We start from the raw sequence: 72,089 nt of genomic DNA on the forward strand, positions 1-72,089 counted from the left end.
TTGTGGTTGCTACTGTCCCACATAGGAGAGCAATAGAATTACTGAGGAAAGGACCAAGGAAAAAAATTTGGAAGAATCCAGGAAAGGAATGCCATGAGACCTGGATATTCCATGGATTGGCAGGTAGATCCATAGAGGAGTTTAGCAGATGAGCCAGACAGAGTAAGCAATAAGTATTGGGGGGGGGGGGAGAATTCCATTAGAAGGAAAACACTATGAGGGAGAGAGGGAAAGAATATCTCATTGTTTTAGGCCTGAAGAGAACTTAGCAAAGATCTTCATCAAAAGTACATCTTTTCTCAGGAGAGATGGGGAAGTGGCCCATCTCAGGATGGGAGCTCAAAGGGAGACCAAGGAGGAGCCAAATGGAATACCTGGAAGATCCTGTTCCAGACCTGTCTAAAAGATATGCTAATCAATTCCTCAAAGGCTGTTTAAAGATGCCCAGAGGTTGGAGGACAGACAGTGGAGACCGATAAAGAGTTCCATCCTCATAACCATTCTGTACAAACAGGATAGTCTGGGAATTGGTTGTTCTTGATAATAAACAGATGAGCTTCTTCCTGAAAAGGAAGAGAGTAACTCCACATGACCAAAACCTAAGCTGATCCTATGAAACCTGCCTGAGCGTTGGATTGTCTTTCTACCCCAGCCTTCCTACCATGAATGAAGCTTTCAAACCTGGAGCATTTGCCTAACTTTTTTTTTAGTTGGTAGAGAGGATGATAACCCAGTACTGAAGTACTTGAAGTAGAAATTTATTATTTCATATTTGAAATTGTCTCATGTTCTAGTGGATACATTGTTGTAGCTGATGTAGCAAATGATGTGGCACCAAGTCATGTACTTTAGAAGAAGCACCAAATGTTAGGGTTCAGGCATGTGAAGAATTCAAATAGCCATTCTCTTTAGCAAAAAGTAGGTTTATCTAGCAGAGTTACAGACAAAATGAAAGGATACAATAGACACCAGGAATGTTAAATATGAAATACAGTGGAAGAGTAGATAAAAGAAAAGTTTCTCAGTGAAACTTACAATTACCCTGGAAAAAAAGGAAAAAAAAAAAAGTTGGGGCATGCTCTTAGCTGAAACGTTAAATTCTGCAAGTGAGTTAACACTCTATAAGTTAACTATAAGGAGAAGTATAGTAAGGTTTAGAGAGACACATGTGTGCCATGGGGGAGCATTAGGGGGGAACAACACCACAAGCAGAGTATCATGGTGGACTGAACCAAAAGAAGACAGCATCATGGCCTGAGCCCTAAATACATTTATGGGAAAATTTGACCTTGGGGACATAACTGGGATTTCTTTTATTATTATTAAAGTTTTTTCTTTTCTTTTCTTTTCTTTTTTTTTTTTAAATAATTATAACTTTTTATTGACAGAACCCATACCAGGGCAATTTTTTACAACATTATCCCTTGCACTCACTTCTGTTCTGATTTTTTCCCTCCCTCCCTCCACCCCCTCCCCCAGATGGCAAGCAGTCCTATACATGTTAAATATGGCACATATATCCTAGATACAATATATGTGTGCAGAACCGAACACATTCGGTTGCACAGGAAGAATTGGATTCAGAAGGTAAAAATAACTCAGGAAGAAAAACAAAAATGCAAGCAGTTTATATTCATTTCCCAGTGTTCTTTCTTTGGGTGTAGCTGCTTCTGCCCATCTTTGATCAACTGAAACTGGATTAGCTATCTTTATCGAAGAGATCCACTTCCATCAGAATACATCCTCAAACAGTACCATTGTTGTATTATATATAATGATCTCCTGGTTCTGCTCATTTCACTCAGCATCAGTTCATGTAAGTCTCGCCAGTCCTCTCTGTATTCATCCTGCTGGTCATTTCTTACAGAACAATAATATTCCATAACATTTATATACCACAATTTACCCAACCATTCTCCAATTGAAGGCAGAGAATCAGGAACTCAATGTTTGAAAAACAAATTTTAAAAGATGTATATATCTGGGAAAACTAAAATATTAAATCAAAATTTTAAAAAGAAAAAAAGAATTTAGGTTCAGATTCCCACTCAAGCAAAGATATTTATTTGGGGTAGCCCTCCCCCCCGACGTTTTTCATTAAGAGAAGCAACAGCCCAGCTAGGATGGAGAATATTTCTTTTAGAAATCAGGAGGGCTTATGATTGGCTGGTACAAAGGCTGGAAGTTACAGGAATGGAAACTGACAAAGAGACTCTGTGCATGCCATTTCCCAGAATGCACTTGGATTGCCAGTAGTGGTGGTGGTGGGGCACTATTCATGCAAATCATATGCTAATAACTCTGGGATTATTAGAGGTAAAAAAGAATAAGTATTGTGCAGCTGGGAATGGTGAAGACCCCTTTGTGCTGGAGTGTGATTGCCAATTCAAGAAGCTTATCTAAAAAGTCTTGGGGACTTTCCTTGTCATCAGAGTAACTTGTATGTTGGTCAGGAAAGAAGACAATATAAAGAATAAACACATACAGAAACAAATACAAGGTGATTAGTGAGGGAGGGCCTTAGCAGTTGGAATGGTGGGGGAGGGACAGGACCAGGAAAGGTGAGGGATTCTGTTAGACTCAGGTGACAGGGGAGTGCATTCCAGGTGGCAAGATATTGGGAGACACCCTGTTTCCCAGAGCTATGGCCCAAGCTATCAGGCTGTGCCCTAAGCTTGGAATAAGAACAATTTTCAGATCTCTGGATGATCTCATCCTCTAGATGACCACAGCAAAATCCCAGAATTGTTTTCCCACCAGCTTCAGGAGGTCTCTCATCTTAAACAAGCATGAAGTCCTGCTGTGACTCAAACTTGCCACATTGTTACTGTTACTCCTCATTATCAGGACTACAGTCAACAGGGCAGCCATAGATAAAAGTACTGGGATCTTTCCACACTGGCCCAGGTCCCTCCCATTAGGGATGGGGCCCCAGCACATGAGTCCTTGCTTGCAAGCTATGTTCCTCACTTTGAAATTAATTAATTACACTTCTCTTTGTGTCCTGACTCTTCTTTGTCCAGCCTGCTCTGCCATCTGCAGGTTAAAGGCTGGACACAGGCAAAGGGGATGCAAAAGGGAGGGAAAGGTCCATGCTTACGGAACAGAGAAGTCTAGTTTGGCTGGATGGAAGAGCGGGAATGGCAGGTAACACATAATGAGGCTCCAAAGATAAGTGGGCACGAGATGTGAAGGATTTTATAAAGCTAAACAGAGTAGTCTGGCTCATGGATCAAATGAACAAATATACGCGAAGTGCTTTGAAAACCTTTAGAGTTATTGCACAAATGTGAGCTGGGATGCCATATTCAGATAACGAGCCGAGGTCATCTTGGCCAGAACACAGTGTTCATGAAAGCAAGGACTGGAAGGCAGGCTGCTGCACTATAATGAAGAAAATAATCTTGGTAACTGAGTGGAAGGTGACTTGGTGACAGGAGACAATGAGAGCCCCGATGAGAGATGACAGGAGGTGGGCAACGGTGCTGACTCTGGTCTGAAGAGATGGTGCGGGCAGCCGTGCTGTGGGGGGTGAAATAAACCCATGACCTGAGTCACTGAGAAAGCAAGTTACTAAGTCCTGTCACCAATTCCCCTTCCCTGCAGTTAACAAGATAATTTAGTAGATGGAAGGTTGAGGTTCAGGGAGGTGTCGGGAAGCGGCACTAGGAAGACAGCGGTCACCGGGCGGATGCTCCCTCTTGTTTGTGCGGTTTAGGGAACAGAGAGCAGCATTAGACCTCGAGGAGAACACTTTTGTCCTCTCCGCGCCACTGTAGCCGCCTCTCCCGATGGGCACTTTACTTCCTTGCGCCCAAAGCCTCACCCCGGAAGTGAGCCGCGCCGGCAGGGGCGCCCAATGAATGCCCGCCGCGGGAACGTAGAAGATGATGGGCGCAGGCAGCGGGATGCCCTGGGCGGCCTCTTGGAGAATGCGAATCTGCTAAATCTACCAATGGTCTGGGGAGTAGCCAGTCACCGCGGGCTCCGAGGAGGACGATCAGATCCCCGATAACATCGACCACGGAGAGATCTTCGATAATTTCAGGCGTTTGGGAAGGTCCGCGCCTGTGGAGTTTGGCAGGGCTACCAAGCGATCCCGGAATATACGAGCAGGGGCCTGGATGGGGGGGAGGGGCGGGCCTGGGTCCTGATGAGGTAATTCTTTGGAATTGGGCGGAGCTTGCGAGGGCGGGGCGTGAGCAAGATTGTGGTCGAAGTTGGGCGGGGCCTGCGTTTGGGGGCGGGGCGTGAGCCAGCTCATCTTGGGGGAGTTAGGCGGAGCTTGGAGCTTGGAGCTGCCTCTGGCGCGCCCCCTGCCAGTCTGGAGGAGACGTGTTTCCCTTTCCTACCTGTGCACTGGAGAACCAGCATCCATTAGCCAGATTACCCGCTCTCCTTGGAGGACCTGAGTGTGGAGGAGCAAATCCGGGTGAAAGTGAAGGCGTGGTGGTGTGCGGTGGTCCTGCAGTCACTTTGGTGGTTTCTGCCCCCCCCCCCCAGAGGACCCTGCCCAGGCGTCCTTTCTCAGCCCTCAAATCCATGAGCTTTCATTAAGCGCTTGCTGTATGTAGGGTGCGAGTGTGTGGGTGTCACTATGGGTGTATGTGTCTGTGTGTGCGAATGTTAATGTGCGTATTTGTGCGCCTGAATGCGTGTGTTTGTGTGTCTGTGTGTTAATGTGTGTCTGGATGTGTGTCTATATGCATGTTTTCCTGTGCTGTATATCCGTGGGCCTGTGTGTGTCACAGTCTCATGCACAATCCCCCTTCTCTGTTCCACTGCAGATGTGGGAATGCTCCTTTTATTTGTCATTACGTTCAGAATCCTTTAGAAAAACTCCGAGGTAGCTTTGGGACTTCCTCCCTGGGCATCAGTATGGACTTAGGCACTTCCCTCCCCATGGAGAGCTGACCCAGTGTCAGTGGGAGGAGAGTCCAATCAGCAGTAGCTGGCATTCTCTCCTTCCTGTTCCGGTTAAGGACAAGGAGAGGACAGTGTCTGCTGCAGCACAGTCACATCGCTCACCCTGCCCAGGTGATTTGCTCTTTGTCTAAAAGATTCAAGGTCAGGGAAAGACCTACGTGCTCCCTGTCTCCAGGCTCTCCCCGGACTGGCTAATTAACCCCTTGGTTCGTTTAAGGGAAATTAGAGTGAGGTGACTACTCTGCCATTCCTTTGAGGAAGGAAAAGCTATCCATCTCCTAAGTCACCAGGCCCCATGTCCTGAAGGGCCTGAGATATGGGCACTCGTAAGGATCAGAATTTTTTCAAGGCCTTTCTTCCAGACAGAGGTTCCCATTACCCCTGGGACCCAGAACATGCTAGTGAGGACGAGGTCCAAGCCCACACTTCTTTTCCTGGTCTGGAATTCCAGGGGAAGAAAGGATTGGGTTGTTTGGAGATTTTTTTTTCCTTGCTAGTTTCCATTTACTCAGTGTGACATCTATTTTCTGGGGTCTGAAATTGGGCAAATGACCTTCCCTCTACCGTGTTTCCCAAGATCATGATGAGAGTCAGAAGGAAAACTCTAGGTTGTAACCTGGTTTACAGACACCATCTCTTTGCCATCGAACCCCAATTTCCCCTTTTCCTTCATCACACCTCCCTGGATACCTTGCCCCCTGCTTTCTCTCTGCCTGCCAGTGTATCACTCCCTTGGGATGGGGAAGCCCTGTTGGTATCCCCCTGGGGGAGGAAGGGCAGCCAGAGCAGGACAATTAGCTAGAGGCTGGTTTCCTCTTAGAAGGCTAGATGGTGTGGGGGGGACATGGAGCCAGCCAAATGAAGGGGAAAGGAGGAAGGCCATTCTGGGCAGGGGGGACACAGGGAGGCAGGTGTGGGGCATTTGAGGTGCCTTCTCCTCCAGCCTTTTGTGCCTGCCTGATGAAAGGAGACTTGGTCTTCTTGCAGCACTTGCTCTGTACTTCCTGCATGCCCAGATCTGTGCTGGGCCTGGGAGGAATTTTAAAGCAGAGATGCTGCTGTTCCCAGCCCTCCCTCCCAGCAGCAGAGGACCCTCAGAAGCAAGTTGTGTTAGAAATCAGAAAACCTGGCTTCCAGGCCTCAGCTGCAGCTTGCTGTCTCTGGCCTTGGACAAGCCGCCCCCAGTCTCTGGGCCTCAGTTTTCTTGTTCTGTCAGAGGATATTAATTATCCTCTTCTGGTTCTAAATCCTATAATTCTGGGGACAGAGGATTCTTTGCTAGGGGGAGAATGGCCTGAATGTCCTTATCATAGGACAATGGAGCTGCAGTTTTAAGAGATCCATCTTGTCTAACCCCTTCATTCAACAAATGAGGAAACTGAGGTTCAGAGTGAAAGTGACTTGCCTGGTAAGACACAGCTTTGAAGTGCCAAACGCAGGATTTGAATCCACATTTTCCTGATTGCAAGCCCAGCATTTAATCCACCAAAGCAGGCAACCTCCCTTCTGTCTAGTATCCTAAGGCCCCATCTGAACATCAGCTAATTCTTCCCTAATAGTAACAATGATTGAGAGTCAAAATATATAACCCAAGGTATCATATATTTAGTAGGAATGAAGGAATTACTCAGAGGAAATGATTGGAAGTTACTAGACAAGAGCAGCAGCAAAAATGGTTCAGACTAGGACTCATTTCTCCAGGACATCCCTTTCTTCTTCTGAAGCAAGTCCTTAAGCCAGAACTTCATCTTCTCTGCCCTCAGGCCCTGTACCACAGGCAGAAGCGGGTAGTCTTCATTTGGTTTGGGGTCAGCCAGTACAGCAGGTCTGCACCATTTAGGTCCCATATAGGTTCAGGAAGAAAAGGTATCAGTGAATTAGCAGGTTTAACAAACCAACATCTGCTTGACCAAGTAACTGCCCACTCCAGAAGACTGAGAAGCTGTTGGAGAGGGGAAGGTGGGAACCATGGAGATAAGACCTGTTCACCTCCTCTGAAGCAGGCTGCCTTAATCTCTCATTTAGCTTTTTGATGAGAACCTTCTCAAGCACTTCGGGGAGAAAGTACAGAGAGACATGATTCAAGTTGGGAGCAAAGAATAGCAGAGCTAAGATGTGAATTCTGGTGAGCCACGGCCAAAAACAACAATGTCCTTGTGGCTTCCAGAACATATCCTGCTGCTTCCCAGGAAGAGAAACGTCCCAAGGTCTCAGGGGTGACAGTGTGGGCTCAGCAGGGAACTTCTCATCCTTGTGTTCCTTCCAAGGTGAGCACGTGCTTTCCCTGGGCCAAGAGCTTAAGGTCTTTGCTCAGCAGGTCTTACCCAAATGGTTGTGGGGAATAGATAAGGTGAAGAACTTACAGGAATGTATGAATTCTTTTTCTCTATTTTATTATTTCTGTTTCCCCTATGACCTGTATAATATGTGCAGGCTCATATCTACTTGAGCCTTGGCCAGCTAGAAACATATTTACTTAACCTGAACTGATGACATTTATTGATATTTGGCATTTATCGATATTTAGTCTATTAGCTGGACCACTATCTGCTTGATTAAGCTTGAAGGCCTGACTTTCTGTTTCCTTGAAATCAAGAGATTTCAGGGAAACAGAAACCTTCCATTCAATCTCCCCAAATTGCAACAATCAATTAGATGCCTCCCCCTCCCCTTCTCAATGCTCTCTTACTTGTGATGTAATTTCTTGTATAAAAGCTATATATCTTTACTACTTCTTTAGCCCTCCTACTGCGAGCTTTCTCTTTCTTATCTCGAAATGGGATGGCTCATCCTCCGGAGATTTTCAATAAACAACTTTTCTGCCTTCCACTGAGTGATCTCTGAGTAGTCATTTTGCGTAAGGGTCTTCTACATCCCTCACATGGTGATGGATCAATTTGTTTTCTCTGAACCAATCCATATAAATCATGCGATTGCTTTCCTCTGTGGAACAAAGAATCAAAAGGCCCCTTTCAGGGAATTTTGCCAGAGTTCTTGGGAGAGCCAGGGGGCAGGATGCTCACCTATTTCGAACAAAGTTTGCCCAAAAGATTATTGTATTCACACTGAACAGCTTTTGCTCATATGCTGCTGGTCCATGTAAAACTAAAAACAGGAAGGAAACAGCTTCATTAAGATCAACATTAAGTGTAAGTGTTTCTCTCACCCCAGTGTTCTCTCCCTTTTCTCCTCCCAGAATGATCCCGTTCAGGCCTTCAAAGTTATTTCCCTAAAATGAAGTTTTCAACATGTTGCACCAACACTAGGAAAATTCCTGGGGTTTCTGTTGTCTTATGTAATCTGGGCCCAGCTCTGCCTGGCTCTAAATAAAAGTCTGGACACAAAGAGCCAAATGGTTTTCTGACCCTTCAGGCAAAGGTAGGAGCTGTCTCTGCTTAGGACTTTCAGAGCATTTGGTACCTCCCCTGGGCACTTCTCACATTCTGTTTTGCCTCCTCCGTGAGGAAAGGGAACTAGGTCTCTTCTAAGCTACAATAACATAGCACAAGCTCTGATGACTTTAAATCTTTGCAAACTGAGCCAGGCTCCAGAAAGTACCAGCTATTCAAGATGGGTATTGCAGTATGGGGAGTGCAGATAGATTCAAGCACTAGTACTTGAGCCATAAAGAAATGAATTCCCTGGCCAGGGCAAGTCACAAGAGATCAATGTTAACCTGGCCTTTTAGTTCTGCAGAATAATACCAGAAAGGTGAAAATAGGGGCAGAAGGTTTACACAAAAAAAGTGTTTTGGATCATCCATAACATAAATTCACACAATTGTTAAATGAGACTTTTGTCTAGTGATAAAGAAGTGGATGTACTAGTAAGAAATTGGATCCAAAAATGATGGAAGGAAAGAAGAGGCAGAAAGAAGGAAGAAAAAAGATGGAGAGAGGTGAGGAAGGATGGAAAGGAGAAAGAGGAAAGCCTTCCAACCAATGTGCAAAATCTCTGTGGAGGATTTAGGAAATTCAAGGACAAGAAGCACACAGAGTGACAGGTAAAGATCTACACTGGAGAAAAGCTTGAGGATTGGTGAGGTCCCTGCTCCATTGACATGGGAATGTGTATTTTCTTGTATGTGTTTTTGTGTCTCATCTTTCCTTCTGCGTAATAAGCTCCGAGAGTTCAGAGACAATGACTTATTTATTGTATTTTTCCCAGGGTTGAACAGAAGGCTCTGCATATAGGATGGGCTTAATCATATAAACTGAATTGAGAAACTGATTCTATTCTCCTGCTCACCTGAATAATGAAGTTAAGTTGAAGGACCTCTGAGGCAGATCTTCACAAAGACCTTCCAAACAAACCCTTGTTGACGTTCAGACTTTGGGCCATCTGATTTACTGAAGGTCAGATAGCTTTTTGTTCAGTGCTCCATGAACCTTAGATTTGGGATACAGCCCAGATACAACAAAATCCCAGCTCTACCTTTTACTGACTGTGGGAGATTGGATAAAACATTGAACCTGTGATTGCCCAAGTTTCCTAGAGTATAAAATGGGAATAATAATGGCATTTAACTCACAGGTTGTAGTGAGGAGCAACCTATAATATGTATGAAGTCAAGACATTTGTAAAACTGTATGTATTACAGAAGTGTCCACTGTTAATAGCTTGTGACTTTGGGAATCATTTCTTCTCTTTCAAGTCTCAGGCCTTCCTTCCAAATTAGGACTGATCATTCTACATCCATACACTACCCACTCAGGGCTGTTGAGAGGATTAAATGTGGAATGTATGTGGAAAGATGAGGAATTAGGATTCATTTTGATGTCACCGAGAATAGAGCAGGCAACAAGGATGATAATCCATAGCCCCAGAGATTCTACCCCTTCTCAAGCCCCCATTCTTCCAATCAAAATCTCCATTGCTTACAAGCTCCAAATACAAAAAGCAGCTCAGCACCGTAGTCCACTTCCACATAATTTGACTTGATGCTGCCAAATGCGATTGCTTTCCTCTGTGGAACAAAGAATCAAAAGGCCCCTTTCAGGGAATTTTGCCAGAGTTCTTGGGAGAGCCAGGGGGCAGGATGCTCACCTATTTCGAACAAAGTTTGCCCAAAAGATTATTGTATTCACACTGAACAGCTTTTGCTCATATGCTGCTGGTCCATGTAAAACTAAAAACAGGAAGGAAACAGCTTCATTAAGATCAACATTAAGTGTAAGTGTTTCTCTCACCCCAGTGTTCTCTCCCTTTTCTCCTCCCAGAATGATCCTGTTCAGGCCTTCAAAGTCATTTCCCTAAAAATGAAGTTTTCAACATGTTGCACCAACACTAGGAAAATTCCTGGGGTTTCTGTTGTCTTATGTAATCTGGGCCCAGCTCTGCCTGGCTCTAAATAAAAGTCTGGACACGAAGAGCCAAATGGTTTTCTGACCCTTCAGGCCAAGGTAGGAGCTGTCTCTGCTTAGGGCTTTCAGAGCATTTGGTACCTCCCCTGGGCACTTCTCACATTCTGTTTTGCCTCCTCCGTGAGGAAAGGGAACTAGGTCTCTTCTAAGCTACAATAACATAGCACAAGCTCTGATGACTTTAAATCTTTGCAAACTGAGCCAGGCTCCAGAAAGTACCAGCTATTCAAGATGGGTATTGCAGTATGGGGAGTGCAGATAGATTCAAGCACTAGTACTTGAGCCATAAAGAAATGAATTCCCTGGCCAGGGCAAGTCACAAGAGATCAATGTTAACCTGGCCTTTTAGTTCTGCAGAATAATACCAGAAAGGTGAAAATAGGGGCAGAAGGTTTACACAAAAAAAGTGTTTTGGATCATCCATAACATAAATTCACACAATTGTTAAATGAGACTTTTGTCTAGTGATAAAGAAGTGGATGTACTAGTAAGAAATTGGATCCAAAAACGATGGAAGGAAAGAAGAGGCAGAAAGAAGGAAGAAAAAAGATGGAGAGAGGTGAGGAAGGATGGAAAGGAGAAAGAGGAAAGCCTTCCAACCAATGTGCAAAATCTCTGTGGAGGATTTAGGAAATTCAAGGACAAGAAGCACACAGAGTGACAGGTAAAGATCTACACTGGAGAAAAGCTTGAGGATTGGTGAGGTCCCTGCTCCATTGACATGGGAATGTGTATTTTCTTGTATGTGTTTTTGTGTCTCATCTTTCCTTCTGCGTAATAAGCTCCGAGAGTTCAGAGACAATGACTTATTTATTGTATTTTTCCCAGGGTTGAACAGAAGGCTCTGCATATAGGATGGGCTTAATCATATAAACTGAATTGAGAAACTGATTCTATTCTCCTGCTCACCTGAATAATGAAGTTAAGTTGAAGGACCTCTGAGGCAGATCTTCACAAAGACCTTCCAAACAAACCCTTGTTGACGTTCAGACTTTGGGCCATCTGATTTACTGAAGGTCAGATAGCTTTTTGTTCAGTGCTCCATGAACCTTAGATTTGGGATACAGCCCAGATACAACAAAATCCCAGCTCTACCTTTTACTGACTGTGGGAGATTGGATAAAACATTGAACTTGTGATTGCCCAAGTTTCCTAGAGTATAAAATGGGAATAATAATGGCATTTAACTCACAGGTTGTAGTGAGGAGCAACCTATAATATGTATGAAGTCAAGACATTTGTAAAACTATATGTATTACAGAAGTGTCCACTGTTAATAGTTTGTGACTTTGGGAATCATTTCTTCTCTTTCAAGTCTCAGTCCTTCCTTCCAAATTAGGACTGATCATTCTACATCCATACACTACCCACTCAGGGCTGTTGAGAGGATTAAATGTGGAATGTATGTGGAAAGATGGGGAATTAGGATTCATTTTGATGTCACCGAGAATAGAGCAGGCAATGAGGATGATAATCCATAGCCCCAGAGATTCTACCCCTTCTCAAACCCCCATTCTTCCAATCAAAATCTCCATTGCTTACAAGCTCCAAATACAAAAAGCAGCTCAACACCGTAGTCCACTTCCACATAATTTGACTTGATGCTGCCAAATGGGATTGCTCCCTGCTGAAATGCATAAAAGTAGACTGGAGAACTGGGACCTAGGTAAGAATGAGAAATGTCCAGGTAGAGACATGTTGAAGACAGAGCAGGATCACATATCCTGGGCCCCTAGGTGGATTCCCTCCTTTGGGGTGGGAGATGACCATAACTGGGAATTAACAAGCAATCTCCTAAAGGGCTGCCCTTAACAGATACTGTCCAAGAGTGAGGCTGTGAGGAAGGACAAGTGCGGGGGTCTGGAGTAACCACTTGCATTAGATCCTGGCCCTGTTGTTGACTGAGACCTTGAGGGAAATGCTTTTATTTCTTTGAGGCTGATCTTTCCATTATAATTCCTTAATTATCCTTATGGGGCTGTTGTGAGGATCCAGCAGCATAAGACTTAGGAAGTGCTGCGAAAAATAGGTAATTGCTATTTTTTGTTGGCAATTCCTACTAAGCACAACCTTCCTGGGGATGGGAAGTATAGGGAAGGCAAGAGAAGGAAAGGTCATTGAAACAATTGAACTAATGTAAAGCCTATCATGCTAAATCCAAAAGCAGAAAGCCTTCTGGATGAGTGCACAGACAAGATATGTCACTCCAGAAACAAGACCTTACGCCACAACTCCTGTAAATGCTTAAGGCTACACTCACTCTGTTGATATCTGGCCACCCTGAGGGCAGGAAGTTCCAAGTCTCCCAGCATCTCCTGAAATTGAGCTTGAAGTTCTTTGGGATCCTCAAAATTCCATAAATATAGGTACATCATTGTATCTACGTCATAAGGACGGATACCCTATACGAAACACAGGAAAAAACATGTTAAGAAAAAAAAGATTTTACATGGGGGTAATATGTTTGGGGAATTTCTGTCATTTGATTAGGAGAGATGAGCCTACAGAGTTCAAAACCAAAAACAGTAGAAGGAAGCCTTCCAGCAATTGGGCAGAGTCTCTGTGAAATCCGAGGTCCCATCACAGCCTTGTGCTGCCTCCCCAGAGCCTCATCTTTGGCAGTTCAGTTCTTCAAGAAGATATCAGACAACCACTTGTTGGGGATGGTGGAGAAGATATTTGGCTCATCCACAGAACAAGAACACTGAAGACCAGGTTGAGTGGTACAGAGGATAAAGCACCACACCTGGAGTGAGGAAGAACTGAATTTGAATCTAGCCTCAGACCCTTATTAGACATGTGACCCTGAGCAAGTCACTTAACTTCATTTTCATTTGTAAAATGAGGGTCATAGTATTCTCTACCTCACAGGATTGCTGTAAAAGTATAAGTTAAATAAATTTGAAAGTTACTTTGGTATTTCAAATACATGATAGCTCTTATTGTTATAGATGGTCTCTAAGGTTTCCTTCCAACTCTGTGACACTGAGTCTAGGACTATGAAGGAAAAAAGTAAGAAAATGAATTTACCTTTGTAAGTCTTACCATGAATGGATTTAGCAGTATTTGTCGAATGTTATCTCTACTTATCTCTTTGAACTTAGTGATCCCTAAACTCTGTATAGAGAAAAAAGGGCATCATGAGAGCATTGCAGAACTTTATACTTTTTAAAAACTAATTTAGATCTATCGGAGGAAGTCAAGGCTATTTTAAAGTTGAATGGGAAGCATCAACAGATAGTAAGTCCCATCTCCTTGGAGGTCTTCAAATAAACACTAGATATCCACTTTTGAGGGATGTTGTAGAAATATAGCTCTGGGTTGGCCTCCACAGACATCCCAAATCCCATCCAGCTCCAAAATTCTGTGATTCTTTAGGGATCAAAAATACCATGATTCCCAAAAGCTGTGTAGACCTAGTCCTACCAAGCCATTCCACTCATGCAGGAGAATTGGTGGTAAAAAAATCAAGGATCTTACAACAGGAATTATTGATCCATATTCATTGCTGTTGACATTGATGACGGAGGAGCCCTGGTGGAACTTTATAGAAGCCAAAGGATCTTCAGGATGTTTGGGGAAGAATTGCCCATTAATCTCTCCAGGTATTATCTTGAAATACTACAGAAAAATAAGCAGAAAGAAGAAGGCTAGTCTTACTCCAAATTGTTTATCCCACAAAATCCTTCCTCAGTTCATAGCTTTTTTGCTGCCATTCTGCATTAGTGTAATAGCTTTTTAATTATCTCACTGTCTCCTATCTTCTCCCAACTCCATCTCAATTGTCCTCCACATGAGAATATGTATTTCTGAAACTCACAGTATGATCATGGTACTCTCCCAACTCTGGTACCATGAAACATATTAAAATAAGGATGAATATTAGAAAAGAATATTAGGATAGAAAAGAACCTCAGAACAAAGAATTATAGAATATGAGATGTTAGAACATAGAATGTCCACTGCTGGAGGTACTAATAAATCACAAATTTTTAAAGCATATCCTATGCTGAAAATGTAAAGAATCCCAGAAAATAAAATGTTAAAGCTTAGAGAAATCTTGGAGCTGGGAGGATTTTTAGAGGACATTAAAGATAAGCTCCCCATTTTACATAGGAGAAAACAGACCCATACAACTAGTGACATATTCAAGATCCTTGTCCCATTGCCCTCCAAAGAAGGTAGATGAAAGAGTGTCAGGAATGGGATATTCAGCCCCTATCCTAGAATAAACTGACAACTCTTATTGAATCCTTCCATTTCATCTTACCTACCTTGCTAATGGCCAAGATCTCCCTCTCTGTTTTGTTTCTTAGGCACTCAACTAAGGAGACTGAACTGTATTTCTCACAAGCAGACAGGTGGGCAATGACCTGCAAAGAAGAAACCACAAAGAATTAAAGTTCTCATAACTGAATCCTTAGCCTACACACCAATAGAAAAATCCCTTCCCATTCAATGGAAAAATCAATAAAGAATCATTTGTATGTAAGGAGGAGACCAAGCTGGAAGCTGAGTACCCATAGGGGGTGAGTCCTGCCAATCATGAACCTCCTGTTTACAGGGCTCAGTGCCAGCCAATAGAAATGGTTATGGGCAGGAGCAGGTTACAATAAGTTGAACCATTGAGTCAGAGTTGTTCATCACTGGCTCCAAAGGAGAACAAATGTTCTGGTATGTTAAAAGGTGCTGCTATTGGCTCAGAGACCTCAGTCCAGGTCACGGCTCACTCACCAAGACATTGTGATCCTGGACAAGTCAGAGAATGACAGAACTACAGAAGTAAAAGGGACCTTACAGATGATTTCATTTAACCTGTACCTGAGTGCACTTAAAGAACTCTTTCTGCAGTTCTGGGATTGTCAGGAAATAGAATTCCCCAAAGTCCCCTAGAAGGGACTTTGAAAACCACCTAATCTAACTCATTTTTACAGAGGAAAAAACTGAAGTTTTAAGAAGGCAGATAATTTCCCTAAAATAAAAGGAATATTAAGCAGAGCTAGGGATAAAATCTTTCCTTTCTGTGCCTTAGTTTCCTTCTCTGTAAAAGGGAACTGTTGGACAGATCATTTCTATGGTAACATTCAGCTTGAACATTCAGTGATTCGAGTGAGTCCTCTTATAGCCCAGAAAAACCCGAAGGGCAGGGAGACCAGGCTATGGGGCTGGGAGGCCAATAATATTAAGGAAGGATAATGCCTTATAAAGACTAAAGGGCTTATTAAAGGAATTACAATTAATTAAAGGACAATCACTATGTCCCCACAGTCCTTTCTCTCAGTCCTGGCTCTCTCCATCACAAGACCATTGGAACTGGCCTGAATCTCCTCACTGTTGAAAAGAGCCACGTCCATCAGAATTGATCGTCACATAATCTAGCTTTCTATGAACAATGTTTTCTAGCTCCTACTCACTTCAGTTAGCATCAGTTCATGTAATTCTCTCAAAAGACAAGGAACTCACTCTTGTAATGGATTCTGAGCGAGATGAAATCAAGCCAGGTTGGATGGTCACATCCCTCTCCTTGATTGTCCTGTACAAGAAGGCTTTGGACATGGGAGACAGAACCTGGGGGAACAAAGCACAGCAGAGGGGAGGAACAAGCAGTTATGGAAGGCCCAGACACTCCTGGCTGAGCAGAGACAGGGGAGACTGAGTCAGAAAGTCAGGACCGTTACTTACGCTGCCCCGCCCCAAGCTAACCATCTAGGACAATTACCAACAGCAGGCTCTCTGTGGGACCCAGACCTTTGGTCCTTGGGCACATCCAGGTCTAAATCCTAGTTTAACACAAAGGGAGCCCTGTTAGCTCTGGGTGTTACCCAGACCTCTCTGGTGATTGAAGCCCAAGGTATGATGAGATGCCTGGGCTTGTTCACTGTATCTCTGCATCCCTTAACTACTTTTGTGAGCATGAAGGAGACAATAGGTATAAAGTGCTGTGTAAACCATAGTCTACCACGTCAGAACCATAGATTGACAGATGAATTCATGCTCCTCCTTTTATATAATTGAGAATTAAAAAAAAAACATTAAAGTGCTGACTGTGACAACCCCTGAGCTTAGCATTGGAGATACAGAAACAAAATCAAGACACGTCTGCTCTCGAGGAGTTTACAGTCTAATGAGAAAACCAAGGCAATGGAAGGGAAGGGATTTATTCAAGACCACAGAGTTAATAAGTGGCAGGACCAGGATAGGAACCCAGACCCTCTCCCAATCATGCTGCCTCCTGTCAGCCACTATCATCCTTATCATCATTATTCCTCCACTGATGGCTTACCAGATGCTTCATTCTAGCCGTGCACCTGTGTCAAGAGACCATACATAAGTCATGTCAAATGTGTCAAATACACTGCTAGAAACTGACACCTGGGTGTGCCAGAACCAGATTAAAATATGATTGGGAGGGGCGGCTAGGTGGTACCATGGGTAGAGCCAGGAGAAAGGAGAAACTGAGTTCAAATTCCCCCTCAGACAGTTACTAAGGGTCTGACCTTGGGTAAGTTACTTAACCCTGATTGCTCCCCAATAGATGTAGTTAGAAAATATTTAACAAAGGAAATAAAAATATAAAAAACCAGAACATTGTGTTTAAAAATTAAATCAATATGGAGCTCACAGGGATCCTATGTAGATTAATAATCTCCATCTCAATCTAAGTTTGATACATGCCTACGGGCTAGAATGATGGGTTGGGAGTGAGAAGGGCCTTGAGAGTAAATTTTGCCTCTGACAATTTCTGATCCTGAGAAATTCTGGGAAAACTGTTTAATCTCTCTCAGCCCTGGCATAAAATAATATATCATGCTGTTAAGAAGATTGAATGGGATCCATAGGTGAAGGACTTTTCAGATCTTCAAATGCTGTCTATCTATCTTTCTATGAAAACTAGTAGGTCCAATCTGGAAAAGCTTTGATTATATGCCTACTAATAAACTATGATCTAAAAGTCAACCTGGTAAGTTGGAGGTGGAATGGTGACTTTTTCAGCTATAAAAAGGCTCTGATTAATGTTAGTAAGAAGGGCATTTGGGAAAGTTACTGGGATTTCCATATGGCAAGTAAAAGCAGGTGCTAACAGAAAGAAGTCATCAGTCCCAATGTCTGAGACAAGGAAGTATGATAAAACAGGTAAGAAAAACTCAGGCTCTTGCTTGTGACTACAAGAAACCTCTTTCCAGACTGAGGTCATTTTTTTTTCTTTGTTTAAATACTATTTTATTTTTCCAAACATGGGCAATGCTAGTTTTCAACATTTACCTTTGCAAAACCTTTTCTCCCTCTCTCCACTCTTTCTCCTTCCCCAAAATATTAAGCAATCAGATATAAGTTAAATGTGTGCAAATTCTTCTAAGCATTTTTCTATATTTGCAAACTATTTCTATGTTTGCAATTTGCAATTTCTGTATTTGCAAAAAACAAAAAATCAGATAACAAAGGGAAAGAACACAAGGAAGAAAAAACAAACAACAAATGGTGAAAATACTTGCTTCAGTCTCTATACTTCTCTCTCTGGATGTGGATGGCCCTTTCCATTACAAGTCTATTGGAATTATAAGGGTCATTTATCACTTACATGTGAGGAAGCATTTATTCCCCCAATGGACTCATCAAAAATGGCCACAAGGCCAGGATCTCCTCCAAAATGGCCAATATTCTCCTGGATCCACCTCTGGGCAGCCACCTGATCTAGGTAACCCCAGTTGCCAGATGTGTGCTTATCCTCAGTGCTGAAAGACATATTAGACAAGGATTGAGAATTCTTAAGAATACAAGTTTCATAATCACACTCCAGCTCACTCACTTTGAAAATGAGGACTCTGAGGCTCACAGATTGACTTGACAAAAGTCACATATATCATATGCTGCACAGCCATAATTTGAACTTGGATTCTTTGACTACAAATTCAGTGCTTTTCCTGATATGTTGGGGCAGCAAAGGATGACAAGAAAACTAGGATCTTGCCAGGACAAATGACTCACATTTCACTTGGGTAAGTCTCACCTGAAGAACCCAAGGAGACCCAGCCTGAACTGGATAGTGACGACTACGATGTTCTGGGAGGCCGACAATAGGGAACCATCATACATGGAAGCAGAGCCAAAAAGGAAATGGCCACCATGGATCCACACCATCACCTGCAGGAATCAGATAGGGTTTTGTTATAGGAATAACTCCCACCAAACATGGTTCTGTTGTTCTCTTACTCAACAGAAAAACACTGTGTTCTGCTCCCTTGTGTGACATGATAAAGTAGCACTAAATGTCAGTGAATTTATTTCTTATCAAGATACTGTACATCGAGAGGTGAAATGATTGGGGCAGAGCCAAGATGGCGGAGAGGACACACGCTTCTTTCTGAACTTCTCCTTGGATCCTCAATTAATTACCAAAATCAGCCTCTGAATTAGTTCTAGACCAGCAGAATTCATGAATATTGGGAGTGCAGCAAATTAACAGCAGGAGATAATTTTGAAGATCAACAGAAAAGGCCTGTTTTGATCGGGCACAGGGAGGTGGCCAGGCACAGGATGCCAGGTACAATCTCCAGAGTGGTGCAGACTCCATACTGTGGAGAATCTATGGTGAGGACTCTACCACAGTGTTGGCTACTCTGCCCTAGCTGCAAGCCAGGAGATCAGCAGAGAAGTTATAAAATATCCAGCACAAACACAAAAGGTAAACAGTGAACCCCAAAGCACCTGAGTCTCACTGGACCTGGCCACACCCACCCAGCACTGCCCCAGTCCCAGGACAGACACTGCTCCTGGATGGCTGTAGAGGAAGCTTGGAACCTCCTTACCCTAAAAGCAGAATCCAATTTAAAAAAAAAAAAAGAAATTCGTAAAAAGGCAAAGCAAATTCTAACTATAGATAGCTTCTAAAGTGAAAGAAAAGAACAGAATTCACACCCTGAGGAGACTAAAAGCAGATTGTCCCCAGATGAAGTCCCAAATGGGGATATAATCTGGCCCCCTTCACACAAGGGTCTCCTAAAAGAAATTTAAAAGGACCTTAAAAGAGAACTGGAAGAAAAATGGGGACAGGAAAGAAAAACTCTGCAAGAATTTTCATCCCATGATATAGCTATCACAGAGATTTGGCTTACTGGCAACCTGGACCCCTCTTTTGCATGGTCAGGAACATAGATATTGAGGTACAAACAGTCTTCAGAAGTAGCAGGAATAGAGAAGTTTATGGTCAAGGACTTCCTCAGTCTTTCTAGGATATTAATATCCTGCAAACACCTGGAAAACAGAAGAAAGATTGCACCTCAGGAAAATCACAGAAAGAAACCTGGCCATTTCAGAGTTTGATAATACCAGGTTCCAACTGGGATCTAGCTGCATTTCCACTCTTGTCACACCATATCCCCTTCATTTAGGCTAAGAATGACAATATTAATAACAGAAACAATAAAAGCAACTCCCAGATACATGGAAGAAAACATTTCCAAAATAAAGGAAATTACCCAAAGAGAACAAAATAATGTTGGAACAACAGAATTATGAGTGCAACATACCTAATGTGCCTTGCCTATTACTGGAGTCAAGCCTGCAGAAATGTCATGTCCTAATCACTTTATTCAATTAAAAAAAGATATTTTATCCATCTGTGCTAGAATTCATAAAATAAAAATAATAATAATTTTCCCCTGACTTTCTATCTGAGCTTCATAGAAAAATAAATAAGAGGTTTGGTACAGTGACTAAGAGACCAGCAACTGGAGTAGGAAAATGAGTTCAATTCAATTTAGGCACAAAGTAATGGTGTGATCCTAAATATGTCATGTAACCTGTCACATTCTCAGTCTCTTCATCTGAAAAATCAAGATAAAAATAGCAACTATCTCACTGGGTTGTTAAGAAGGTCAATGAGATAATATATTTAAAATGCTGTTACAGAAAGCTCTCAAAATAGTTTACTAATGCTTTCCTTTCAGGGAGATAAGGACCCAGTGGTAGAATCCTGATCCTGGAATTAGGAAGCTAGAAACAATCCTTGTAGCTCCAAGACAGGATTCTTTCTGCTACACATTCTGATGATTCTCAAGGTTTTTGGTGTCAGGATTGCTTTATACATACTATTAAAAATTACTGATGCTCTCAAGAACAAAGTGGAAATAAGAAACTAGGTAGTTTAGTGGATAGAGAGCTGAAACTAGAATCAGTAATACTGAATCCAAATCCAGCCTCAGATACTCAGTAGCTATCTAAACCTGGGAGAATCACTTAATCTCTGTCTGCCTCAGGTTCCTTATGTGTAAAGTGTGAATAATAATACCTACCTCCCAGGATTTGGGGAGGATCAAATGAAATATTTGTAAATCTCCTTGGAAACTTGGAAGCATTATATAAATGCTAACTGTTATTAATATTAATAGTAGAAGTTAGGAGTAGTAGTAGTCAGAGTACAATGGTATTATCATAAGACTCCATGGAACTCAGCAGGGTTGGGGAGTAAGCTGTCACTGCCCACAGCGTCTCCAGTTGCAAGCTGGACCAGGGGCAGAGTTACCACAAAAGCTCTTTGAGAGAAAGAGCAGATTCCTTCATTCATTCTCATGAGAAGCAGGTGTGCTCATGGGTAAGATACACAGAATGCAGACTCAGGAGCAAGCTTTATACCGTTGGTTTGGGTCTTTACTCCTGTCTTCAAAGTTCCGATTGCTCAGATTTACAATTCCACATAGTTACAGTTGGTTGGATTTATCAGTTACAATTGATCAGATTTACAACCCTCATTATTTAACTATTTCATATATCAATGATTTCATTCTGCTTTGACAATATCTGTGGAAACCCAACTTCTCATACTCCCAACCCACTCATACACTCCTTTATCCTCATCATCAATTGGCTCAGGAGGCAGGACAAGTGGCAAAAACCACAAGTATGAACACATTTTCCCCATAATGGGTAGATTTCAAATTCCCAAAGGAGCAAGTAGGGCTTCCAGCTGCAGAGAAACAAGGCAGCCCCTCCCCCTCCCCCAGGCTCCTCCCTTCTTGCCTCAACTCATTCTCTGAGAGGAACCGTTACCTTTATATTTTTCCCTGGCATCATGCCATCTAAGCTTTCTCACCTGGATGCAGAGGAAGAAGCCATGGTCCTATAGCCTCTGCCACCCAGGGTTCTGGGTTCTGCCCCGATCTCAGAGAAGCCAGGAGCCCTTGGTTCTCCAAGGCTGCATCCTCCATCACTACCCTGACTGCAGCTTCTGCCTGGGCTCCTGCCACTGCTGCTTGTACCACTCCTGCTCCTGCTCCTGCTCCTGCTGCTTTTCACCACTCCTGCTCCTGCTCCTGCTCCTGCTCCTGCTGCTTGTACCACTCCTGCTCCTGCTCCTGCTGCTTGTACCACTCCTGCTCCTGCTCCTGCTCCTGCTCCTGCTCCTGCTCCTGCTCCTGCTCCTGCTCCTGCTCTTTTCACCACTCCTGCTCCTGCTCCTGCTCCTGCTCCTGCTGCTTTTCACCACTCCTGCTCCTGCTCCTGCTCCTGCTCCTGCTGCTTGTACCACTCCTGCTCTTGCTCCTGCTCCTGCTTCTGCTGCTTGTACCACTCCTGCTCCTGCTCCTGCTCTGCTCCTGCTGCTTTTCACCACTCCTGCTCCTGCTCCTGCTCCTGCTGCTTGTACCACTCCTGCTCCTGCTCCTGCTCCTGCTCCTGCTGCTTTTCACCACTCCTGCTCCTGCTCCTGCTGCTTGTACTGCTCCTGCTCCTGCTCCTGCTCCTGCTGCTTGTACCGCTCCTGCTCCTGCTCCTGCTCCTGCTCCTGCTCCTGCTCCTGCTGCTTTTCACCACTCCTGCTCCTGCTGCTTTTCACTGCTCCTGCTGTTTTTCACTGCGCCTGCTCCTGCTCCTGCTCCTGCTCCTGTTCCTGCTCCTGCTGCTTTTCACCACTCCTGCTCCTGCTCCTGCTCCTGCTCCTGCTGCTTGTACCACTCCTGCTCCTGCTCCTGCTCCTGCTCCTGCTGCTTTTCACCACTCCTGCTCCTGCTCCTGCTGCTTGTACCGCTCCTGCTCCTACTCCTGCTCCTGCTGCTTGTACCACTCCTGCTCCTGCTCCTGCTCCTGCTCCTGCTCCTGCTCCTGCTCCTGCTCCTGCTCCTGCTCCTGCTCCTGCTCCTGCTGCTTTTCACCACTCCTGCTCCTGCTGCTTTTCACTGCTCCTGCTGTTTTTCACTGCGCCTGCTCCTGCTCCTGCTCCTGTCCCTGCTACTTTTTCCCTATGGGCCATGCCAGCTGCTCTATGCCCCTCTCCAGTCCTACAGCCAGGAGACTGCACACTGCAGCTGCAGTGTCTTGCAGGAGCTGCCTCTCAATGTGCCACCAATAGGCATAACCTCAGCTTCAGCCTCCAACCTGACATTCCTGCACAGTGCACATCACTGGGAAGGAGCTGTCCACGGCTGAGACCAATGAGGACATTATAAGCTGTCAGGTAGGTGCTCTGTAGTACACAGGATAGTCTTTATTTCAAAAAAAATGTTCCATGGCAAGTCAAGGGAGGGAAAGGGTGAACTGAACCCTAATGTTTTTTAAATGTAGGCATTCTTAAATCTTTTTAAAAAATACATGAAGGTTAAATTATTTGGTCTCTATGACCTCTTCCTCCTCTTATAATTTATGAGTCAGTGAATCTGGGCTCTGAAATTTACTAGCTTTGTGACCTCAGATGAGATGTTTAATCTCAAGGCCTTAATTTTCCCCTCTTTAGTAATATGTTTACTAGCTGCCTCACTACACTGCCCTGACCTCTGGAGTCCTATATCAGTGAAGACAAATTAAGCAGTTTTTCAAAGCTGTATAGCCCTAGAGAAAAAGGAAGCTTTTTTATTTTAAGACACAGAATTGTGCTTTAGGCACTGGGGGATTTAGAAAGTTTGGATAAGATACCTTGGTGCCCTATGCCCATCTGGTAAGAGAAAGTTGAGGAAGTCACTTACATGGGTGGGTAAGAAGTAGCATTTTTCACTTTACTCCATGGTTCTGGTGGCTGTGGAGGAGAAAACCTCAGGGCCCCAATAGGAGGTCTGGCAAAGGGGATTCCCAGGAAAACATTGACTCCTTTGTCAAAACTCTTGAAGCTGATGTGAGTCCCACGGATCTCTCCATATTCAGTGCTCCTGATGGGGTCATCAGCTTTGTCTCCTGTGAACAAAGATGAAGGGAAACCCTGAGGATAGACAGAGGGCCAAGAATTGCTGTAGAAATCCGTATGTTTCCCTCCCTATCACACTCCACTGGATGGGAATGCAGGCCTTCTATTTCTGCCATAATTACTTTCATCTAAAAGGCAAAATGAAGAAATCAACACAGGCTCAGTCTTACAAGCACTTCCCTTTGACAAGTAACCTATAGAAAGGTATAGAATAACAACAGTAAGGAATAAACCGACAATTTTGGAAAACCACACTTTGCTCAATGCCTTGAATAACCATGATTCCTGATGACTGATGATGAAACATATTTCTTAATTCCTCCAAAGGTTTATTGTATCTAAAGTTCTGTTGACCTCCTTAACTTCTTTCTTCCTTGTTTATGTGTTTGTTTTTGTGGTTCAATTTATCTAGTTCTAATAGAGGGAAGTTGACATCCCACACTGGTATAGTTTTGCTGTCTATTTGTTTTTGCAACTTTTTTAACTTCTAGATAAATTTGGACACTGTTTCACTTGGTGCATATATGTTTAGTATTGATATTACTTCATTGTCTATAGTATTCTGTACAATTTGTAGTTTCCTTATTTCTTTTAATTAGATTTATTTTTGCTTTTGCTTGACCTGAGATCAGGATCAATACTCTTCTTTTTTTTTTTTTTAGCTGCAGCTGAAGCATAATACCCCAGCCTTTTCCTCTTTGCTCAGTATGTATCTCTGTGCTTCAAATGTGTTTATTGTAAACAACAAATTGTAGAATTCTAGTTTTTAATGAAATCTACTATCTGCTTTTGTTTTATATGAGAGTTCACACCATTCACATGCACAATAAAAATTTTATTACTGTATTTCCCACATTCTATTTTCCCAAATTATTTTATCTCTTCTTTCCCCATTTCCCTCCTCACCAGTGTTTTTCTTATTGAGGAAGATGACTCCCTCAATCTGCCTTCCCTCTTTTCAGTCTATCCTCCATTTCTCATCCCTTTCCACTTCTGCCCTATCCCTCTATTATCCTCTCCCTTTACTTTTCTCTTTTTCCTTCTACTCCCTATAGTACAAAACAAGTTTCTATATCAAACTATATTCTCTCTTTGAGACAATCCATTGATTGTCTCTCCCTTTCCCCCCAACTGTAATAGTTCTTCTTTGCTTCCACATGTGATGTAATTTATCTTCTTTTATCTCTTCTTCCAGTACAATCTCTTTTCCACCCCAATTTCTTTTTTTTATATCATCATATTAAAGTGAATATATACTTACACCCTCTAAGTATACCCCTAACAAAGATACACTTCTCAAGAAGCACACATATCATCATTCTGTGTAGGGGTGTAAATGTTTTAATTCTTAAAAAGTATAAGATTTTTCTTTCACTTTTTAATTATGCTTCTCTTTTGTTCTATATTTGAAGATAATTTTTTGTATTCAATTCTGATTTTTTCATCAAAAATTATTTAAAATTCCTTATTCACTGAAAGTTCATTTGTATCCCTGAAAGATAATGCTTAGTTTTGCTGGCTAATTGATTCTTGACTTCAATCCGAGCTCTTTTGCCCTGAATATCATATTCCAGGTTTTTCAGTCTTTTAAAGTTGAAGGTGATATGTCCTGGGCAATCGTGATTTTGGCTCCTGTTATGACTTTTTTCTGAATATTTGTAGTGTTTTCTGCTTGATCTAATCATTCTAGGATTGACCTACAATATTCCTTGGAGTTTTTATTTGGGAGTCTCTTTCAGGGGGTGATTGGTGTATTCTGTCAATGACTGTTTTGTCTTCTAGTGCTAGGATATCAAGGTGGCTTTTCTTGATGATTTCTTTAAAAAATATTGTCCAGATTTTTTTTTCAATCATGATTTTTAGGAAATCCAATAATTCTTAGATTCTCTTTGCTGGATCTATTTTCCAGGCAGTTGTGTTTCCAATGAGGTTCAATTTTACTTTGTCTTCAGTTTTAATTTTTTTTTTGTTTTGTTTGACTGGTTCTTGATATCTCATTGAGGCATTCACTTCCATTTGCCAATTTTAATTGTTAGTCAATTATTTTCTTCAGTTAGTTTTTTTTTAATCTCCTTTTGCATTTGGTCAATGGTGCTTTTAAAGGAGTTGTTTTGTTCACTGGATTTTTTTTTCATTTTACCAATTCTGTTTTTAAGTTGTTCTCTTTTTCCATTTCATCAATTCTATTTTTAAAGGTGTTGTTTTCTTTTTCTATTTTACCAAATCTATTTTAAATGGTTTTCTTCAGTACATTTTTCCCCATTTCACCAAATGTATTTTTAAAGAGTTATTTTCTTCAGCAAATTTCTGTGTTTCCTTTTCCAAGCTTTCCTGCGAAGCTCTCATATTTTAATTATTTAGTTAGAAGTAATATTTATGGATTCTGTCACTCTAAAGATCTATTCAGAGCTCCAATCTAATGTTGATTCTGAGGGAAATCAGGAAGAGCTCAGGCAATGTTCTGTCTACTCTCTGCCATCATGGCTCAACCACATATTTCTTAATTGGTGCTAGAAAGGTGACAACTCAGGTTATAAAAAGAGACAAATTTTTGGACCTGGCCAATTTAGCAATTTGTTCTTCTTGGCTATATATATATTTATCATGATAACTTTGGTTTTTGTTTTGTTTTTATTTCAGTGGACAAGGGAAGGGAGGGAGAAAAAAAATTAAATATTTTTTTAAATGATTTGTAGAGTTAAGAAGTCCTGACCATCTCCTCTCAATCAAATATACTGAAGCCAGATCCCCTGAGCTCCCTCACCCCATGACCTGAATCCTTATAAAAGCTTTGAAAGGGAACGACTTCAAATGGTACTCTTCTAATCCATACCTGACTAAAAATACCCCTTCGAATGTCCTTGAGATGTGGTCATTATTTCCCTTGAAGCTCTTCAGACATGAAGTCCTTGCATTTTTAGACAGCTCTGGTGCTGCCACAGGAACTGTCTAGCTTTGGGATCCTGAGGCTCAATCAAGCTACAGCTTCACAAAAATTTTACCTGCAACCTAGTTTAAGAAGGCACAGATCTCAAACTATTATAAAGGAGTAATGACTGAGACATTTTTCTGCTGGCTAAGAAATAGAATGGTAAATCAGTGGAATAGATTAGATACAAATTACCTTATAGTAAATGACCCAAAGTAATCTAGTATATAACAATTGCAAAGATCCAAGCTTTTAGAGCAAAAAAAAAATATTATTTGACAGAAAATTGCTGGAAGAACTAGAAATTAGTATGGCAGAATCTATGTATAGACCAACATTCACCCCATATACCAAGGTAAGGTCAAAATGAGTACATGGTTTACACTGAAAGTATGATATCATAATCAAAGTAGGAGTGTGTATAATAATTTATTAAAACATTAAAATTTATTAGAACATTAAAACTGTTCCAAATCAATCAATAAAAAATGTTCTAAATCACTGTTAATAAGAAAAATACAAATAAATATTATAGAATATAATTGTTCTATAAGAAATAATCAGCAGGGTGATTTCAAAAAGGGCTGGAGAGCCTCACATGAATTGATGCTAAGTTAAGAACCAGGAGAACATTGTACACAACAACAACAAGATTCTACAAAGATCAATTCTGATGGATGTGGATCTTTTCATCAGCGAGGTGACTCAGGCCAGTTCCAATGGTCTTATGCTTGAGAGAGCCCTCTGAACCCTAAGAGAGGACTATGGGGACTGAGTGTGAATCTCAACATAATATTTTCACATTTTTAAATTGCCCTGTGCTTGCATTTTGTTTTCTTTCTTTCTGTTTTTCCTTTTTGATTTGTTTGTGCAGCATGATAATTGAGGAAATATGTGTAGAAGAATTGCACATATTTATTATATATTGGATTAATTGTTGTCTAAGGAAGGGGTTTGGGGAAAGGAGACAGAAAAAATTGAAACATAAGGTTTTCCAAGGGTGAATGTTAAAAACTCCCTGTGCATATGTTTTGAAAATAATTTTTTTAAAAATCTTCTTAATTTATAAAGAAGTAAGAGGATGAGGGAATAAGATAAGGGAGCTATATAGGGTTATATAATTAACAGATATGGAATAAAGAGGATTGGGAAGCATGGGGTGAGAAAATTAAGGAATGATATAAAATTAAAAAGGGTTTGTACAAAAAAACCCCAATCAAGATGAACTTAGAAGGGAAGCAATAAACTGAGAAAAATTTTAACATTCAAGGGTTTTGATAAAGGCCTCATTTCTAAAATATTTAGGAAATGGACTCAAATTTATAAGAATTCAAGCCATTTTCCAATTGATGGATGGTAGAAGGACATGAACAGGCAATTTTCAGATGAAGAAATTAAAACCATTTCTAGTCATATGAAAAGGTGCTCTAAATCATTATTAATCAGAGAAATGCAAATTAAGACAACTCTGAGGTAACACTTAAGATCAGATCTGATTTTATTTGTGTGGAAAATATTTTATAATTGTGTTCATATAGTACTTGACTTTACCTTGGTAGGTAGAGTCCCCAAAATTTATATTATCTACAGTTATTTTAAATGGAATTTCTCTTTGTATCTTGTGCTGCAGGACTTGATGAGTAATATACAAAAATGCTTTCTGTGGATTTGTTTTGTATTCTGCAACTTTGGTAAAGGTGTGAGTTTCTAGTAATTTTTTAGTGGATTCTTTAAGTATACCATCAAATCATGTGCAAAGAGTGATAATTTGGTTTCTTCTTTATCTATTCAAATTCCTTTAATCTCTTTTTCTTCTCTTATTGACAAAGCTAACATTTCTAATACAATATTGAATAGTAATAGTGGTAGTGGGCAATCTTGTTTCACCTCTGATCTTATTGGGAAAGGTTCTAGTTTATCCCCATTACATCAGATGCTTGCTAATGGCTTTAAATAGATGCTATTGATTATTTTAAGAAAAATTCCATTTATTTCTATTCTTTCTAATGTTTTTAATAGGAATGGGCGTATATGAAAATATGCTCCAAATAATTATTAATTAGAGAAATTAATTAATTTAAGACAACTCTGAGATACCACTATACACCTGGCAGATTGGCTAGAATGAAAGGGAAAGATAATGAGGAATATTGGAGGGGAGGTAGGAAAACAGGGACACTGATACATTTTTGGTGGAATTATGAACACATCCAGCCATTCTGGAGGGCAATTTGGAACTATGCTCAAAAAGTTATCAAACTGTGTATAACCTTTGATCCAGCAGTGTTTCTACTGGGCTTATATCCCAAAGAGATACTAAAGAAGGGAAAGGGACCTGTATGTACCAAAATGTTTGTGTCAGCCCTGTTTGTAGTGGCTAGAAGTTGGAAAATGAATGGATGCCCATCAATTCGAGAATGGTTGAGTAAATTGTGGTATATGAATGTTATGGAATATTATTGTTCTATAAGAAATGACCTAACAGGATGAATACAGAGAGGAGTGGCGAGACTTACATGAACTGATGCTAAGTGAAATGAGCAGAACCAGGAGATCATTATATACCTCAACAACGATACTGTTTGAGGATATATTCTGATGGAAGTGGATCTCTTCGATAAAGAGAGCGAATTCAGTTTCAATTGATCAATGATGGACAGAAGCAGCTACACCCAAAGAAAGAACACTGGGAAATGAATATAAACTGCTTGCATTTTTGTTTTTCTTCCCGGGTTATTTATACCTTTGTGCAACAAGAGAACTGTTCGGTTCTGCACACGTATATTGTATCTAGGATATACTTTAACCTATTCAACATGTAAAGGACTGCTTGCCATCTGGGGGAAGGGGTGGAGGGAGGGAGGGGAAAAATAGGAACAGAAGTGAATGCAAGGGATAATGTTGTAAAAAATTATCCAGGCATGGATTCTATCAATAAAAAGTTATTTTTAAAAAAATTTTTCAGAAAATGAATTTAAACTGATCTTCACAGGGATTTATAAACTATAAGCTTCTTATAGATCTGAAGCCTCTGATGTGGGACTTGGCTATTTGAGAGAAAATCTTTTCTGAGACTTTTGAGTTCTGAATTTGGAAATGATTGTCTGAAGGACAAAAAACATGTCATAAGTTACTAACAGGGATGCCATCCTGAACTATAACATATGAACGTTTATATCTGGACAAGAGCTGGGAGGAAAATCTTAGCCTCTACTTGAGGTCAGACTTTCTAACTTCATGCCCCTACTGTGTTCCTTTCCATAGGAATGATTCCCACTGATTCATGAGTCTGACTAAGAGTTGGAATTATAGCTGCATATGGTCCCCATTTGGGAATTCATAACTAAAGTAAAACAGAATTGTGGATGCTTTGTCCTGTTATACTCATGTGCCTGCTTTTTTTCTGTTCCAGCAAATTTCTATATTCAGAGCACATAGTCAGCTTAAACAAGCTGCAAAGTACAAGAGATCTCTGCTATACACCTATACACTTTTTACTTCATTTTTTCCCCTTCTCCCCTTCATCTTTTCCAAGCAGGAACAGTTTTATATATGGACATATTTATGTATGCATTTATGTATGTATATATGTATACACACATACAAACATATCCATATTCAAAGAGATCTATAAATACAAACATATTCTATTGGGTCCTGGATAGTGGGCCATATCCCCCCACCGTTTTTTGTCTTACAATTAGAGTTGGGAAAATTGAGTTAAAAGAAAACTTTAAACCTTGAAGCTCCAATTCTCCCTATGCAACAAGTGAACTGTTCGGTTCTGCAAACATATATTGTATCTAGGATATACTGCAACATATCCAACATATAAAGGACTGCTTGCCATCTAGGGGAGGGGGTGGAGGGAGGGAGGGAAAAAAAATTGGAACAGAAACGAGTGTCAATATAAAGTAATTATTAAATAAAAAATTAAAAAAAAAAGATAACTCCCTTATCCTCTCCCCCCACTCTTTGTATTCCTCTTTATTCCATACATCTTAGTCTATTGTCCTGTATACCCTTTTATCTTGCTCACTCACCCATTCATTTTGTTATAAATTAAGAAGAATTTTATATTATATATCTGTGTGTCTGTATATATATATAGGTGTGTGTATATTTGTATGTATGTATATATGTACATATACACACATACATATGTCCGCAGTATTTATTTTGTATTGTTCCCTTGGTTGAAAGAAGAGTTCACAGGAGAAGCACTTACCTTGTATGATTCTAAGAGAATTCAGGTGCAAAAAGGGTACCTCTAGTGTAGTGGGCTGAGGCTCGAGTTGATGCACTGAGGTCCCAAGCACATGAGGCTAAATAGTAATTGGACCATATCCTATTAAAATATAAGCTTGGAGAAAGAATGGCCGCGCCCACTCTTTGTGCAAGTCCTGATGGATTGTATAGGAAATGACTATTTTGGTGGGTGGAAGCAGGGGAGTGGAAAAGGAAGGGGAAGGAGAGACTGCTGGCTGGCATTTTGACACAGCTGCTCAGATTGCTATTGCAACGGCCCTTCAGCTCAGATCCCCCTCTGTTACCTGGCTTCCTGTCACAGCTGCCCATATTGCTATCGCAATCTTTGTTGCCCACATTGCTATCACAATCCTTATTCACCTCTTCATTTCAATAAAGATTGAAGATTTTCCCCTTAACCTGAATTCCTGACTCCGGCTGATTTTAAATATGCGGTCATCACACTCTAGGGTCAAAGAGATTCTATTAAAGTCAAAAGAATTTATTCAATCATAGCTGAAGGGCTAGTCTCTAAAGAAGTCCACCTGAAAATTAGGAGCATAGCTAGCAGGCTAACAGCCTATAAGACTGTAAATTGTAAAACAAAGCTAAGAAGGAGCCAGAATGTTTTTTCATCCAGGTAAAGAGATAGGATGTCTTTTACCAAGACAAATGCCAACACAATGATTGACCATTGTCAATCAGGAAAGTTTTTTTGCAGAGGACAAATAAGGAGCAACAGATAAAAGGTTTTATTGCCCCACATTCCTTAGCTAGGTATGCAGTTTTGAGAAGACCCTTGACACTGATCCATCACTCCCTCCCCAGACTACCACATATTCATTTTTCACATAATATGGAAATTCTTACATATATCCATTCCATTACAAACTCTTCAAGGGTCAGTGCAGTTTTGCCTTTTTCTATGTATTCCTCACTGCCTAGCACAATGCTTGGCACTTAAATTATTGCTCTTAGATTAGAAGGTTGTTTTCCAGGGTTAATCCCACTGAAAGGAAGATTTTGCGTGTAACATTTGTGGAAGGCATAAGGTCGTTAGTAGCAAACCCAGATCTGTCCCTGGAAAACAAAACTATGCCTCTCAGCTCCAGCCATTCCAACCAGTCAGTAAGGCCCACAAAATAAAATAACTACAAATCTTATACATCTTCTCCCATCTTCTGCCAGAATTTATGCCCCACTCTGGGGCAGCCTGGCAGAGCTGCTCACCTTGGGCTGAAATTAAAAGGATCAGGACACCCCAAGTCAAGATTGTGGACAGCAGGAAAGTCTTCCCCATCTTTCTCTCTGCACAGTCTTCTGGTTATGCCTGATCAGATACAAGACCCGAGTTTAATATGAGTTCAGCTGGATCAAAGGGCAACTGGAAGCTCAGGGTTTTAGAATTGATTTCCTTCTTAACATTTGCTCTAGGGCTGCTTAAAATGAGAAATTAGATTATAATCCTAAAAAAGCAGTTGGGCAAGTTCAATGTTCCAGCAGAAATATACAAATACAAGTGCAAATAAAAATCATTTTCTAAAAAACTCTCTGTTCTTTTACAACTTCCTAACACATCCTACAAACAATTAATTTCATGTCTAGCACCTATTGAACATAGTGTACCAGTAAGATAGTAATAATTAGTAGTTGAAGTACAAATCTTTATGTAGCAGAAAGGAACATACAATATCTAATTACATCATCATAACAGCCCTGTAATACAGGTACTATTATTATTCTCACTTTACAGATGAGGAATATAATGCTGAGGAACTTTAAGTGACTTTCCCACAATTCCACAGATCATTAGTATTAGGCCAATTTAGAACTTAGATCTTCCTCATTCTATATATAACAATATCTGTGCTTCGAATTATTCCTCTGTCCTCGGCAGCTTTTCCTTCTTTCAAGTTCTCTTCCTTCAGCGATTCATCCAGATCCAAGTGGTTTCTGTCTACAAAGTCCCAGATCTCTGTGGTTTCTCTAGCAGGTACAATATCTGACTCATTGTGTCTCATTCCTCCTTAATAACTGCCCTAACCTTGGAGGAATTCAAACACATTTTTAAAAATCGTCAAAGGATCGTTAGAAATGATAAAGGCATTTTTCAAAAATTCTATTATTCTGAATATAATGTGGGGTGGGGGGGAGTAGTTTAACCATGTTTAACATGAATGCAGCATTATCCCCCTTTCACCACAAACTCAATAATGTATTAACATTTCATCATTCTCTCCCATACTATCCTATTAACAAATACAGATTTGGTTTCAATGGAAAGACTAACTTGCAGCAGCTCTTCCTCCATTCTAAGAGCTACAAATACTACAGGATCCAACAATACCAAGGTGCTGATTTTAGAACTACCTATATTAAGGTTTGAATGACTTGGAAGGGAGGAAGGAAGAAAGGAAGGAAAAAAGGAAGGAAATAGGAATTGAGGAAGGAATGAAAGAGGGAGTTATTTAATTGTGAATTTTAATATTTAAAGTTTTTTTTAAAAGGTGATTTAAAGACAAGGGACAAGAAAGATAGATTAGCAAAAACAATTAATATTTTAATGGAACATCTAGTTAAAAGGGTTGTTGGTTTGGGAGCATGTTGGAGAAGGAGACAGTACATTGGTAGCAGGAGGAGAGAAAGAGAATGAGACAGGGAAGAGATGCCATGAGAGAAAAGAAGAGAGAGGAAAATGGCTTGTTGGAAATAAGAGACATAAAATTGCAAGCTCTTAGTAAAACTTGCCATTTGCCAGGGAAAAGGAGACACTCCATGAGGTTGGGACATGCCTTTGGCTGGTAGACTGAATCTGGGGACTTGGCACCCTAAAAAGGTTAGCTGTGAAAAGTGGGGTTTGGAAAGTGCGGTGGAGTAGGGAGAAATGCAATGTGAATGGGGGAAGGAGTAAAGGAAGGGGTAAGAGGAACTTGTCAGATTAAATTGTCAATTGACAACCTGATTTCCCATTCCCCCACTAAGTGAGGCTGCTTTTTAACAAACTGAAACCTTTTGGAGCTCCCCTCCTCCTTGCTGGTTGAAACATTGATTGCTTATATTGTTTAATGGAATCATCTAAATTTATATAGTGTTAATAACGGAATGTTTTATTTTTATTTTTCAAGTCTATAGCTGCTCTAAGAGGTTTGTTGGAACCGTAAGTTTTCTGGGAGCGATTTATTTCTACTAAGGTGTCCCCATCTGTTTTCAGCAAATTATTTAATGTTTCTCTAAGTGCACAAGGGTTAACTTGTTTAAGGGATATGATAAAAAAAAAAAAACCCTAGAGCAGAATTTTAATCTGATGTGATAAGTTGATAGGGCTATTTCCAAAAATTTATAAAGACTCCTCAGTTGGAGAAATTTGACTTGATTTTTTTAAGAATGAAGAAATTATTTATTCTGATAAGATTCTTTTATGTGAAATTAGGATTTTCTATATTCTATATGAGTTTTAATTGATTGTATTGAGTCATCTTAAAGTTGTACCCATCATTTAAAGGGACTATGAGAATAATAGTTTTTGCCTTTGTCTCTTTGAACACGTTTCTATTATGGACAATATGCGATTTAGAGTTTTTCTGTGTATTGGACATTTTAAAAGCAAAATGATTTATGTAATAGTGAACTTAACCATCTATTTAGTTAAGAAAAATAAGCTATGAATCTTTTACTGTGATCCTTGAACTAGATTCATCTGAAGTTTTGATTAATAAGAAATGCTATTGGTAATAAAATCTCTTTGAACTGCAACTAATATTTATTTGGAGTTTTAAATTCAGGTATAATTGTCTGATCATCAAGCCAGGAAGCCATCATCTGAAAGGAATAGTTTCCTCAAGCTACTCAGAAGAAATTGTTACAGGTGAAAGTTAGTATCTGGGAATGAATTAGAAAGACAATTTTGACTTTTGCTGAAGGCAGAGTCCTTCTGACTCAATTTCTCAGTGTTGTTCTTTTGGATAAGAACCCACCTGATTCTTCCTGAATCTGGCATAAAGTGGAATTGCTAAGACTAGAACAGTTACTTGAAGTAAAACTGAGTTAAGGAAGTTTTATAATAGATCAAGAACTAAAGGACAAGTTTTGATACTATTTAAATCATGTACCGTTATAACAAATTTCTATAATCAAAGCAAGTGGCCAGTGAAAAACATTGTATGTTGATGGAAGGGGGGGCTAGGTCTTAGGTGGTCTACAGAATCCTATCCTAAACTCCTTGCTTACTTATCAAAGATCTTACTGACTTCATATGTGTTTTTCATATTTTGCTTGGGCCTTTATGAAAAAGAAAGGGGATTTTTGGCAGCCAAACAATTCCCCATTAAGTACTCAGGAAAAACAATTACTGCTAGCTGTATATGGACCTAGAGAGGTTTCTATTGTTTCCTAAAGGAAGGAGAATTCACTTCAGATGAAGAGAAGCAGATCAACTGTCCCTTTGCCCCTGAATATGGCATCTTTAATTTCCCAACTCCTGACACCTGCATTCTTTCATATAGTTCCCAGATAAAATAAATTCTGAAAGGATTGTCAAAAAGGTCTGCCCATGTGCCCCCTTGTAGGGACTTCAAACTGCTTCCTGTTTTGTTAACACTGTACTAGACGGGTAAAAACCTTTCCTTGTAATACTCTAGAATTTTTGCTGGGAGAGATCATCCAAATTGAAGGGTATTGAATGGCACAGTGTTCTACCCATTGCACCTACTCCTTTAAGGGAAAAAAACCAAGAATTTTGGGAAAACATTCTTTGGCAGTTATCCTAGGAGAAGCTATTTGCATGAGAGGCATTTATGATAGCCTCATCTCTCCCATCCTTTATCTGGTTACTGTTACTATCGCTAATAACCTCCATATTAACTACACTTTTGTTTATTAATTCTCTTTTGCTCTTATTTAGTCCTTTTATTGCTAATATACCTATGAGAGTCACTTTTTCCAGACTCTGAATCATAAAATTCCAACCACTTGGTCAACCTGAAATCACCTGAGACCTGATTCTGACAGTCAGCACCAGATGCTGCTGCCACCTACAACTCATTCATCTACCCTCTTCAATCTAGATCCCACTGGGTGGGGCAGCTATATGCCTCTTGTCAGTCTGAAACAGTTCTAGAACATGAGACCTTCCTTTGTCCCAAATGAATCTGGGTCCAGACTGCTTGAGGTGGGAATGGTGGGACAATGGCCCTGAGGTCCCCAGGCCTCCACTTCGATGTAGTTCTATGGCTGCCAGATGCGAGCTGTTCTGTGATGACTGGGTTTCCAAGACAAATAGTGGGAGTTGGTGGAAGCAGGGTCTCTGATTCCTGCTTATTATTTTAAGGAGCAATATCCTGTCATCTGCTTGCTTATGTGCTTAATCATTAGATTAATTTACAATTTATCTAATTTCAGGAATAGTTAAAGTAGTTCCTGAAAGCTTCCATTAATGTGAGGTATTAGTTCTAAATGGTAGAGGGTGGATTACAGTTAGTACTGAAGAGAAACCAGCCTGAAGACCTGTGACCTAGGTCATAAAGCTGTCCTAGTGGAAGAAATATATATTGGGGTGAGAAATCTTCAAATGGATGGAAAAGAGGGAAAGTTGAATGGGACTGATTGGATGAACTTTTCTGTTTGAGACTAAGTGACACAATCCCTATTCCCAGAGCCAAGATGAGGTCTTGAACTCTAGGTTGCAGGGAGTCACATGGTCTTTAAAGGTGAGACCTTCAGGAAGTGACATGATCTGTGGGAAGGAGACAACATTGGTGACCAAAGATGGTTCTGTCTTTTTAGTCTAGCCAATGAAAAGGCTCAAGTCATTTGTTTTTTTAAAACCTTACAAGTTTTTAAAAACCTGGTCAGATTCCATGAGCACGTGGCAAGAGCTGGGATGGCTCCCAGGTGTGTCTGGGCCTGACCTTGCAGAGACTAAATAAATGCTTTCTTTTTGTACCTGAAGATGTCTCTGATTAGTTAATTTGGAGAAAGGGATCTCGCACCTATCAGACGCAATATCAGTTGTTTCAATGACTTTGGGTAACTCTACATGCTTATCATCTCCCATATTGTTCAATAATTCCTACAGTCTTTTCAGGAATTAAAGAACACTCAAACAATTGAACTTTAGCTTTTTCTTTTGAAAATCTTGGCCATAACTATCTAGATTCTCCTTTCTGTAATCAATATAAATAAGACAAATCTTCCTTTTATCATCAAAGTCTTCCTTTGCAAAACTGCTTAGGGACTGGAAAATCACCTGAGAAAGGCTCTCTAACTTATAACAATTGGACTTACTCTGCAGAAGGGAAGGAAAATGGGAGAAGCCTAGCTTTTCTCAGGATTTCCCTTCCCCTTTGTCATTGTTGAAAATTGCCTCTAGCTAGTTCTTCTCTTTAGTCTTTTTCTTTCAGGTGGGAAACCAAATTTGAAGTTCTCTTCTCACTCCAATCTCCTAATCATTCAGGTGGATTCTTTTACTCTTGGGGGACTCCTAGATGGTAAGGAAAAGTTCAGAAATGGAAAGTTCAACCAATTCCCTGTCCTAAGTATAATCTGAATTACTTTAATAGTATTTGTCTTACATAATAAGATTTTAAATGAAGCCAGAAAAAAAATTTGTAAGGATAGCAATAAAGAAGAATTTAGGTAAAGTTTTATTAAAATCTCTTACTTCCATATTGAAAAGGAAAAAAGCTGACTTTTTCCTGTGAACCCAGTACAGACCAAGCTGAGTTTACAGAAATAAAGTTATTAATAAAATTGTGAAATTGTTTTTAAAAAAATATGTTTTTAGCACTTTCTGGGTTTTGGGGGGTTAATCATTGAAGTTGTTTGACATTCAGTCTAAGGTACCACTCCACAGAATTTATCTTAAGGGAAAAGTTTGGCCAATTTTAAAATAACCTTTTACGTGAGGCGGGGGGTTATTACTGCCCATTTTTATACCTCTCTTCTATCTGGATTTTAAATATGGCTTTCTTTCCTCCCTAACTCAAAAGTGAAACTCACTTAAGGTTGTGTAGCACAAGTTCTCCTCTAAGTACTCCCAGAGCAGCAAAAGCTTTACAGAAAAATCCCTTTGCTTGTGCCCATGTAACTTAGAAAATATTCACTGATATATAATGGATTATTTCTGACATTATACAACTGAGATTTGGCTTGTAACTAAAAGCTTGTGGAAAATACATATAAAACTAGCTAACACTGGTAATTACTCTGTAACTATTTCTTTAGGTGTCAAGATAAATTGTGAGTTTTCTGTGAAGAATCTCTTACTATTACAATTATATAAGATAATCATATTAACTTTTAGGTACTAAAATTGTGAACTTGCTTATCTGGGCATCATTAATCTTTAATATCGAAATACTTTTATTGGAAATTTAAACATATGTTTAAACAAAGTTCACTCTGATCACTTAACACTAGTAAGTTATGTTCCTATAAGGTATTCTATTGCTTTTTATTTTGCCGTTTATAAAATTGCATGAGCTATGTTTAAAAATTCTGTTGGCCTAAAATTATTTGGTTATTGCCTATGTTCTGAATTTAAGGAGTCATGTTTCTTCCTGTTCTGAAAAACTGACTGCTGTCCAAAGCTTCTTGTAAATATTAACTGATAGGTTAATAGGTTCTCTATGAGATTACATTACTGGGATTAATTTATCTTTGAGTTATCTGAAACTGAAGGTTTTAAAACCTAAAAGTGGTAACTATTGTGTGTAGGATAGAAGAATAGTGAAAACTAGATTTTATTTTCTGATCAGTTAGACCTTCTCCCTCCTCCTTATTTACTTGGGAAAGTGAAAGAAAAAACTCACAGAAGTATTAATTCTAGCAAGGTCATCAGCCCTAGGGAAAAAAAAAAGCTTGGTTTTAAAAATAAAATCTAGGTATATGATTCCCTGGTACAAGCAAAATAGTTTTTAAATCTATTCATTTCTAAAGTTCTGAAAACCCTTGATTAGGATTTTTGGTATTTATCTGAAATTTAGGGTTGAAAAGGCATAATTTCATAGTTTTAATTTTAGATCAATTGGCCTAGAAAGGTGAAGGCTAAATCCAACCTCTTCTCAGTGAATGTGACTCTTCCTTAGCCCAAATCTTAACTCTGGCCCACTGCTAAAACATAGCCCTTCTCCAGGCTTCCCTGCTGGTTAAAAGAAAATTCTTTAAGTTTAAGTTGCTTCTGTTGTTTAAAGCATTAGCCTATGTTTACACGGTGTTAACAACTAAATATGGTTTTTATTTTTCAAGTCTGTGGACATTTTAAGAGCAAAATCATTTGTATTGAACATCTGCTTAGATTATTAGCTGAAGCAAGAGATCTATTGCTTAGTAATGAAAGGAAATTCTAAGAGAATTTTCTTAGATTTCTGGTTAACTACAAATTCTCTAAAAATGATTTAAAAACTCATTATTTCTCCATGGTTTTCATCTGCCTTCAGAAAATTATAACATTTCTTTAAGTGCATCATGGTCTCATTTTTAAATGAAGGTGAAAACAAATGTGATCTGTAGCTTTCTCACAATATCTAGACCTTAAATCTAAACCACAATATCTAAAACTGAAAGTTTAGATATTTTTGCCAGTTTTCCTGCACTTAATTTCCTGCAACAGACCCAGGTGAGAAGAAAGTGTGGCATGAGAATGCTTCCCACTTTATTAGCCCTGAGATAGTTGAGGGAAGGCACAATGATTTGTAGCCTCTTTTTCTGTTTTTACATATGAAGTCTCTGGTGTGGGTCTTGGCTGTATGGGAGAAATATTTAAGGGGGGGAAGGGGAGGTACTATAACTAATAGTATTTCTTGAGTTTGAATCCAGGTGTGGATGAGCACCATCAGAAAACACATCAACTCGGAGAGGTGCCACTGAACTTCAAAAGGTAAAGATTTGTTTGTTGATCTGGGGAAAGAGGAGTTTGAAGGTTGGATTTTTAAACTCTTCTTGAGGTCAGATTCTTCTAACTTAATTTCCCAATTGTGTATCCTTCTATAGGAATGGCTCCCATGGATTCCTGAATCTATCAAAGACATGGAATTCATTTGAGCTTTTCATGCCTGATGTCAAAAAGTTAGAGATGCTTTGATCTGCCCCTACCTTTTCACTCTTACAGCAAATTTCTGTTTTCAGAGCAAGTAAGCAGCTTAAAAGCGATGAGCAAAAAATAAATTTTATTTAAGCTAATGGGGAATAATATCTATGTGTTCTGTTGGGCAAACATGTGCTCTTATCAATAACTTGATTGATATGAAAAGCTGCTGGCCAGTCTATATTGGCTTTTCCCAATCCATTCCAAAAAAGACCCTGAAAAAGAGAGAATATACTCTTCCCTTTCTGAGTGGGTTTAACATACTCAGGACAACTTCTAATCCCAGAAACAGCCAGTGGAAGCTTCTCTTAGGCCTATTTCAAGCTACAAAGTCTTTTGTGAACAAGTTAACAGAAACTAGTAGGCAGGATGCTTGCCTAGAAAAGATTGGCAGAGAGATTTTACATATATGCCTTATGTAGGGGGTTGGGCTAATCTCGTTATTTCCACATCCTGCTTTTTAGCATGGCATCAATCTCAGATCACTGTTAAAGAAGAACTAGATGACTCCATTAGTCTAGTGGGATACTCCTTTCTGAAAATTGCTTTTGGGTCAAATATAACTTCAGCTCCCCAAAACAATCTCCTTCATAGGGATCTTGGATCCTCTCCATACTTGGCCCCCCAATTCTAATAAACATTTCATCCTTAAATGGGTCTTTTGTTTTAAGTAGGCTTTCATTAAAAGGACTTTTACTGGAGGTTTCTGGAAACGGAGATCTCTGGAGACACTCTTCATCTCCTCTATTTTTTATTGTTCCTTTTTTCCTGCTCCTTTGTATCAAGGGAAATACCTTTGATTGGAGACCCTTCTCAACCTGTCATCCTCTCTACCCAATGTGTTTATCCTTTTGAAAACTTTGGCACATACATCCTTGGCCACCCGAGCAACTCTACTGTTTACAATGCTATAGTCCCTTGTAATGTCCTTCTGTCTGGAAGACCTCCGGAATGGCCTTGGTCTCAGTGCAGAAGTGCAGAAGTACAGAAGACAGGAGAGCCCACCAGGAAGATGTTCAAAGATAGAATGTCTCTCTTCCAGTCCTTCTTAGCTCTTATATACTCTATTACAATTGCATCATTACAGCATATGTGTATGTGTATGTATGTGTGAATTAGAGAACAATTATTTCCCTATACTAAGTACTCAGTATATATGTGAACTAGAGAACCATCATATCATCAATTCCACTGAGTTAATACCTTGTTTCAAGTATACTTCTCCAGAGTTCTAGCCCTCTGCAATCCCTAAGCTGTTTGTTAGGTTAGTGATCATAAACTTCTGCAAAAATTAAGATACCCCATAAATTCAATTTTGCAACATAATGAAACCTTCAAATTTATGAAGTTATATATGCAGTAGGCATTGTTGGAATTCTGGTGTTAGAGACTCCTTATGATTCCACCCAGAAAAAAAAAAAAGCCTTTTGCTATCCTCCAAGACTGTAAAATATACTCTAAGCCCATTAACATCATATCAGATAGATTTTATGCTGTCCAAGTGCTCAGAGGCATTGAGGATGCTGTCCTACAACCTCAGAACTCTTTAATTGCTAATCTGCTTGCTGAATTGCTGCTGATTTTATAGATTAGGAAACATTCCATTTACATCCTGCATGAATATTCTCGCCAATGCTGTATAGGAGGTATATTTGCAGACAATGATGTGACAGACTGTGCTTTACAACTCTCCCTTCTTCCGGTCATCATATCCCCTGAATGTGCCCATGAATTTCTCTAATTACCTGCTAATTATCTACATTACCTTTATGATCTCACCTGGGAAGAAGCCTGACAGATAGTGAAGCAGTGTGTTCAGTATGTTCCATTTCTACCTCCTCCACCAAGTAAAGCAGTTAATCCCCAGGGTTTATCCCCCAGTGATCCCCCAAAGGACATGGAAGGACACTGGCAAGGTCCATCCTTAGTACTTTGGATAGGGCCGGGATATTTATGTCTTACAGGTCCTGATGGGGAAGGCCACTGGATTCCAGAAAAAAAAAAAAAAACAAGGAAAGTTTCCTCTATTAAAAGAGGGACTAAAGAAGAAGAGAAGGAGACGACCCAGGAAACACCTGAAACAGCGCCATAGCAGAGAGATGACTACCCTTGCTAGACTGGCTTAGTGATTGGATCCAACATACTTCCTTTCTCATCTTATGTAGGGGGTTGGGCTAATCTCGTTATTTCCACATCCTGCTTTTTAGCATGGCATCAATCTCAGATCACTGTTAAAGAAGAACTAGATGACTCCATTAGTCTAGTGGGATACTCCTTTCTGAAAATTGCTTTTGGGTCAAATATAACTTCAGCTCCCCAAAACAATCTCCTTCATAGGGATCTTGGATCCTCTCCATACTTGGCCCCCCAATTCTAATAAACATTTCATCCTTAAATGGGTCTTTTGTTTTACGTAGGCTTTCATTAAAAGGACTTTTTCTGGAGGTTTCTGGAAACGGAGATCTCTGGAGACACTCTTCATCTCCTCTATTTTTTATTGTTCCTTTTTTCCTGCTCCTTTGTATCAAGGGAAATACCTTTGATTGGAGATCCTTCTCAACCTGTCATCCTCTCTACCCAATGTGTTTATCCTTTTGAAAACTTTGGCACATACATCCTTGGCCACCCGAGCAACTCTACTGTTTACAATGCTATAGTCCCTTGTAATGTCCTTCTGTCTGGAAGACCTCCGGAATGGCCTTGGTCTCAGTGCAGAAGTGCAGAAGTACAGAAGACAGGAGAGCCCACCAGGAAGATGTTCAAAGATAGAATGTCTCTCTTCCAGTCCTTCTTAGCTCTTATATACTCTATTACAATTGCATCATTACAGCATATGTGTATGTGTATGTATGTGTGAATTAGAGAACAATTATTTCCCTATACTAAGTACTCAGTATATATGTGAACTAGAGAACCATCATATCATCAATTCCACTGAGTTAATACCTTGTTTCAAGTATACTTCTCCAGAGTTCTAGCCCTCTGCAATCCCTAAGCTGTTTGTTAGGTTAGTGATCATAAACTTCTGCAAAAATTAAGATACCCCATAAATTCAATTTTGCAACATAATGAAACCTTCAAATTTATGAAGTTATATATGCAGTAGGCATTGTTGGAATTCTGGTGTTAGAGACTCCTTATGATTCCACCCAGAAAAAAAAAAAAACAAGGAAAGTTTCCTCTATTAAAAGAGGGACTAAAGAAGAAGAGAAGGAGACGACCCAGGAAACACCTGAAACAGCGCCATAGCAGAGAGATGACTACCCTTGCTAGACTGGCTTAGTGATTGGATCCAACATACTTCCTTTCTCATCTTATGTATCCATGGGCTCTATGTAGCCATTTTTGAATTGTTGCTTCTTTTGCTTTTGCCTACTATGCTAGGATGATTTATATGTATTCTTAAAAAATTCTATAGTGGTGCTTATGGAAGAGCTTCTCTTTCATCAACAAGAGAACACTGGGTCTTATTAATGAAAGAGGGGGAGATATTAGGGGCAATGAGGCACTGCCTTCTCTTTGAGATGTGCCACAGAGCCTGTTCGCCAAGCCAGCTAGTAGGGCGGGCCCAGGAGGTAAAAAGAGGCTTGGCTCTGAGGCAGGAAGTTGTGTCTGCCAGGAACTATTATATTAAGGAACTATTATAGATTTCCTGAGATGGTATGGGGCATGTCCTCTTGCTAGATCTCCTCCTGGGACACAGCACTAACTCAAGAAGCCTGCAATCTGGGACTCTGCCTACACAGTTCTAAGTGGGCTGGGCATGGGCAATCCTGGAAGAGAGGCAGCATAAATAGACAGTCTTCAGCAGAGCTCACTCTCTTTCTTGCGCTCCTGCACTCTTGCTCTTGCTCATGCACTCCTGTGCTCTTGCGCTTCTGCGCTCTTGCACTCTTGCCTTGTTGGTCTGTCTCTGTGTGATCTGGATTGGTGCCTGAAGACTGATAAATTGGCCTAGCCATGCTACTGATGGGTAGGCAGATAGAGTACCTTTAAGGAGATGCCACAGCACTTCACACAGGTTAATCCTTGGCTCAAGGTCTATCTCAGATCTTCTTGGGTTGCATCAGTAGGATCCCTGTTCTGCCCCAAATCTTCCTGATTTTTCACTCATCTATGTTCGCTGAGGGTGCATATTTGCTTTTTTAGTAGAGGAAATCTAGACAACTTGAAATTTAGCAATGGATTCCACCTCTTCCCAAATCCTCCCCTAAACTCTTTTTTGGATCTCACTTCTGGTGGGTTTGCCTGCCTCAGGTCTTTCCTTATTACAATCCATCCTCCATTCAGTCATCTAAATCATTTTCCTAAAGTTCAGATCTAACGATATCACTCTCCTACTCAATAAACTCTAATAAGACTCTAATACCTCCAGAACCAAAATACAAAAGGCTTCTTTGGGCATACAAAGCCCTTAATGATTTTACCACTCCATTCTATGTATGTCTTATTCCCTTATCCATATTCTTCAGCCCAGTGATACTGACCTCCTGACTCAAGACACTCAGTCTCTTGCCTCTAATCATTGTCTGTGGCTATTCTCTCAGCCTGGAATGTTTTTTCCCCATCATCTCTACCTACTATCTTCCCTGGATTCCTTTAAGATTCAACTAAAATCCCATTTTTTAAAACTACAATTCTTTTCCAATTCCTCTTAGTTCTAGTGCCTTCCCTCTATTTCTTATTCATCCTGTATACAGTTTGCTTTGTATGTATTTGTTTGCATGTTGCATTCCATCTATGCTCCTTGAGGCAAGGACAGATACTTTCCCTTCCTTTGTATATATTTATTTACATATTGTCTTCCTTATTAAATTATAAGTTCCTTGAGAGCAAGAACTGTCTGTCTTTTGCAACTTTTATATCCCCAGTGGCACAGTGCCTAGTTCATGGTAGGTACTTGATGAATATTTCTCAATTGATTGGTTGATGAAATAGGAAGTCACTGAAGTTCACTGAGCAGGAAAGTGATGTGAGCAGAATTTTGCTTTCACAAAATTACCTTGACAGTCAAGTGAAGGATAAAAGAGAGTGGAAAGAGACTTGAAGCAGATAAACCAGTTAGAAGGCTATTGAACTAATCTAGACCAAAGAGGTGAAGTAGAGTTTGTCTGTTTGGGGTAAAGACATCTTCTAAAAGGAGAAATAACAAAATATGTCCACAGATTGGAGAGTGATGAGATTTAGATTTAGGGAACCAAAGTGAAATTAGGGTTTCTGGTGGTCAGGGAGTTAAATGATAAGGTCTAGTGGCAGGTTTGGGGTTCAGGGAACCAAATGAAGAGGTTGGCTCCCCTGCACCTCCTTGGAATTTGGCACAAAGGGAAGGAGATTTGGGGACTCCCTTTTGGCAGCACAGAAGTTCTCTGTAAAGGAATTTACAGCCCCGAAAACCTAGATTGATAAAAGAGGTTTATTATAGGGATTGGAAGTAAGGTTAAAGTCTGGTTAGGGAAATAGGTGAGGGTAAAGAAAATATGGCACTGGAAAGAGTATTCCAGTGGGCAGAGGCCCTTGGTGTGCCAAGCATAGGGCTGGCATGTTTGGAACCTCTACAAAGAGAGGATTTTAGTTTGGCTTTTTTATAATAGGGGCCTTTGGCTACAAGCTGAATGGGGATCATGGGGTGAGCCCCAAGTTGGCTCCTCCCTGGGTTTCAGTTTGAGTTAGAATTTGAATTGAATTCAATGAGTTTCAGGACTGAACCGACCCCACACAGATAACAAAGATGAAACTGTTTGTTTGTCCTTCGGGGCGGGGTCCCTCACTGAGGCAGAGTTGAAGGAGATTTTATCCTTTAAGGATTTTCAGAGTTTCAGGGTCCCCTCGTCAAGAGGGAAGAGTCCAAGATGACACTGACATTGTGAGCCTCAGTGAATGGGGAAATGGGGAAGCCCATGATATGATCACAGAAGTACAGAAGTGGGGAACATTGTGAGAAAAACATCATAGTTGTGTTTTGGACATATTGAGTTTGAGAGGCATGACACACCATGATCCAGAAGATTCAAGGAAAGTAGAAGATGTGGCACTAATTTTTAGGATAGATACTAGAGGAAATCATCTAGAAATCATCTTCACAGAGACTGATGTGGCTGATGTAATATCAAAAGATGTTATTTAGGCACCAGATGATTCTAAGCACCAAATGTTGGGATCCATTCATGTGAAGAATTCACAATGGCCCGTTTTCTCTGACAAAATTTGCTTAGGGAATGAGGTTACAGACAAAATGAAGGGAAACAAAAGAAACTGGGAATGGTAAATATGAAAAAAATGAAATAGAGTGGGTGAGCATAGGAAAAACAAGTTCCTTAGTGGAATTATGAGAAAGGAAATTAGCCTTAGCCAAGAGAAAGGAAACACCTCCATGGCACTGGGGCATCCCCTTAACTGGCAGGCTGAATCCAGAAAGGGACTTAGCACCCTGAAAGAGTTAGTTAGTTAGCCGTAATGAGGAGAGGTAAGGTCAGGAGCATAGTGGGATTAGGAAAGACACCAAGTAGTGTGGAGGAGAGATAAGGGAAGACATCATAAGATAAAGTGTCATAGAAAAATGAACCAAAAGAAAACAACAGCTTGGCATGGGCCCTAAGTATATTTATAAGGAAAACTTAGCCTCAGGGACATGACTGGGATTTCTGACGGGACACAGCAAGGTGAGGCTATCCAAGACCTCCAAGTGGTGGGGTGGGGAGTACCATAGAGCTAAACTGATCTCTATTAGACCCTTCTCTCTTCCTGTCCCAAGGAATAATGTAAGCAATACTTCAGTTTCTCTCTATCCACCACACTGACCATTTCAGAACCGCATCAGAGATGATCATTGCCTCTTTGGGAACAGATGAGATCATCCAAGAAGATAGTGTAGGGAGCAACAAGCAGATAACCTGGAATAGAGGCTTGGAGGACAAGAGAACCACAGTCAGTGGGTAGGATACCCATGAAAAACCCGCAAAGAAGCCTGAGGGGTTGGTAGAACAAACAGGAAGACCAGGGGAGAGTATTGTAAACAAACAATCTTCAACTGAGTGGGTTTAGAAAACCAAGGTCTGTTTTTGCCTTCACGGAAGGACAAGATTTTCTATAGGAATAAGAAGGAGATGGTGCTCCACAGTCTGCTATTGTCAGACCTCATCTGGAGGGGAAAGTTTAGCCTGCAGAAAATTCAACAGTAACATCATAGTTTTCTTCCAGTATTTGCACAACAGTCGTGTTACAGAGGAACAGGTTTCTTCTGTTGAGCCCCAGAGGGAAGAACCAGAAGCCTTAGTTAGAAGTTGCAAACAAGGGAAATTTGGGCTTAAGGTAAAAAAACTTCCTAACAATTAGAGTCACCCAAAAATCAGTGAGGCTGACTGGAGAAGTGATAATTTCTTCTTCTTAGAGGTCTTCATGACCACTTGTCCCTTATGTTATAATGGGGATTCCCATTCGTGGATGGATTCAAATTTTCTGATTCCATTTATTTCCTTGATCCTTCTTGCTCTGTGAATATCTTTCTCTGATAAAATTAAAGTGAGCAGTCTTATTGGATAAGCAAAAAGGAAACACTCTTTTGTAGTTTTTCAATAGTTAAGCCCTATAGATTTGGTCAGTTTGGGGAAAATCCAGGATCAGGAGGGCTTTTGAGGAAGAGGTTTATGGAAAAAGAAGAGGAAACCTCTGTTCCTTCACCCTCCTCATCATCATTCTAGTAGTGAACTAAGATACTCCAGCCTGATGTCTGAGAGCTCTTCAGGTTCAATTGGAGAATGTTCAGCTAAGTTCATGGCACATTTGAGAAGAGAGACAGAGACAGAGGCAGAGGCAGAGACAGAAAGAGAGACAGACATGTGGATACAGATATTACTTGGAAGAAACAGTTTCAAACACTGGGCCCCTTGGCAGCTGAAAAGAGAAGTAAGTAACTACTTGCTCTGTGGCAGGCACTGTGCTAAACTCTTTATAAATATAATCTCCTTTAATCCTCACAATAGCTCTGGGAGCTAGGGGCTATTATTTCCATTTACCAGAGTCACCTTTGGTACAAATACGACCCTCCTTCTCTCACTGCCCTTATGCTCACTCTTCCTATCAGTGCTATGTCCATGTCAGCCGTGCCTTTGTTTACAAAAGGAATGTGTCATTGCCACCTTAGTATGCCTTAGTGCACCTTTACCAAGATGTAATGGCGAGCACTGACTGTTAATGGAAGGCACATACAGGCCAATGAGATACACTGTTAGGAGAGCAGACCCTGAGGATTGACCCCCAGACAGTGGGGTCATCCTCTGGCAACCCAACCCACAAGTCAGAGTTTAAAATGGGAAGTCTTCCAGAAAGGAGCTGTTGAGGAATTGGGCCTGAATCTCAGGGTCCTCTTAAAATAATTCAGACTCAGAGGAAGAACCAAAATGTTGGAGTAAAGTCAGAGACTCCCCAAGTTCTCTCCCAAATCCGTCCAAATTCCTTTAAATTATGAATGCAAACAAATTTCAGAGCATCAGTACACAGAAAAAGACAGAATGGAACATTTTCCAGCTGAAGACAACTGAGAAGGTAGGCAGGGAAAGTCCGAGGCACCAGAGTGGGGGTCCAGGTGCAGTCCCAACGTATGCTGTGTCAGCTCATCTGGCCCTGGGCCCAAACTCAGGCTGGCCTCTGCCTGACTGGCGGCAAGGCAGGAATGGCCCTTGGGCCTCCCAGCAGCAGAACTGGCAGTTTCTAGGCCTCTCTGCCCGGAGACACCAAAGTCAACTTGGAAGGACATCAGGAAAGATTTATCAGCAGGATGAGAGAGCCTTGGGAAGCCTGCAAACCGGGGGTGGAAATGAGTGCTGGGGCAGTGGAGGCTTTCAGAGGCCTCAGCTCACAGGAGGGTTTCTTTATTAGCACTGAGGAAGGACTCTGTTGCTTTGGCACACTAGGACTCACAGGCACAGTGAAGCAGGGATGCTCTGCACAGTTCAAAGGCAGAAAAGAGTCCTAGTGAGCAAATCCCTAGAAGGACCTTTAAAAACAGCTTCAGAAAATGCACACTGCTTCCTGGAAACAGAGTCATACGTTAACACAAAGTGAAAAACTGAGTAATAGGCTGGGAAAATGAACAGAAAAAGATTCTGACCACAGAAAACTACTATGGTAACAAGGAAAATCAAAACATTTCAAAACATAAATCAGAAGGGGCTCAAAGAGGAAATAACAAACACTCAATACAGGTATAGAAATCTATCTTAACATGTTGGAAATGAGGAAAGGAAGGGATATAGGATGGGTGAAGGTGATAGAAGAGATGGCATATAGGGGAGGGGATAGTCAGTAGCAAAACACTTTTGAGGAGGGTCAAGCTGAAAGGAGAGAGAATAAAATAAAAAAGGGGGAAAAGTTAGAATAGTAATTAGGAAGAGTTTTGAAGCAACTTTCTCTGATGAAGATCTCATTTCTCAAATGTATAGAGATGATTTAAATTTATTTTTTAAAAGGAGCTATTCTTTTTTCAATTGATAAATGATCAAAAGATATGAACTATGTCCAAAGGACTATAAAATCATGCATAACCTTTGACTTAATAATACTGCTACTAGTCATGAATCTCAAAATATTTTTTTTAAATTAAAAAGCATCTACATGGACAAAAACGTATCAATTCTCTTCTTAGAGAAAATAATTGGAAACTGAGGAGATGCCCATCAATTAAGGAATAGCTGGATAAATTGTGGTATGTGATTATGATGGAATATTATTTTATGGGACACGAAGAGCAGAATATGCCTAGAAAAACATGGAAAGAACTTCATGAACTCAACCTGAATTAAATGAACTGTGTATAAAACAAAAGTAATGTTATGGGATGATTAGCTGAGAATGATTTTGCTGTTCTCAGCAATATAATGATCCAAGGCTTTTCTGAAGGACTTATGATGAAAATCCTATCCATACCCAGAGGGGGAAAAAATGATTATCTGTGAATACAGTTTGAAATATGCTTTTTTTGCTTTATTTTTTTTGAGGGCTTTTTTTTTTTGGGGGGGGGTGAGATTTTATGTTTTTCTTTCGCAGTGTGTCTTTTCCAGAAATTTTTGGCATAACTTCACTTGTGCCTTTTTAATGAAAAGTGGGAATAGAGAGGAAAGGAATCAGGAATCAATATTTTAAAGACCACATTTTAAAAGTTGTTTTACATTTAGCTAAGAAAAATAAAAATATTAAATCAAAATTAATTTTAGAAAAAGAAAAAATAATAATTAAGCTCAGACTGTCTCCAACCTAAGCAAAGTCATTTACTTGGGGTAACCCACTCAGAAGACTTTTCTCCTTGAGGGAAGCAGAGTCCAACCAGGATGTAGAATGTTTTCTTTAGAAAGCAGGAGGGCTTATGATTGCTTGGTACAAAGGCTGGAAGCTACAGAGATGGAAAGTGACAAAGAGGCTGTGCATGCCATTTCCCAGAATGTACTTGGATTACCCACCAATGTGGGTGGGGCATAATGCAAATTATATGCTAATAGGCTCTGAATTTAATAGAGGAAAAGGAAGAATAAGTATTGTGTATCTGCCTAATTCCTTCCTGCTTCCCCTCTGGGCGTTTTCCTTGTATGCCGGGGTAGTTGTGCACAGCTGCATGCCATTGTGCATTCTGATCTAGAGCTTTCTGATACCATGTTCTCTGAGAGCTCCTGGGGCTCCAGAATGGGAAGGTGTAGGGTGTGTTCAGGGAGCACTAGCACCTCAGGGGTGAAGGCTGTTGAGCCCTTTTCAGGGCTGCTTTCCACCTGCCAAGAAGCTGCAGCAGGCTCAGTGGCCACACTCAAGCAAACTATTTTGGCAGAGAACTAAACTGTTTTCCCATCTGTAAAATAGGAGTATCAGCATTTCCTTCCCAGGGTGGTCATGAAAAATTAAGAGAACTGTAAAGTGCCTGACACATAGTATAAAAATATAAAGGTATATTGTTTTATTTTTCCAGTAGGAGGCTGCCCCTGGCAAAGGCTGTTTCATCTGTCTTTGTATCAGGAATGTATGCAGTAGATGCCCAATAATTCCTGATTGAACCGTAGGTGACCTTTCAGTGGCTTGCAAGAGTCCTTGTAAAGATTTCAGTGTAAGCACTTGCACCTCACTGAGAATCTGCAAATCATGCAAATCAGGGCTTGGTGCCTGATCATGTGGACTGTCTTGACAGGAGAATTGGTTAATAATAATCACTTAAAAGAGCATCCCGTCTACATCTCGGTCCTGCAACTCCCAAGGGCCAGTTGTTAAAACATTAACCAGCACACCCCAGGGTGGGAGGATCCTTCCAGGCTATCTAGTGCAATCCACTTTTTTACAGAAGGAAGGTTGAGGTCCAGGTGTTGGGCGCTGGATAAAAAAATCAAAGCCATCCCCCTTCCTTGCCATTAGGACTGGAAACTGAGTTTTAAAAAAGAGCACAGAAAAACCCTGAAGCTTTGAGCATCTTTACATACCATTGTGTCAGAAACTCCAAGTGCCTTATCTCAATCCTTGCTAGGATAATCCCCCTCCTTTTGAGTATTGCCTCACTGTCTCCTGTCCTCGACCTTATCTTGACCTATCCTGTCAGGATTAATTTAGGATCCATTCCTAGAATTATGGCTTGTCACTCTTCCCTATGTCCTCGCCCCCTTATCTGCCTTTGTTTCCTCTACAAGATACTTGTACCTTGCTCAGGTTATGTATTGTTTGCAAAACCTTAGTTAGCTAAAACCCTATATAAGTTTCCTGCCTCAGTTTATCTTGCACTGAAAACTTTGGACAAGAGTCCTATCCAATCAGCTAGCTTAAACTCTCCACATTAAAGATTAAAAACTCATGTCTGCTTGCATCAGTTTCTCTGGTATTACACAGGGGGATGTCGGGAAATGGCACTGGGTACACAGGGGTCTGACAAGAACCCCATCTTCCCCTCTAAAGAAAGCCTAGGGAATGAAGGACCAGGGTTAGCACACCAAAATACTTTTGTCTGTTGGAATCCTTACAAACTGCTAACTAATTAGAGTTGATCTAATCTTACAAGAAGATTTTGGCCAGAACCTGAAACAAGGTACTAAGTAGAACTAATTAGTACAATGCTTGTGTTTACAAGCCTTTGTGTTCACACCTCCCTTAAAGCTCTTTGGGCCAGAGAGCACTATGGGAGAAAACCCATAATCCCATTCTCTCAGAAGATTCACATATAAGGCCAATGGAGAGAGAGCTATTCCAGAATATTTTCCACTTGGCTAACATGATCGCATATAATTCATTCTGCTGAGTGGACTGAAAAGGAGTTCTGACTACTCTTTTTACGGTTAAATCATGAGAGTATACAGCACAAATATTTTGTTTGGCTGCATCTGTAAAAATAGTTGGTCCTTTAAGAGGAATCTTAGAAACCTTCTCCTCAAAAATCCATTGCCAATTATGCAGTAGTCTGGTTATCTTTAATGGAGACCCTTGTGTAAAATTTGGAGCCATGGACAATAAAATTTGCCACTCTGGGATGGTTTCACAGCATACATTAATTTGTGCATTTGTATAAAAGGTGAATATCTTGTCAGGTCTTGTCCCAGATAATTGTACTGCTTGCTTAATGGCCTTTAAGAGAATCCTAGCCACAAGCACCGGGTAAGGCGTAAGGCTTTGTTCTGGTTGTGCTGGGAGGTTCACCCACTCTATCACACTGTCTCCTTGATGAAGGACTGCTGTGGGTGCTTCTTTCGTAGAAAAAACTGATATTTCCAAGGGTTTTTGAGTTACTCTTTCAACTACATTGGATAAAGCCAGTTCAACTTCTCTCAAAGCCTCTTGAGCTTCTTTTGTAAGCTGGTGTGGTGAATTTAAAGCAGTGTCTCCCCTCAAAATGTCATAGAGAGGTTGCAATTGATTGGTAGTTAAACCTAATACTGGACTCATCCATTGGATATCTCCTATTAATTTTTGGAAATCATTTAAGGTGTTCAACCTCTCTGTTCTTAAAGTCAGTTTTTGTAGAGTAAGTGCCTTAGGATATATTTCATATCCTAAATATTGAAAAGGGGCATGCCTTTGAATTTTTTCTGTAGCGACATGAAGTTTGTAGTATCTTAGTGTTTCTATGGTTTTTTGTAGACATGCTTTTAACATTCGCTCCTCAGGTGCACATCCCAATATATCATCCATATAATGTAATAGCATAACTTTTGGAAATGCTTTTCTTATTGGAGCAAGAGCAGCAGCAACATACATTTGGCACATAGTAGGGCTGTTTTTCATTTCTTGTGGCAAAACCGTCCATTCATATCTTTTATAAGGCTCAGCTAAGTTAACGCTGGGCACTGAAAAGGCAAATCTCTTCATATCCTCCTTATCCAGAGGAATGGAACAGAAACAATCCTTGATGTCTATAACCCAAAGAGGCCATTCTCTAGGAAGCTGAGTAGGAGATGGAAGTCCAGGCTGAAGAGTTCCCATAGTTTCCATCTGTTCATTTACCTTTCTTAAATCACTTAATATCCTCCATTTTCCAGATTTCTTTCTTATAATAAATACTGGAGAATTCCAAGGACTTAGAGAAGGTTGTCAGTGTCTTTGGTCAAGTTGTTCTTGCACTATATCTACTAAGGCCTGAATTTTATCTCTTGTTAAGGGCCACTGTTCTACCCACACTGGTTTATCAGTTTTCCACTGAATAGGAACCAGTGAGAGTGCTGGCAGGCCTTCAACAGCAGCCCTGCCTAAAAAGCCGAAGTACTTAATTGTAATCCTATCTGTTGCAAAACAAACTTGTGTCCTCTCTGCGCCATCGTCCCGCCCTCCCGGAGATGCATCTTGCTTCTGGGCCCCAAAGCTTTATCCCGGAAGTGAGCCTTGTTTGCAGGGCCACCCAATCCACAGCTCACCGACTGGGTGTTTTCCCACCGCTGGAAGGTCCAGCACCTGCTGGGGAGTTTGTTGGGAGAGAATGGACTTCAGAGTTTGCGTAGTGGGACCCGGATGGGGCGGGGCTTGGTGAGGGGGTGGGGCGCAAGGGTAAATCATTGCTTATTGGGCGGAGTCTAGGGGCCGGATGTTAGTCTGTTCCACATAGGAAATTGAGGGGGGCGACTGTAATTCTCAGGAACTGAGCAGAGTCTGGGCGGGGCGTGGCCGTGGCGGAAGTTGGACGTTGGGCAGGGCCTTGACGAGGGGCAAGGCCCTGGCCCTCATTCTGTGGAATTGTGTGGAATCTAGGAGGCAGGGCTGGGGCTTGAGCATGCTCATCCTGGCGGAATGGGGCGGGGCCGGCAGCGGGGAACTGGCTCTAGAGCGCTCCCTGCTGGGCCTGGCACAACCAGGTTTTCCTTCCCTCCCCCGGCACCCATGATCCAGTGCGGCAATGACCCAGAGCACCTGCTCACTTCAGAGGAACTTTGAACTTGGTGGGGAAACAAGTCCCGGTGAAAGTGAGAAAAGGCTAGGGCTATGGGAGGGGGTGGGGCTTGGCCTGGGCCACTTTCCTGGTTTCTGCCCCTGTAGAAATGAGCCTGTTCAGACGTCCTTTCTTAGTCCTTACAGGCGTGAGCTTTCATTAAGAGCTGCTGTGAGCAATTACCGTTCTAAGGGCAAGTGATGCAGAGGGTGTGTGTGAGTACGTGTGTGCGTGCGCGTGGGTCTGTGTGTCTGTCTGGGAGCACGTGTGCCTGTGAGTGGGTCTGTCTGTCTGGGTGCGCGTGTGCCTGTGAGTGGGTCTGTCTGTCTGGGTGCGCGTGTGTCTGTGAGTGGGTCTGTGTGTCTGGGTGCACGTGTGCCTGTGAGTGGGTCTGTGTGTCTGTCTGGGAGCACGTGTGCCTGTGACTGGGTCTGTGTGTCTGGGTGCACGTGTGCGGGCGCGTGTGCCTGTGAGTGGGTCTGTCTGTCTGGGTGCATGTGTGCGGGCGCGTGCCTGCAGGATGTGCCTTTCCCCGTTTGCGGAGCCTCCTCCTCCCTGTTGCGCTGGGGAGGGGGCTGGGCTTCTCCAGGTGCCCAAGGTCCCCAGATGGGACTAGAACTCGGTCCTTTCCGGGACTCAGGTTCCTTATTGCAGATGACCTCAGAAGCCCCTATAGACCCACCTCCTACAGGAAGCCTTACCCAATCCCTCTTTCAGTCCGAGACCTTCCCTCCCAGCGTGATTTCTTCTTTATTCGCATGTAGATGGTTTCACTGAGATTTCTTTGCATGCTGTCTCTCCCCTTAGAGTGTAATCTCATGGACATTAGGAACTTTTGTCTCTTGTATCCTCAGCACTGAGAACAGCGCCTGGCTATATATAGTAGGCGTTTAATAAAAGTTTATCATATGGGATTGTTCAGGATCCCGTGACTTCTTCATCTTGGATGAGGCTGCAGTTTCTAAGGTCATTTTCTTTTGCAGACTAGAAGAATTCTTTCCCTCACTATAGAGAAATACTACATAGAGGATGGTTTTCCTTGTCTTTTCTTTCTTTTTTTTTTTTACATCCTGAACTCAATACCAAATAAAAAGGGTAATTCCATATTCATAGTAGAACAGAAAAAGAGGATTTGTACAAGAAGCTACAGGTCCCTGTTGTGTGGGTCAGAAACCAATAATAAAACAACTAGATAGATCTCTAGAAGCAAAGCAAAATTTATTAATATGTCCTGGAGAAAGGGGTGTCCCACCCATCAAGCACACAATGGAAGGGAGGAGGCACCATAGGGAGCAAGGTCGAGGCTTTTAATCTCTAATGCAAATTCCCCTCCCACCACTGACCCTCATCCTTATTGGCTGAGGATCTTACATTCTAAATGCGGGAACTATTCAAGAAATTGAACTTGACCAATAAGTACATAGGTGCCCATATTTGGCTGAAATAGGGAGGATAACAAGAAGGGGACTTAAGTATGCCCTTGGGGGATAACAGGGAGGGGATAGCAGGGAGGAAACTTTAAGTATGTCCTTAAGATAGCAGGGAGGAGATTTTAAGTATGCCCTTAGGAAAATAGCAGGGAGGAGATACTTTAAGTATGCCCTTGACTTAATACTTAAAAGTCCTTCAGTTCTACTCAAATTTTGAAATAGATGAAGCCTTACTCAATTTTCACAACTGTCTTGAAAGATTTCACTTTATCTCATTCACTGTTACGTAGAACATAAGTTTAACCTGCAACTTTCCAAACTGTCCTGCTTGCCTATGGTGCTTCCTGGACTGCTTCTGGTCTCTTCTCTGTTGTTTAAAAAAAGTTGCTTTCATGGCTCTTTTCGAGACAGCCAAGTGGCACCTTGGATAGAGGAGTCAGGACTACCCAAGTCCTAGTCTGGACTCAGACTTTAACTTCTGCCTACCTCAGTTTCCTCTTCTATAAAATGAATATAATAGCACCTATCTCCCATGTTTGTTGCAAGGAGGTAATATTTTCATAGCTTTGCAAACCTTGCCGCACTATATAAATTCCATTATTGGGACTTCTGGTTAAGATGGCGGAGAGGAGGCTCACAGCTGCATAAGCTCCGCGCTTTCTCTCACTATCCACTTCATTACAAGCCTCTGAATCAATGCTTGACTGAAAAAAACCCACATATAGTTACCAAGAGAAGCCATCCTTGAGATTCGCCAAGAAAGGTCTGTCTTTACTGGAGGGCTGTGACAGTTTTAGATCGGGCGCAGGCGGCGGGCAGCGGCAGGGAGAGCACGGGAGCAGACTGGAGAGGGGGTGGGGAGTGATCGCAGCCGTCTCTGTGGGGAGAGCTTCGCTACAGGTTTGGATACTTTGCTCCGGCAGCAAGTCAGCAGCCCAGCAGAGAAGCTAAAAACACTGGGGCTGAAGAATACAACCCCAAACAGCTGGATTCTCTCGGGACCTGGCCGCCTCCCCCTTCCCCCCCCCCCCCCCACAGTGACTCAGCACGCTCTGGGCTCAGGCGCACACAGTCCTGCTAGTGCCTCACTGCTGCCCCCTGCAGTCTGGAGAGGAAGCCCGGTAACACACCCAGCCTCCCCCAAAGAAAGACTCCAGTTTTTTTCTGTTTTTCTTTGCTAGTTTGTCTCTGATTATTAGACAGAATGAGCAAGAAGCTGAAGAGGACTTTAACCCTTGACAGCTTCTATACAGATAGAGAGCAGACTCTAAATCCTGAGGAGACTAAAAACAGGCAGTCTCCAGGTGAATCCCCAAAGGAGGAGATCATCTGTTCCTCAGCACAGATGAACCTCATAGAAGTAATTAAAAAGGCTCTCACAAGGGAGCTAGAAGAAAAATGGGGAAAGCAGAGTGAGGCTTGGCAAAAGGAGAGGGAAGCTTGGGAAAAGGAGAGGGAGGCTTGGCAAAAGAGCCTGGAGAAGTCAGTTAAAGAGAGAGTGGATAAAGAAGTAAAATCCTTGAAAAATAGGATTGGTAAACTGGAAACAGAAAATAGCTCTCTAAAAAACAAAATTGGCGAAATGGAAAAAAATTCCACAGAACAAAAGAACTCAATTGGACAATTAGAAAAAGATCTTAAAAAAGTGAGCGAAGAAAATACTTCACTGAAAATCAGGGTCGAACAAATGGAATTGAATGACTCGAGGAGACAAGAAAAATCAGTCAAGCAAATCCAAAAAAATCAAACAATGGAGAAAAATGTGAAATACCTTCTGGGGAAGACAACAGACCTGGAAAACAGATCCAGGAGAGACAATCTGAGAATCATTGGACTCCCAGAAAAGAATGAGGAATTTTCCAGGAAATTATCAAAGAGAACTGCCCAGAAGTCATAGGAACAGAGGAAAAAAATAAACATTGAAAGGATTCATGGATCACCCACTGAAAGGGATCCTAAAATAAAAACACCAAGGAATATAGTGGCCAAATGCCAGAACCCTCAGATGAAGGAAAAAATTTTGCAAGCGGCTAGAAAAACCCAATTCAAGTATCAAGGAGCCACAATAAGGATCACCCAGGATCTGGCAGCATCCACATTAAAAGATCGAAGGGCCTGGAATATGATATTCCGAAAGGCTAAGGAACTTGGTATACAACCAAAAATAACTTACCCAGCAAGAATGAGCATCTTTTTCCAGGGAAGAAGATGGACATTCAACGAAGTAAGCGAATTTCATCTATTTCTGATGAAAAAGCCAGAACTTAATAAAAAGTTTGATCTACAAATATAGAACTCAAGAGAAATCTAAAAAGGTAAAGATTAATCTTGGGAACTATATTTTGACTATATAGATGTATAAAGAATACATGTATACCTTGTTCTAGAAATTGATGTGGAAAGGACATTGTACCAGAAAAAGGGTAAAGTGGGGATAGTACATCTCATGAAGAGGCATAGGAAACCTATTATATCTGAGAGAAAGAAGGGAGGGGGATGAATATAGTGGGTATCTTACTGCCTTCAGAATTGGCTTTAAGTGAAAAATCTTAAGACATATTCAATCTATGGTGAAACTTCTCCCACCTCATTGAAAAGTGAGAAGGGAAAAGTGAAAAGGGAAGGAATAAGCTAAGCGGAAGGGAATACGGGAACTGGGAGGGAAAGGGGTAAGATAGGGGGAGGAACTCTAAGGCAGGGGGAGGGATACTAAAAAGGGAAGGCTGTGAGAAGCAAGTGGTGCTCACAAGCTTAATACTGGGAAGGGGGGGAAAGGGGAAAGAAGGGAGAAAAGCATAAACCGGGGTTAACAAGATGGCAAGTAATACAGAATTGGTCATTCTAACCATAAATGTGAACGGGGTAAACTCCCCCATAAAGAGGAAGCGGTTAGCAGAATGGATTAAAAGCCAGAATCCTACAATATGTTGTTTACAGGAAACACACCTGAAGCGGGGAGATACATGCAGGTTAAAGGTAAAAGGTTGGAGCAAAATCTACTATGCTTCAGGTGAAGTCAAAAAAGCAGGGGTAGACATCCTGATCTCAGATCAAGCTAAAGCAAAAATTGATCTAATTAAAAGAGATAAGGAAGGGCACTATATCTTGCTAAAGGGCAGCATGGATAATGAAGCACTATCTATATTAAACATATATGCACCAAGTGGGGTAGCATCTAAATTCTTAAAAGAGAAACTAAGAGAGCTGCAAGAAGAAATAGACAGTAAAACTATAATAGTGGGAGATCTTAACCTTGCACTCTCAGAATTAGATAAATCAAACCACAAAATAAATAAGAAAGAAGTCAAAGAGGTAAACAGAGTACTAGAAAAGTTAGATATGATAGATCTCTGGAGAAAATGTAATGGAGACAGAAAGGAATACACTTTCTTTTCAGCAGTTCATGGAACCTATACAAAAATTGACCATATATTAGGACATAAAAACCTCAAACTCAAATGCAGTAAGGCAGAAATAGTAAATGCATCCTTTTCAGACCACGATGCAATGAAAATTACATTCAACAAAAAAACCAGGGGGAAGTAGACCAAAAAATAATTGGAAACTAAATAATCTCATACTAAAGAATGATTGGGTGAAACAGCAAATCATAGACATAATTAATAACTTCACACAAGAAAATGATAATAATGAGACATCATACCAAAATGTATGGGATGCAGCCAAAGCAGTAATAAGGGGAAATTTCATATCTCTAGAGGCCTATTTGTATAAAATAGAGAAAGAGAAGATCAATGAATTGGGTTTGCAACTAAAAATGCTAGAAAAGGAACAAATTAAAAACCCCCAGTCAAACACTAAACTTGAAATTCTAAAAATAAAAGGAGAGATCAATAAAATTGAAAGTAAAAAAATTATTGAACTGATTAATAAAACTAAGAGTTGGTTCTATGAAAAAACCAACAAAATAGACAAACCCTTAGTAAATCTGATTAAAAAAAGGAAAGAGGAAAATAAATTCCATTATTGGGGGGGGCGGGGATTTTATCTCTTGCAGTGCAGGCCATTCTATCTCCCTCTTAGAAAAAAAGATGAACATAGCCATTATAATAAATATGTATAATCAAACAAAACAAATCGCCATATTGTGTTTTAAAAAAAAAAGTGTCTCATTCTACATCAAAAGTCTATCATTTCTCTCAAGAAGTAGCTTACCAACATCATCTTTAGTCTTCTAGAATCAAGGTCATAGGTTCTTGCATTGATCAGAGTGCTTTCAAAGACATTTTTTCTTTATAATCTTAATGTATGAATTGTTCTGATTCTGCTCATTTCACTGTTCTTCAGTTCAATTATTTTTCCAGTCTCTCTGAAGAAATCCATTTCACCAATTTCTACAGTGCTTGAATAGCCATTATATTTCCTATACTCTTATTTGTCTATTTTGTCTAGCCATTCCCTAGTAGATGAGTATGCCTTTAGATTCTAGTTCTTTCCCACTACAAAAAAATAAATAAATAAAATAATAGCAATACTAGTTAGTATAAATAAATCTGTACATGTGGATTTTTCCTCTGATGCTGACTGTAACCAAGCAGTACAGCTGGGTCAAGTCAACAAAGCATTTATTAATCTACTGCTATGAGCTAGACACTGTGCTACACATTGGGTTAAAAAGTATGCAGTTTATTGATGTTTCCTAATTTTTTTCAAGATAGCCAGACCAATTCAAAGTTCTACCAATATTGTATTAATATTTTATTATCATGGTGCCTCCTCCCAAACAATTGTCTTTTTTCTATTTTGTTTGCTTTGCCATTCTGATAGTATGAGGTAAAACTGAATGTCTTTTCATATGTTTGTTGATATATTGTTGATATATTTCTTCCTTTGAAAACATATCCTTTATATACTGCAACATATCTAACATATATAGGACTGCTTGCCATCTAGGGGAGGGGGTGGAGGGAGGGAGGGGAAAAATCGGAACAGAAACGAGTGCAAGGGATAATGTTGTAAAAAAATTACCCTGGCATGGATTCTGTCAATATAAAGTAATTATTAAATTAAAATTAAAAAAAAAAAGAAAAGAAAACATATCCTTTGATCACCTATTATGTGGCTCTTTTAAATTTCAACCAATTCATCCTATATCTTAGATCTCAGATTTATATCAGAGAAATTTGATTCAAAGAATTTTTCTAATAACATTTTCTTTCTCATTTTTGACTGAATCACTTCTGTTTCCACCAACCCTTTTAAATTTTATGTAATCAAAATTGTCCACTTTATTTTCTGTGGGTTTTTTAAATCATGGACTCTTCCCCTATCCATAAGGCCATGATTTCTTCTTTATTCCTCTAATTTATTTATGATATTACTCTTTATGCCTAAATCACATATCCATTTGGAATTTATCATATTATAGGATGTGAGATGTTTTTTATACCTAACTTCTACCAAAATGCTTTTCAGTTTTCCCAAAAGATTCTGTCAAGTTATAATAAGACCTTACCTTAATACTTGAGTCTTTAGGCTTATCAAAAACTTTGCTATAGGGTTTATTTGCTCACTGAATTACATCCCAAATCACTTAGACTTATCAACCTCTCTATAGTTGACTTGCCTTGTATGACACAGTTTTGAAGTGTCAAACATAGGATTTGAATCTACAACTTTCTGATTGCAAATTCAATATCCAATCCACAAAATCAGGCTACATCCCTTCTATCTTATTATAATCAAATTCCATCTGAATATCAGTTAAGTACTTCTAAAGTAGTAATAATGAACTAGAAATAAAATATCTGACCCAAAGAACAACATATTTAATAGATACTGTGGAATTATTCAAAGGAAATGATTAGAGATTACCCAGGATTAAGAATGATTCATGCTTAAGATTGACTTCATTTGGGCATTTGGGTACCCTTGCTTCCTCCTTCTCCTGAGGCAAGTTCTGCCTTTCGGCCCTATCCCACAGAGAGCTGGAGATGCAGCTGCTGATATTCTTTATTCTTGTTGTAGATCAGCCAGTAAAGCAGGTCTGTGCCATTTGGGTCCCACATAGGTTCAGAAAGAAAAGGTATCAGTGAATTAGCAGGCTTAACAAACTACTATCTGAACTCCTGAAGTCTGGAAAGCTGCGGGGAAAAGAGGAGGGCAGGGAAGGTGGGAACCATGGAGATAAGACCTGTTCACCTCCCCTGAAGCAGGCTGGCTTAATCTCATGTGGCCCTTTGATGAGAATTATCTAAATCAAGTAAGGGGAAAAATGTAGAGATGACATGTTTCAAATGGGGAATAAATAAGAGGAAAACAGAGATTTGAATTCTGATCAGCTGAGACCAAAGCAAACAATGTCCTTGCCACCAGAATACATCCTACTGCTTAGAAAGAAGAAAGGTACCAAGGCCTCAGGGGTGATGGTGTGGGCTAGGCAGGGCACCTGTCATCCTTGTGTTCCTTCTAAGATGAGCACGTGCTCTCCCCAGGCGAGGAGAAGAAAGGGCTGTCTTTGCTCAGCAGGCCAACAGTGATAGATCATTTTGTTATGTCTGAACAAACATGATTCTGGGAATTTCTTTCCCCTATGGAAAGAGGAATCAACGGACCCCTTCCAAGGAGGCTTGCCAGGGGCAGGATTCTCACCCATTTTTGACAAAATTTGCCCAGTAGACCATTATCTTCTCACTAACTAGGTTTTTCTTGTTTGTTCCGCGTAAAGCTAAAAATAGAAAGTAAACAGCTTCATTAAGGTCACTATTGGGTGCAAGATTTTCCTTTACTTCAACATTCACTTCTACATTTTCTCCTGCACAAACAATCCTGTTCAGGCCCCCAAAGTCATCTTCCTGAATTGCAGTTGTCCACATTTCACACCAATATTAGGAAACCTCCCAGGCTTTATGAAGACTTAGCACTCTGCATAAACTCTGCCTGTCTTCAAAGCCAAGACTCCTTCACACTAAGGAGCATATTGATTTCCCAACTCTAGGCAAAGATAGGAACTCTCACTGCTTAGGGCTTTGAGAACACTTCCTACCTCACCTTTAGTGCAGACAACTTCAACGGTAATCACTTGGTCATAAAATAATGAATTTTTTGGCTATGGCAAGTCACAAAACTGATCAATGTACAAACTGGCCTTCCAGGTCTCCCAGAACAGTACTAAGGAGGTAAAAGTAGGGAAGAAGCCTTCCAAAAACACAGGATTTGGAACCATCTAACAACATTAACTCCCGGGATTGTCAAATGAGGCTTTTGACCAATGACCAACACATGGATGGACAAGTGGAGAAATTAAACCAAAACCAAAGGAAGGAAAGGAGGGAGGGAGGAAAGTTTTCCAGTTCATTCAGCAGACATTTATGGAAGGGTGAGGACAAGAAACATACAGGATGAGATGGGGTGATAGGTTAGAGTCTAGATCGGAGGAGATGCTGGAAGCATTGGTGAGGTCACAGGTACATTGACATATGAAAATGTGTTTTTATTTGTGTCTGTGCTTCATCTTCTCTTCTGGGTAATAAGCTCTAAGAAGTCAGAAACTGTGACTTGATTATCTTTGTGACTTCCCTGGAGCTGAATCTAGGGCTTTGATGTGGGAATGGGCTTAACAGTGTAAATTGAATGCTCCTGCTCACCTGAATAAGCAAGTTGAGTAAGGTGCCCTCTGAGACTGATCTTCACAAAGAGGCGCTAAACTAACCCTTATTGACATTCAGACTTTAGGCCTTCGGTTTTACCTAAGTCCATCTGGCTTCTTGCTCAGTGCTTCACGGAACCTTAGATTTGGGATATAGCCCATGTGGGATGAAATTCTAGCTCTATCATTTACTACCTGGGGAGCCTGGACAAGTCATTGAACTTGTGTTTGCCCAAGTTTGCTAGTATGAAATGGGGATAATAATAGCACCTACTTTACAGATTGTTCTGAGGATCATATGAGATGTATAAAGTTGAATCATTTGTAAACCTGTATGTGCTGTAAAAAATGTCTATTGTTAATAAAATTATTGTTAACTTGTGACTTTGGGAGTCATTTTTCCTTCTCCAAGCCTATTTCCTTCCTTCCAAACGGGGCTGATCATTCTACATCCATACAGTACCCTCACATGGACATTGTGAGGTTTAAATGAACTGATATGTAGAAAGGTGAGGAACTGGGATTCATTTTGATGTCAGAGAGAGTAGAGCAAGTGAAAGGGATGATAACCCATAGTCCCAGGAATTCTACCCTTTCTCAAGCTCCCCAATCATTTTAGTTAAAATCCCCATTGCTTACAGTGAGCTCCAAAGACAAAACGCAGCTCATCAGCAATATTCACTTTTATATAATCCGGATTGATGCCCTTTAACATACTCGGTTGGTGCTGGAATGCATAAAAGTAGACTTGAGAGCTGGGACCTAGGCAAGCATAAGAAATGCCTACAGTTACTGACATGCTGATCACAAGGGTCTGGCCTCTTGCTGAGGGCCCATAGCTTGATTCCATCCTTTGGGGTGGGGATGATGGTAGCTGGCCATTAATAGGCAACCTCCTAAAGGGCAGGTCCTTAATAAGAGTGATGCTGTGAGAAAGGACAGTTTCTGGAGTCTGGAGTAACAGGGTGTGGATTAGAAGCCTGGCCCTGTTGTTGACCAACTATGAGATCTTAGGGAAAATGCTTTTACTTCTTTGAGATTGTTTTCAACTGTAATCCCTCAACTATTTATCCTCATGGGCTGTTGTGAGGATCCAGAAAGATAACGTATATGAAGTGCTTGGTACCCATAAAGTGGAATAGAAATGAGTATTTCTGGCTTTTCTTGGCAATATCTACTAAGAAAGCATGGGTGAGAATGGGAATAATGGGGAAGGTGTAAGGAGGAAGGCTATTGAGGTAATCAACCTAAAGGCTACCTTACTAAAACCAAGGGCAGAAAACCTCCTATGTAAGCAAACAGTCAAGATATACATCATGCCAGAGATGAGACTTTATGCCCTTGTTCCTTTAGAGGCTCAAAGCTATACTCACTCTGTTGATATCTGGCCACTCTGAGAGAAGGCATAAAAAAGACCAAATTCCCCATCATCTCCTGTAACTGAAGTCGAAGTTCTTTTGGATCCTCAGTATTCCCTAAATATTTGTCCATCAATATGTCTACATTCTCAGGAGTCATACCCTATATGAGACAGAGCAAGGGACATATTAACAAAGAAAAGATTTTACTGGGAATGAATTGTTTGGGCAATTTCTGTTTACTAAATATAAGAGATGAGCCTACACAGTCCACAGAATTAAAGGGGAGAGATTGAACCAAAAACAATAGAAGAAAGAATGGAAGAAGGGAGGGAGGGAAAGAAGTCTTGCAGCACATTGGGCAGAGCCTCTGTGGAGTTCTGGGATCCATCATGTGCTTGTGCTGCCTCCCCAGAATCTACTCTTTAGGAATTCAATTATTCAAGAAGATATCAAGCAACCACTTGTTGGGGATGGTGGGTAATACATTTGAGGCTCATGGAAGAAAGAAGAGTAGATAGATTGGTATAGAAGATAGAGCACTGCACTTGGGGTCAGAAAGAACTGAGTTAGAATCTAGACTCGGACCCTGATTGAAGGTGTGACTCTGAGCAAGTCAACCTTATTTTCTTCATTTGTAAAATGAGGATCATAATAGCCCCTACTCCCAGGATTGCTATAAAAGTCAAGTTAAATAAATTTGTAAGTTACCATACAAACTTTAAAATATTATATTTACATGCTAGCTGTTTATTGCTATAGATTTTCCCTGAGGATTCCTTCCAGCTCTATGAGTCTAGGATTATGAAAGAAGAAAGTGAGTTTACCTTTATTAATGGGCTCAGAAGCATTTTTCGGATGTTTTCTCTAGTCATCTCTTCTTTGAACAGAGAAATACCTAATCGCTACACAGAAAGAAAAGCCACATCATGAGGGTACTGGAAGCTATTTCTTCTCTGAGCAAACTCCATCCCCCAAAGTTTGTTTAATCATTCACAAATAATGCCCAGCAAAAATTGTACAATATCAGGCAATATCCAGTATTTACTGTACATCCCCTGACAAGTACTAGATAATACTTAGAACCCACCAAGGAAATCATAGGCGATACTGCATAATACCCAATACACACTCAATAATGTTAAATATTCACAGTGCTCTATCTTACCAGAAATGAAGCACACAGAATCCTCTCTATCTGAGTCATGGAAATAATTCAACTTTATCCATGTTGACTGAGAAGTAGCAAATGATGTATAACTCAATGGCATCTTTAATAACCCTGTAGACCCAATGGCCTTCATATTTTTTCCTTTAATATTTTATTTTTCCAACTAAATGCAAAGATGATTTTCAACATTCACTTTCCAAAACCTCGTGTTTCAAACAACAAAAAGATGAAAATATACTTTGATCCACAGTAAGTCTCCATAGTTCTCTCTCTGGCTATGGATAGTACTTTCCATTACACGTCATTTTTGAAAAGAACTAAGTCTGCCATAGTTGGTAATCACAGAAATTTATAGTTAATGTATACAATATTCTCTTGGTTTGCTCACTTCACTCAGCATCAATTCATGTAAGTCTTTCTGAAATCAGCCCGCTTATCATTTCTAAAAGAACAATAATATTCCATTACATTCATGTATTATAACTTATTCAGCCATTCCCTAACTGAGGGGTGCCCACTCAATTTCCAATTCCTTAGCACTACAAAAAGGGCTGCTATAAATATTTTCCACATGTGAGTCCTTTTCCATTTTTAATGATCTCTTTGGGCTATAGACAGTAGAAACACTGCTGAATCAAAGAGTAAGCACAGGTTAATAGACTTTTGGGCAAAGTTCCAAAGTGCTCTCCAGGATGATTGGATGATTTCACAACTCCACCAACAATGCATTAGTGTCACAATTTTCCCACATTCCCTCACAATATCCATCCTTTCCAGTCATTTTAATGTATTTCACTTCTAAAGAATTGCAATCACTTAGGGAAAAGATTTGCCTTAGAAAAGAGGAGACTGGAATTCTAGGCCCATTTCTGTCACTATCTTGCTGTGGGATTGTAGGTTAATTGGGTCTTTTCTCTGAACCTCAGTCCTCTCACCTCTAAAAATGGTGATGGTCATTGATGCAGACTCTTACCTCATCAATCAAGGATAAGTTGATGACAGCTTTTTTTTAGTAAAGTATAAAGTGCTATGTCACTATGAACTGGTATTACTGTGTGTTTAAGATACAAAAATTAAAAGAATATTTTAATCAAAGGCAACTGGAATCACCTTGGACCTTTAAGAGAAAATTTGTAGGTACAAATAGTCAAACAATTCTTGGAGAAAATAGGCAGGATCTGAAAGTATCTCTAACTCTTCAAGAAAAAAAAAAGAGACAGGATGAATTTGCTAAAGGCATAGATAATAGGTATGTTACTTTGCAATTGACATGAGCCAGGCTGATAGTCTAGTTGCCAAACTAGCTTAACATCTCAGAACACTGGACCAATATAAGAAGGATAAGTTCCAAGGGGAAAAATGTGAAATCATACACTTGGACTCAAGGAAAATTGATTTCACAAATACAAAATGATGAAAGTATAGTTAGACTATTGTTTTTTAAAAATTTATGAATATGAGCAGACCACTAGTTTATCATGAGATCATAATACAATATGGTATGGAAAAATTCAGTGTAACCTTGAGTTGCCCTAAGAAAGTCAAGAGTTTCCAGTAATAAGCAGATGATAATTCCTGTGTTCTAGTCATACCACACACAGAGTATTGTATTCAGTTCTGAGCGCCACATTTTTTGGGAAAAAAAACAGAAAACATATTGTCTAGCAAAGGGTAACTAAGATGATAAGGGACTTCCATTTACACTACACAGGGATGGATTAAATTATAAGATTCTTTAACGTATAAAAGAAAATCGGATAGGATATAGAAGAGTGGACAGAGACAGACATGATAATTGCCAAAGTATTTTCTAGATTGTCATGTCAAGAGGGAATTTGAAAAAAATAAATAACTTCCTCTGTGTGGCCAGAGAACAGAATAAGGAGTAATGATGAATAAAAGTTAAAAGAGGCTTAATGTAATGATACTCCCTCAAACAGAGCTGCTTCAAAGTGGAATGGGGAGCCTCAAGAGATGGTAAGTCCTTTCTCATTGGAGTTTTTAAATAAAGGCTAGAAACACCCTTGTGAGGGATGTTATAGAAATCCAGCTGTGGGTTGATCTTCATATTCACCTAAGGTTCTGTCTAAATCAAAAATTGTGATTTTTTTTTAGTGATCAAAAATACAAGATCTTCAAAAGTTGTATACACCTAATCCTGTCACTCCATTCCACTCATGCAGGAGAATTGGTGGTAGAAAAATCAAAGATCTTACAACAGGAATGATCAAATCATAATTGTTGGTGCCAATAATGGAGGGGAGGTGGTGGAACTTTCCAGAAGCCAAGAGATCTTCAGAATGTTTTGCGAAGAACTGTCCATCAACCACTCTAGGGATGATCACGAATTGCTTTGGGGAAAAAAAAAGCAGCAGAAAAAATGACTAGTCTTCCTGCACAATGTTCATCCCACACAACCCTTTCCCATTTCATTACTTCTTTATCTCCATTCTACACTACTGCAATACCTTAATTATCTCCCTGCCTCTAATCTTCTCTCAACCCCATCTCATCTGTCTTCCATTTCTGAAACGTTTGATCATGATACTCCCATAACCCCAACCATAAAGCCATAAACTCATAGAATGATAAGATATTAAAATAAGGAGGAATATTGGAACAGAATATTAGAATAGAAAGATCCATAAGACAAAGAATTATAGAATGTAGAACATAGAATATCCAGTGCAGAAAAAGGACTAATAACACCAGCTATTTAATGCATAGGATGCTGGAATTAGAAAGGATTCCAGAAAATAAAATGTTAAAGCTGAAAGAGATCTTGGAGCTAAAAAGACCTTAAGAAACTAGTAAATCTAAGTTTCCCATTTTACAAAGGAGGAAACAGAGACCCAGAGAGTTCATGACATTCTCAAGATTCTTGTTCCATTGCCTACCAATGGAGGGAGATGGAAGAACATCAGTAATGGATGTCCAGTCCCTATCCTGGGCTGAGCTGGAAGCTCTTAGTGATTCTGATCCTTCCATTTCATGTTACTTACCTCACTAATAGCCAAGATCTCCCTTTCTGTTTTGTTCCTTAAGCACTCAACAATGGTGGCTGAACTGTAACTCTCACAAGCAGATATGGTGGCAATGTGCTGCAAAGAGGAAAAGAAAGAATTAGTATTCTCATAACTGAATCCTTAACTATACACTAGTGGAAGAATCCCATCCCAATCAAAAGAAAAACCATCAAAGAATGATTTGTACAAGTGATGATGCATCAAGGCAAGAAGGAAGCCAGGCTGGAATACAACTGCCCAAGAGGTGAGTGATCAACCACGAGCTTCCTGTGTACAGGGCTCAGTGCCAGCCAGTGGGGGTGGAGATGGGCAGGGGCAGGTTACAAAGAGACAGTTCCTGCTCCCAAAGAGTTTAACCATTTCATCAGGGAGCAAAGACATCACTGGCTATAAAGGAGATACAAGGGAGTCTGGTATACTGAAAGAGTCAAATGTTGGCTCAGAGATCTCAGTTCTGGTCCCAGACCACTCACCAACACATTGTGTGACCTTGGACAAGTCAGAAAATGACAGAACTACAGAAGTCAGACGGCCCTCACACCCAATTTCATCTAACAGTGCTGTTCAAGAATTGTGAAAAAAATAGAATTTTGAAGTAGAAGGGACTTTGAAATCCACCTAATTTAACCCATTTTTAGAGAAAGAAACTGAGGCTCCATAAAGAGAAATCACTTCCCTAAAATCAGAGGCACAGCTAGCAGAATTAGGAATTAAATCCTCCCTCTCTGTGCTTCAGTTTCCTTCTCTGTAAAAGAGGATTGTTGGACTAGATGATCTCTATGGTAACTTCCAACTTAGACATTCAAGGATTCCACTGACCCCCCTTATAGCCCAGGAAAGCCCAAAGATCAAGGGAACCAGGCCATGGGATTGGGAGGCCAATAAGCTTAAAGAAGGATAACAAATATAAAAACCAAAGGGTAACTCACACTTGTGGTGGATTCTGAGCTGAATGAAGTTAAACCAGGGTGGATGGCCACACCACTCTCTATGGTTTGCCTGGAGAACAAGGTTTTGGATATGGGGTATGGAACCTGGAGGAACAAACCACAGAAGAGGGGAAAAACAAGCAGTTATGGGAGGCCGAGACCCTCCTGGCTGAGCAGAAACAGAGGAAACTGAGTCTGAAAGCCAGGACTGGCTTATCCTGCCCCTCCCCAAGCTGACCATCTAGGACAGTTACCAACATTGGGCTCTCAGTGGGACCCTGGCCTTTGACCCTTGGACACATCCAGGCCTAAATCTTAGTTTAACACAAAGGGAGCCTAGTTAGGGTTGGATGCTGTCCAGGTCTCTCTGGTGACTGAAGCCCAAGATATGATGAGATGCCTGGGTTATTCACTGTATCTCTGCATCCCTTAACTACTTTTGTGAACATGAAGGAGACAACAGGTATAAAGTGTTGTGTAAACCATAATCTACCATGTCAGAATCATAGATTGACAGCTGAGTTCATGTTCCTCCTTTTATATAGTAGAAGATTTTAAAAAATCTATTAAAGTGCTGACTGTGACAACCATTTAGTTTAGCATTGGAAGTGCAGAAACAAAATCAAGACACGTCTATCCTCAAGGAGTTTACAGTCTAATGAGAAAATCAAGGCTAGGGAAATGGAGGGATTTATTTAAGATCACAGACTTAGCAAATGCCAGGACCAGGATTAGAACCCAGGTCTTCTCCCAATCCTTTACCACAGTGCCTCCTGTCAGCTATTATCCTTATCATCATCCACCATTGATGTCACCAGATGCCTCATTATACCTTTGCACCTGTGTCAGGAGAACATACATATGCCATGTCAAATATATCAAATACACTGCTGGTGGACCGCACCTAAGTATGCCTGAACCAGATGAAATGTAATTAGGAGGGGGTTGGTGTGGAGAGGAGCGGAGGGGGGGTGCTAGAGCCGTGTCTCTGGAGGCAGGAGGACCTGAGTTCAACTCCACCCACAGACACTAACTGTATGACCCGACAAGTCACTTAACCATGACTGTCTCATCAAAGAAATTTTACAAAATAAATAAAAACATAACAAAACATAAAGAACATTGTTGTTGTTTTTTTTTTTTTTTAAAGTCCATATAGCACCCAGAGGCATCCTGATGTAAGGGTTAGTGACTCCCATCTCAATGTGAGTTTCACATGTGCATACTGGATTGGGAGTTAATTTTGTCCCTTACACTTTGTAGTTGAAAGGCCCTGGGAATGCTGATTAATCTCAGCCATACTTTCATCTGCCATATATCTCATGCAGTTAGGAAGATCAAATGAAATCCCACAGTCCCAAAGGACTTTGCAGATTGTCAGGTGTTATCTATCTTTATCAAGTCAGTGACATGAAAACTTCTACTAATAGGCCTACTAATGAATCTTAAGTCTATGATCTAAGATCCAACCTGGATAAGTTGGGGGCAGAATGTTGACTTTTTCAGCATAAAAAGGCTCTGGTTAATGTTAGTGAGAAGGGCAATTGGGAAGTTTACTGGGATTTCCAAATGACAGGCAAGAACAGGTGCCAGTCAAACAGAAAGAAAGAAGTCATCTGCCCCAGTGGTTTTGAGAGAAGGAAATACAATAAAAGAAGAAAAACTCAGGATCATGTGATTTCAGCTTGGGACTGACTACCAAAAAATCCCTTTCCAGTCTGAGGTAATTTCTTTATCACTTACATATGAGGAAATTCTCATTCCCCCAAAGGACTCTTCAAAGACAGTCACACGGCTAGGATCTCCTCCAAAGTGGGCAATGTTCTCCTGGACCCACCTCCGGGCAGCCACCTGGTCCAGGTAACCCCAGTTGCCAGATGCTTGCTCATCCCCAGTGCTGAAAGACATAAGGATTGAGAATTCTGAAGAAGAGCGCCAAGATCCCAACAGAGCTCAGTCACATGGCGAATGGAAAATCTGAGGCTCATAGATCTAACAGGAATCACACGCAGCATAAACTGTACAGCCATAATTTGAAATCGGATTCTCTGGCTACATATCCAGTGCTTTTCCTGCTATGACAGGGCTTAGTTTGTTGGGGCAGCAAAGGATGACAAGAAAGCTGGGATCTCAGCAGGACAAATGACTCACCTTTCACTTGGGGGCAAATCTCACCTGAAGAACCCAAGAAGGCCCAGCCTGTACTGGATAGTGACCACTATGATGTTCTGGGAAGCTGACAATATCGAACCATCATACATGGAAGCAGAGCCAGAAAGGAGATCACCACCATGGATCCACACCATCACCTGCAGGAATCAGACAGGGTTTGTTATAGGAACAACTCCCACCAAACGTGGCTCTGGAGCTCCCTTGCTACACTGTATCCTCTTCCCTTGTGTCCCGTTATAAGGTAGCACTAAATGTGAATGGTATTTCTTATCAAAATACTTTGTGTCAAATACAGAAATGATATGCA

General features: G+C 40.6%; 2 protein-coding genes across 2 annotated transcripts in view; both read right to left on the reverse strand.

Annotated features, from left to right (window-relative positions):
• Positions 1–6,509: 6,509 nt before the first annotated feature.
• On the reverse strand, positions 6,510–23,737 carry LOC127546419 (pyrethroid hydrolase Ces2e-like). The gene is made up of 13 exons (XM_051973541.1): positions 23,713–23,737; positions 23,243–23,447; positions 19,403–19,541; positions 18,298–18,431; positions 17,869–18,022; positions 15,753–15,857; positions 14,564–14,662; positions 13,770–13,910; positions 13,335–13,406; positions 12,550–12,691; positions 11,832–11,951; positions 9,973–10,054; positions 6,510–6,753 (listed from the first exon to the last, which is right to left on the reverse strand). The coding sequence occupies exons 1-13, from the start codon at positions 23,735–23,737 to the stop codon at positions 6,609–6,611; spliced, it is 1,563 nt and encodes a 520-aa protein (XP_051829501.1). The 3' UTR covers positions 6,510–6,608.
• Positions 23,738–61,284: 37,547 nt separating this feature from the next.
• LOC127546420 (pyrethroid hydrolase Ces2e-like) overlaps positions 61,285–72,089 on the reverse strand; it is a 22,194-nt gene continuing 11,389 nt past the window's right edge. The window contains exons 4-13 of the mRNA XM_051973542.1: positions 71,786–71,919; positions 71,354–71,507; positions 69,611–69,715; positions 68,658–68,756; positions 67,872–68,006; positions 65,312–65,389; positions 64,500–64,647; positions 63,766–63,888; positions 62,130–62,205; positions 61,285–61,524 (exon numbers count right to left, since the gene is read on the reverse strand). Coding sequence (XP_051829502.1) covers positions 61,491–61,524; positions 62,130–62,205; positions 63,766–63,888; positions 64,500–64,647; positions 65,312–65,389; positions 67,872–68,006; positions 68,658–68,756; positions 69,611–69,715; positions 71,354–71,507; positions 71,786–71,919 — 1,086 coding nt within the window. The 3' untranslated portion in view covers positions 61,285–61,490. The remainder of the gene's footprint in view (positions 61,525–62,129; positions 62,206–63,765; positions 63,889–64,499; positions 64,648–65,311; positions 65,390–67,871; positions 68,007–68,657; positions 68,757–69,610; positions 69,716–71,353; positions 71,508–71,785; positions 71,920–72,089) is intronic.

This window comes from Antechinus flavipes, chromosome 2 (genome assembly GCF_016432865.1).
Source record: "Antechinus flavipes isolate AdamAnt ecotype Samford, QLD, Australia chromosome 2, AdamAnt_v2, whole genome shotgun sequence".
Classification (NCBI taxonomy): Eukaryota; Metazoa; Chordata; class Mammalia; order Dasyuromorphia; family Dasyuridae; genus Antechinus; species Antechinus flavipes.

What these genes read in the sequence shown, in the direction of transcription:
- LOC127546419 (XM_051973541.1), bottom strand. Translation starts at nt 23,737, where the DNA reads ATGGTTATTCAAGGCATTGAGCAAA. An exon ending in TATTCAAGGCATTGAGCAAA is followed by an intron (nt 23,448 to 23,712) that starts GTGTGGTTTTCC and finishes CTTTGTTCACAG; the next exon opens with GAGACAAAGCTGATGACCCC. An exon ending in AGATCTTGGCCATTAGCAAG is followed by an intron (nt 13,911 to 14,563) that starts GTAGGTAAGATG and finishes ATTTTTCTGTAG; the next exon opens with TATTTCAAGATAATACCTGG.